This window comes from Rattus rattus, chromosome 2, assembly GCF_011064425.1.
Source record: "Rattus rattus isolate New Zealand chromosome 2, Rrattus_CSIRO_v1, whole genome shotgun sequence".
NCBI lineage: Eukaryota > Metazoa > Chordata > Mammalia > Rodentia > Muridae > Rattus > Rattus rattus.
The window spans coordinates 74,405,456-74,474,528 of NC_046155.1; the positions used below are offsets into that span (position 1 = coordinate 74,405,456).

Consider the following 69,073-nt stretch of genomic DNA (forward strand, 5'->3'; position numbering starts at 1 on the left):
GAGTTCAAGGCCATCTAGACCTATATGTAATTCTGCCTTAAAAACAGACAAAACCCCTGTATTTTACAAATAAGAACATAGCACAAGCATAGTACAATGCTCAAGGACTAGAGGGATGATGGCTCAATGGTTGAAAGCACTGGCTGCTCTTCCAGAGGACCTAGATTCCTAATACTCACATGATAGTTCAAAAACATCTGTAATTCTACTCTAAGGGGATCTGATGCCCTCTCTTGTGGGCTCCAATAGCACTGCATGCACCTGGTGCACAAATATCCATGCAGAAAAAACACCCATACACATAAAATAAAAATCATATTAACAAGTAGTACATTGCTCTGGATTCAGGATTTATAGATAAGGCATGGTAGTTCATGCTTTTAATTCCAGCACCGGAGAGGCAGAAATGAGATTTCTGTGAGATTGAGGACATCCTGGTCTATATAAGCCATAAACTATAGTATATAGTACACTATATAATGTATATAGTGAAATCCTGTCATTAAAAACACCACCCTAGGGGGTTGAGGATTTAGCTCAGTGGTAGAGCGCTTGCCTAGCAAGTGCAAGGCCCTGGGTTCGGTCCCCAGCTCCGAAAAAAAACAAAAAAAACAAACAAAAAAAAACCACCCTAGGGCTGGAGAGATGGCCCAACAGTTGCACTGACTGTTCTTCCAAAGGTCCTGAGTTCAATTCCCAGCAACCACATGATGGCTCACAATAATCTATGTTGCAGGATATTTGAACTATTGAACACTTCAATATTTGAACACTGTGAACCTAGAGATTGTGTTATCCTAGAGATTTTAGTTATGGTGTGGCTCAACCTTAGCACATACTTTAAATCCAAGAGCTTTCTACTTGAATATTGTAGACAGGATTAAATAAAGTCAACCATAGGTCAAAAATTAGAGCAAGCAACCAGTTGACAGGAAAGTGAACATGGGATATTAAGAAAAAAAAACTAGAGTCGGGAGATAGACACACAGGAGTAGAAGAGAGGGGGATCAAGTTTGAAGCAGCTTGGTTGAGATGGCATGACAGAAGGGCATTCCTGTGGGATGTACGCTGAGGAGGGAGGTCAGGTGGGTGCTACCTCTCTGAGCTAGCAGGCTTTCACCATAGGATGTGACTCTTGGATCTTCATTGGTAAAATTGAACAATTGAGATTTTCTTTAAAAACAACACATCTATAATGAGACCAGATGGTCTCATGTCATGTAGGCATACAGGCAAACAGTATATGCCAGACCTGTGCTCTCAAGTGTGGAGCCATCTCACCAGCCCCCAAATATTAATAACCTTTTTGTTTTTTCGTCAGTTTCTGTGTAGCTCTGGCTGAACCGGAACTTCCTCTATAGACACTGGCCTCAAACTCAAGAGATCTGTTTGGCTGTCTCCTAAGTGCTGGGATTAACACACACACCACCACTGGTACATTGGTAACACACAATACACTGCCCTGGCATCTCAATGTTCATAATAGCCACTGTGCTGGGCTTGTTTTAGCAAAGTCCAGTTCCTAATATCAGCCTCTCTTCGGGAATTAATTTGGGCCTAGTTTTCCTTAAATACTGACAATTCTTTCTGGAGGTGCCCTGAGCATGGATCAAAGCTTGCATAGAGAATCAATGGGGCTGGTGGCTAGGCGGCTAATTAGAAAAAGGCAGCCTTTAAAGTCTTCATGTTTTCAGCATCCATATGGCAGCTCAGAGTCATCCTAACTTTAGGTTCAAAGAATCCCACATCTTCTGGCCTCCCGGAGCTCTAGGCATACACAAAGTGCTTTCTTCTCACAGTATGTTGCTCTATTCTCATTAATAGAATGCCAAGTGCCAGGTAAGTTAGAATTTGCTTATCTCGTCTGTCCCCTGCTACTAGTTTAGGGCCTGGCACAATGGATGGAATCAATAGTAGTTTAGGAAAAAAGGCAGTTCATTTGAATTGGGTACTGGTGAGAGGTAGAAACAAAGGGGGAAGTGGGAATCAGACATATGAGCACTCCATTGGGATACCAGAAGAGTGTGTGGGGAAGACACGTTGGAAAGGCTGCACATACCCTGGTAGGTATTTCATTAAACCAAGTATGGTAGCCCAAACCTATAATCCTAGCACTTAGAGGGTAAAGGCAGGATGACAAAGGCCAGCCTGGGGTGGGGTACTTAGTGAGACCATGCTTGAAAAATGGAAAAAAAGCAAAGTATAAAATGGAGGTTACAAACTGGTTCACAGGATCAATCCCACTTTTCAAAACATTTCAAGCAGTCAGAAAAATAACTGGAGAAATCAAGGTCCGACAACAGTGGTTTTTCTGGATCAGTGTGTAGTTTGTACTTTTCCTCTATCACCATATGCCCTCAGGTTCCTAATTTTACCTTTGCAACTTACCTTTCCCAACTTGTTTCACAGGTACTGAGGGTCCCTCTAACCCAAGGCTTTGCACATGCTGGGGAAGCATTCTACCAATGGGCTATACCCCACCTCAGCAACTTCCCTTGAACCACAGCCTTGTATGTAACTGTGCAGCCATGGGGACTGTGAACCAATATTTCTTCCTGCCTGTGCCTCCTTAAGTATTGAGTTTGTCTTGTTTTGAGTCAGGGTCTCAGTGAACTCAAGAGAACCACTTTCTGCCTCCCGGGTTCTAGAATTAAAAGTTATGTGCCTCCACTTACTCTTAATTTTTGTTTGAGACAGGGTTTCTCTGGGTAGACCAGGCTGTCCTTGAACTCACAGAGAACCACTTGCTTCTGCTTCCCAAGTATTGGGAGTAATGGCGTGTGCTATCATGACTGGTTAGGTTTTTTTTTTTTTTTTTTAAGTCATAAAAAAAGATTTTTATGTGTACTAATGTTTGCCTGCAGGGCAAAACATTATGTGTACCATGTGCATGCCTGGTGCTTGAGGATATCAGAAGAGGTCAATGGATCCTCTGGAACTGAAGTTACAGATTGCTATGAGCCCACATGTAGATGCTGGAAATCAAACCAAAGTCCTCTGCAGGACTAACAAGTGTTCTAAACTACTGAACCACTTCTCTTCAGCCCAAATTTTTACATTTTAAGTCTTAAAAAAATATGTATATGAGTGCTTTACGTGCATGCTATGTCTGTACCACATATACACAGCTGATGCTTTCAGAAGCCAGAAGAGGTCAGTGGATCTCCTGTAACTAGGCTTACGGATGGTTGTGAGCCACTATGGGTGCTGGCAGCTGAGTCTAGCTCCACTGAGAGAACAGCAAATGTTTTGTTTGTTCTGAGACAGTCTCTCTGCAGCCAGTCTCCGGCTGACCCAGAACTATGCATGTAGACTAGACTGGCTTGACTAAAGGCATGCATCGCCATGCCCTTCCTTGTAGCCAAGTGCTCTTAACCAGCTCTTCAGTCCCACACCATGTTTTTTCTGTTTTTTTTCTTTTTGGAGGTAGAGTCTTACACTGCAACTCTGGCTGCCCTGGAGTTTGGTTTGTAAACAAGGCTGGTCTCTACTCAGAAATCCACCTGCCTCTGCCTCCAGAGTGCTGAGATTAAAGGTGTGCACCCCCAGCCATGCATCTGTCTTTTTAACTAGTGGTTTTCTGAGTTAAGATTTTGAGGTACTTTTCCTCTGAACTTGTGTTCATGTGTTCGTTTTGTATTGACAATGTTGTTTTGGCAAAAAAAAAAAAAAAAAAAGTATAAAAATTATGGATCTTTTCTAACATATATGCACAGATAAATAGAAAGAGAATACACATCAAATAGTAGCCACACCTGGGGATCATTCAATGTCTTTCTGCATTGTTTGAATCTAATGTATTTGAAAAACACCAACACCCATCATTAACCAACTCACCTATCCCGAAATAGCAGAGCTCCCCAGGTAGGAGGGTAGGGGAGGAAACCCTCAATGAGGACATGGTCAGTATTGTCCTCATTCTGGAACCCAGTCCAACCCACAACAGACAACTCACACAGACTGAAAGAGGAGCCAGGGGTTGGGGGTGTCTCATTGTAACACTCATTTTTATATAAATATTCGCAAGTCATGTTACAGAATAAGCCCCACTGGGGAAAAAGTCAACGTTATGGTTTTGTTAAACTGAGCCCTGCCTTCTAGTTGGGGCCCCAGCCTGGAAGTGCCTGCTGCTTTGGGAAGGCTGGGGCTGCTGCTGGGAGGCTGCTAAAGAAGCTGCCTGTGTTGCCCACCCCCTGAACCAACCCCCTTCTTTGGTGTGTGTTCATGGTGACCTTCTCTGGCCACCTCTCCCTCCCATAGTTTGGGACAGGTTACTGTGGAACAGGGCCCAGGAATCCTGGGGGCACTTGGAAATGGGGTGGTGGTTAGGAACTTAGCCATTAAGAGGTGGAATCTGAAGCTTAAAGGCTGAGCCTTTTTAGAGCTGTGGGCCACACAGAATAGGAACAAGTCTGGAGAGACCTGGGCTGACAGCCAGGTACTATTGCCCTTTCTTCTAGCTTAAATTCTAGGTCCCTTTCCCTGTTGGTCTACTTCCTTCTGGATCCTACATACCCAGGGTCAAGCCCTGGGATTCTGCCTGTCCTCTCCAGGCTCTTGCCCTGGGACACCCTACCCCTACAGAGAGGCCAGAGGCTAGGAACACAGCACCAGTCTGAGGATTTAATTAACCAGGAAGGGGATTATAGGGAGGGGCACCCCTGTAAAAATGTACAAAAGGTCTGGGGAATTTGTGGAAGGGGTGATAAATATGTACATGGAACCCCTTATTCCTTTAGTTCCTCCTTCCTCAGCCCTAAGAGGGCATGAGAACTTGGGTAGTAGGTAAAAGGGAGGGGGCACTTTGGCCTCTGGCTTAGTGAGCCCTTGGGGAGGCAGGCCAAGGGCCTAGAGGCCCTTAGAGGGGGCATTGGTGCACCTTAGGTCATGAGCCATAACCTCTGAAATGAACCCCTCATGTGCACACGCGCGCACGCACATGCACACACACACCTCTCTAGAGGCTTGTGACCTCTGTCCTCCCAGTGACCCCACAGTCCACGAGATACTTGCGGGGGGTTGGGGATTCTATACCTAGGTCCGTGACTTCAGAGATGACCATGAAATTGTGACCTTTGCCTTCCAACCCTGGCTTAAAAACTTCAGCCCTAGGACTTTTGTCACAAGGTATGGGGAAAGGGGGTGGAGCTTTGCCCCTGCCCCTCACTTCTCCTCACCTGTCAGCCCGGGCTGGGCCAGGGGCCCTAGGTGGGGAACTGGGCCGGGGGGCGGGCACAAGAGGTGGTGGTGCTCCTAAAAGGGCTCCTGGTGGGGTCTTGCTGAGAAGGTGAGGGGTTCCTGGAGTTGCAGTAGGTGGTGGTGGAGGAGCCAAACGGCTGTATAGCAATGGATGAGCAGGGTCTAGACTATAGAGGCGGGCAGCAGCCATGGCCCCTGGTCCAGTCAACTCCTCACCTGCCTCATAGAAGCGTGGTGGCCTGGCCAGGCGTGGGGGCCCTGCCAACCAGGTTGGCTCTGGGAAGCCTGCACAGCGATCAGGCAGACTAGGGCCAAGAAAGGGGGGTGGCCGGGGCCTCTCCAAAAGCAAGTGAAGACCTTGAGGCCCAGTGGTTGCAGCAGCGGCGGCGGCAGCGGCGGCAGCAGCAGCAGCGGCGGCGGCAGCGGCGGCAGCTGCAGCAGCAGCCTCTTCTTTCCGCTCTTCTTTTACCCGAACAGACTCTTTGGCTGGCCGCGCTCCTTCCTCGCCAGCCCTGGCTTTAGGAGTAGCAGGAGAAACTCGCAGCTGAGGCCGTGAGAAAGGGAGGTCCCTGGTGGAGTGCGGAGAGCACAAGGGGAAAAATTGAAGGAATTCCTGTGGCTGACAGCACTGGAGTAAGTTAGATGGCAGTTATGTAGTGGATATATACCTGTCCTTCTCCTCCTTGGTGACAGAGGGCTCTCTTCGCTCCATAGGTCGCTCCTTATCTGAGCCCGGTGTCCGGGCAGTTTCAGGGGGTCGGACCCAAGCAGGAAAGGCAAGAGGACTGCGGTGCAGGCGGCCCCATGGGTCTGGTGGGGAGGCAAAGGCTGGTGGGGCTCCTGGGCTTTCTTTCTGGGCAAAGACGGCGCTGGAGTCTGAGTAGAAGGTAAAGTAGAAAGTGACAGGGGCTGGGGCGGATGGGGGGGGCACTCTACAGAGAGCATCACAGGCCTAGCTTGAGCCCATAGCCCCACTGTCACAGCTCCCACTCCTCATTTCCCATTCTACCCAGCACTCACTGAATGTGGGGCTGCCCAGGCCTCCAAAGGCCCCGTTGGAGAGAGCCGCCAAGGAAGCGAAGCTTGTGGGGCGCCCAAAGGGATCTGTGAGAGGAAAGGGGGACTGGTCAGAGCACAGGGCAAGCTAACTTTGAGCAGGCCCAAAGAAATGGTGGGGACGAGGTAAGTCAGTAAAGAAGCTGGAACACTTAGTGGCTTAGGTTTTTTGTTATTTGTTCTTTGAAACAGGGTCTCACTATATAGTTCTGACAGGCCTGGAACTCACAGATATCCACCTGCCTCTACCTCCCCATGTACCGGGATTAAAGGCGTTAAAACCAGCTCTTAGGGACTTAGCTTTAACAACCATGTACGGGGCATTTCTCGGGTCAGACCAGACACTGCACAATGCTGTTAAACCTCTTTACAATCTCCTGAAGTAAAAAGGACCATTCCCATTGTCAAGTGATAAAACAGGCCCAGAGAGGTGAAATGACTTGCCCAAAGACATCTAGCTATAAAGTGGCACCATCAACTTGGGGCCTCTCTGATTTTAAAAGTCAAATTCTTATCTGTACCCCCATTCAAGACTCCTGAGACCTCTTAGCAGGTCTCAATTCTATTAGCAAACTACTAGTCTGAAGACTTCTACTAGCTTCACCCTATCTGAAATACCTTTCTCAGGCTGACTCTAACTTCATACTTATCACAAATCTGTCAGAATAAGAATTAACTAGTTTACCCCTATGTGGGAACCTCATAGTCTTTGTAGCCAGAAAGTTGACCTGGGTTCAACTTATTTTTTCTTCCTTTTTTTTTTGGCCCCCCCCTTAAATCTCCCCAAGAGACTTTCAAGTCTCCTTGAGGGCAATGACCACGCTCTCTCTTCAGACTGCATAGCCTTCCTTCTCCACTCCCCCAAGTGAAACGCTATCCTCTATCACTGGCTGTTTCAGAGATAGGAGTCCCACCGGCAGAGTGGGAACCATCCTGCCTTTCCATGCTCATTCCACAGAAGAGGGAACCACATAGACAGTAGGGAGATTAACTGACTAAGGTCATAAAGTAAATAGAATCCTATCTACCCAACTTGAGTTGTCTCTTAGGTCTGGTTTCTATCTCTACCTCCTGTTAAGAACAGGGCATAGAAAGTCCCAAAATTCTCTTGGCTCTTACCAATGTGGGTACTGGGGCTCAGGAAGGGTCCATGGGCCCCAGGAGCTGTCGTGAAAGGATTGGCTGCAGCATGGACGGCTCCTGGGGCAGAGAAGTGGAAGATTCTGATGAAGACAAGTGACAGCAAGGTGGACATTGGGCTATAGGCTCTGGGAGGGCTAGCTAGACTCACCAGTCGCAGTGAAGAGGGAGGCCGGGTGGGAGAGCTCCTGCCCAGGGGGCAGGGCCCCATAGGGTCCCGGAAGGCAGGGTAGGAGGTCGTTCCGAAAGTCAAGCTTGTGGGAATCACCCTGCATGGGACATAGGGGGAGGGCCAGTGAGGAGCTAAGTCTGATCTAGAATTTTTACCCTTTTTATACTATTATTCTTAGATTATCCCTAGCTCTTAACTTTTACCACTAGCTTCCCTCCAAGAGCTGGCTGGCACCAAGGGAGACTTCAGTGCTTTCTACCACATCCTTTATAGTATCTTCTCCAACCATTCCAGTAACTAGACAGAGAACTCAGGTGCTATACAACAGTTCACCAGCAATGAGACAGGAGAAAAGGCTTGTTAAAATTTTCTGAGCTTTGTTGAAGGTCACTACCCAGAACACATACAACCCGACTCTCAGACCCACTCTCCCGAGCCCTCCAGCCCCAGTACCTTCATCTTTTCCTGGTGTCTCAGGATCATGTAAGCCACACGAACATGCATGGCACACCACTTTCCTGGTTTCTGTCGCCCCAGGATGACCAAAGGGAAAGGGAAGGAAAAATGTTCACTCATCACCTATCCCAGGCCTGGCCCTGGGCCCAGCCTTGCTACACAGCATCCTCAATCATCATCCCTACAACTTAAGGCCTAAGGAAACTGAGGCTCAGAGAGATGAACTGTTTTGCCCAAGGTCCCATGGCCAGGTATATCTAAGCCTAGGCTATTGTTTTACACCTGGCTGCCTTCACATCTTGAGCTTAATTTTTCCCAAGCAGGATCCCACCAACCATAGCCAAACACCCTGAAACCATAGCCAGCCCCCAGCCTCATGCAGCCTGAGATCCTCACCAAACTCACCCTCAAAGGTGGCCGGAAATGATCAGGGATCTGGGGATGGTAAAGGAGAGATTGGAGGCGATTCAGACCTGTTTACTGACCTGAGTGTCAAATCTCTACAGCACTGTTCCCACAATTTCCCTGAGTCTATGGCTCCCTCACACCATTCTTGGCAGTGTCACAATTCCTTTCCTATTCCCCCCCCATACCCCCACTATAGGTATGGCTCCTTCTGTATTAGGTTTCTGAGCAAGATCCTAGGGCTGTGCCCTGTTGCGATGGCTGGGTAGGACAGGTTTCTCTACCAGAGAAGCAGTCTGTCCAATAATGGTTCCATATATAGAAACCCTTTGGGTAGGGGCCTTCTAAGGGAGTCAGAAAACTTTAGTCTGCCCTTCAGGAAACTTGTCCTGCACTTTTTTCACAGTATTCTCAGAGCCCTGGGGTCTGAGACATGTGAGGAGTAGGGGAAAGACTTTGGTCATTTTATAAAGGTTAAGTTTATCTTTCCATGGACAGGGCTTCCTGGTACGATGTTATTTGGGAAAAAATTTTGTGACTTGCATTTGAAAACCGCTACAAGAAAGTCAGTCTTGCTAGAGATATAACTCAGTAGTACATGCATGTCTGAGGCCTTAGGTTTGATATCTAGTATCACACCAAACAAAAAAAACTAAAATACAAAGCTACTGCTCTATTAATTACTTCACTCTTGGGACAATGTCATCAACCTTCTATTCCCTGTTCCTGGTAAGACCTGTTATACAAAAGTTCTCTCTTTAGACACCTGAGGGTGGATTGTAGGGAAGAGCCAAGAACTCACCCTTCTCTAGTCAATTCTGCTCTCCCCTCAACATACCTTCCAACTCCCCCAGGACCTGCCCTGCCCCCCCTCACCTGTGTCCCCTTCTGGGGGAGCCCGCTCAGCACTGGCCCCAGTCGTGGTGGCAGCTCAGGGTTCGTGTTCTGGGAAAGGGGAGTGTAGGGATCAGACAGGAGAGCCAGTACCAAGTTAAAAAAGATGTAGAACTAAGCTGGAATATGGGTCAGGAGAGGAATCACGGCTTTGCAAAAAACCTGGGTCCAGAAGGTAGGACAGGAAGCTAGAAACATTTTGGGGAATGGGAAGAAGGTATAGGGGTCCAGGATGTTTATAAGGAATAGGAAGTAGTAGTTGTCTGGATTTGGAGCTCACCTTGGGCTGGAAGGCCCCCTGCAGGGAGCCAAAGGAGACAGCTGGTGGGAGACCCGGAGGGAGCCCGGGCACAGCGGGAGGGAAGGCCATGTATGGCTGTGGAGAGAAGGGCACTAGTCCAAGCAGGGAGTGGAGATGCATCCCAGGTCTGGTCTACCCATTAGTTCTTTGGCCTCCACCCTAACACCCCCAAGGAGCTTTCCCAAGCTCAGGGCTCTTCCTGCTTTTGGAGCTGAAGACTGGACTCCACTGATCCATACATTCCCACACATCACACACCCTCACACACTCACATTATGTCGGAAAAGGCCTTCCATCTTTCCTGGGTATTTCTCAAACTAGGGAAGAGAAGGGAAGAGTAAGCTGCCAGCCAGGGAGCCAGTCTTCCTTCCCCTGTAGGAGACACCTTCCCTTAGGCCTCTGAGCCTCAGCAGCAGCCCAAGGAGGAGCTCACCATGTGGCCGTGGGGAGGCAGCAGGCCCGGGGGGTAGGGAGTGAAGTGCTGGTGGGTGTGCTGGTGGGTGTGCTGGTGCTGGTGGTTGTGCTGGTGGAACTGGGAGGCCAGGGGCCGGGCTGAGCCCCCTGCTCCCACCACCTCAGGGCCACCCTGGGCATTCAGGTAGCGTGAGTTCAGGTCCTGGCCGATCAGGTCCTGCTCTGTGGGAGGGGAGGGGAAGAGGCTTTAATATCTTGGCGCCACCAAGTCAGCCTCTTTGGGCCGAGGTGACTGGTCTTCCCTTTAGCCTTGAGCCACTCCCTCCACAGGCCCTTGGTTCCTGCTAAAGCCAACTAAGCCCATCCTTAGGGCCATTGGCCCCCCACCACTCCACCCTGCCAGGACCCCAAACTCACCAGAAAGGGCGTTAGCGGCTGAGGCCCCAGGGTGCCCTGGCACCTGCAGCAGAGGTGGGGGTGGGGGCAGGGTGGGGCCAGGGGAGACCAAGGAGGGGTGGTGGGGTGGTGGTGGTGGGCGCAACCCATGGGGAGGAAAGCTGTGGGAGGACAGAGGCAGGGGCAGTGAGGGCGTCGGGGGCCGGTGGGTGAGCTGCGCGGACGAGGAGGAGGCAGATGAGGAGGAGGAGGACGAAGAGGATGATGAGGGGGGAGGCTGAGCCACGGGAGGGGCCGGGGCCTTGGGGGGCGGCCGTGAAGAGCTGGGGAGAGAAGTGGGGAGATGAGTGAGGGGTGGGAGGTGCTAGCTCTAACAGGAGGTGGGTCAGAAGCCTGGGTGGTGATGTGGCCTTGGTTCTCCAACATGGGAGATGGTAGAACTTGGCCCCCAGGGACTCCCTGTAGAGAACCCAGTCTCAGGATGAGATGCCTCCCACACCCAGCAACCCCTTCTCCTCTTTAGATCTAATTTTCACAGAGATGCCTCTGTCATCTCTTGCCATATGACTTTCTATTTTCTGACTCAACCACAGTATAAAACAGAGTATTCATTTTGATGTTTAATTACAATGAGCCACCGGAGTTACCACCCTAAGATAGTAGAAGCAGTACCACATTATCCTGTCCTGCCACTCGGGTAGCCTGAACTCCATGCCCATCCTGCATGAACACCCTAGGTGACCTTGAGCAAGTCACTGCCCCTCTCTGAGCCTTAGTTTTCTCAATAACAACAATGATGATGAAGACAAACAACAATGAAGAGCCCGTAACAGTAGTGCCATTAACTCCTAACCCTTAATGAGTACTTACTGTAGACCAACTGCTGGCATTGGCTCTACAAGTCAATGTAAGTATCCAACATGTCGAATTACCTTCCCCAGCGTTACTGTAGCCATGCAACCATCTGTACTACACCAATTCTCTTCTAGAACGTAACTCACTTTTTGTCTATTCTAAGTAGTAACGTGTGAAATCAGAAAGCTAAGATATTAACCATATTTTCCTAAAGCAGCTGACTTTGCCTATTTTACAGTTTACCAAGGCAGGACCGGAAATCATCCCGTATTTTGCTAATGATATATGTACACACTTTGGGAAACACTGCTTTCTCTCAGAATCAATCCTCAAAATAGCTTTCAGAAAGAGGTACTATTATTATTTCATCTCATAACAAAGAGAAAATTGAGGTTCAAAGAGGTCAAGCGACTTGTCAAAAATCACACATCCATTAAGTGGCCGGTCTGAATCCAGAGCTGGCTGACACTAAAGTCAGCATTATTAATTGTCAAGTTAGCACTTCCCAAAGTATGTTTCCAAGAACATTTCTGTAGCAGATGCACATCTCACAAAGCTCTTAACAGCATATACAGCTACAAAATGGCACAAATGGGACTGCCCTATACATGAATGTATAAAGGGCTTAAGGAAGTCCTGCAGTAATCTCTTTAAATTTATTTTACCCAGTGTCACTCAAACTTTCCAATCTCAGAATCCTCTCCCAAGTCAGACTCTTTCCATGTCCCAGTTATAGAATATAGCCCTTCCAGATGACATCGGACCCCTGTACGCTCACCTGCCAGTGCTGAGGTCCAGGCTGCTGCCATAAGGAGAAGTTCGGAGGCCGAAGGGTGAGACCCGAAGCTGCAGCTGGTGCTGGGGTGGGGGTGGCAGACTGGGGGTAGCTGGTAAGGGTGTAGGGGATGAGACGGGAGGCCGAGGGGCTGGTGGAGGTGGTGGATCCTTTGGGGGGAAAGGCACTAGCAGCGGGTCAGGCCCCGGGGGCTGCTCTTGGCTCCGCTCCAGGCCCGACACTTTAGGGACCACAGACAGTTTTGCTTCACAGTTCCCATTGAAGGTGCCATGAGGACCCGAGGCTGTGAGTGCAGGATGGCAGACATGCTTAGCAGAGGTTCATGCTCACCCATTTCTCCTTCATGCTTCCATCCCAGCCCTTAGGACCAACCTTTGCTGGTTGAGACCGTAAAGGAAGGGTCAAGGTCATCATCGGAGACCTGGGAGAGAAAGGCAGGTAAAGGTTAGGTTAGGGAAAGGCTTGTTTACTTCATCAGCCTAGCTATGATCTATTGGAATGCTGGCCTTAGGCGACTTTAAGAAGGAAGTGGGGCCACTGAGGCCAAAATTCTGCCATTGCCAGAGATGGCATAGATGACAGCAGATCAAAGCAATGTCAACTAAGACTAACTCCTGGGGGCTGCAGAAATGGCTGAGTGGTTAGCACTGCTTGTTTCTGTTCAGAGGACCCAGGTTAGATTCCTAGCACCCATGTCAGGTAGTTCACAACTGTCTATAACTCCAGTTTCAGGGGAAATTGATTCCTCTGGTCTCTGCGGGTATCTATACTCACTCATAGAGACACATGCATAATTAAAAAAATAATAAAATATTTCTGCTTGATTTGAGATAGAGTCTCAGTATGTAGCCTTGGCTGGTCAACTCAGAGCCCTGCCTGCCTGTGCCCCCTGAGCGCTAGGATTAAGGGTGTAAATCATTATGCCTAGTCCTAATCAAATAAATTTTTAAAAAACCAGATGAACTGCTAATACAAAACACTATTAACAAAAAAACCCAAAACCCCAAAAAAACAAAACAAAACAAAAAACCAAAACCAGAAACAAACCAAAACCAAAATGAAACAACAAACCAAAACCTTTAAATTGGTGATATTCTCAGAGCTGAAAAGTCCATGTAAAACACAGACGAAGATCTTTTGACAATGGTCCTCTAGTCTCCTGTGACAATTAGTTAAAATTGGATAGTGACCCCAGCTCCCTCCATAGGTAGACTACGATCCTTTAGCTCACCTCAATCACTTTCTAAAAACTTTGAGAAGAAAAAGACAAACATCATGGTGTATAAATGTAGTTACTTATGGGAGTAAGGGGGTAGAACATTACCTTCCAGGGCACATTATTTCCCAACAATCACTAAAGAAACTGAAAGAGCTTTCCAGGATGAGCATCTGCACTGACCAACCATGGTCTGCTGTCCTCACTGCAAGACTCTAATGATACAAAAAATGCTGCTGGCCACAGGAAAGACCATTCAGTTCCAGACTCACTTTGGACTCCTGTAGAAAACTAGTAGAGGCTTAAATGGTTCAAGGTTGCTGGACGAACCGACCTTTCAATTCTCTGATTACCGAGCCATGCTCATCATTAAAAACAATGGGTGTAGGGGTGGCATCATGTTTGGAGAGACAGATCAGCAGTTAAGAACCCTGGCTGCTCTCCCAGAAGACCCAGGTTGGACTCCTACCACCCACATGGAGGCTCACAACTGTCTGTAACTCTAGTTCCCAGGGATCTGATACTCTCTTCTGGCCTTCTCAGGCACTGAACACAGGTGATATGCAGGCATACATGCAGACAAGACACCCACATACAAAATTAAAAACAAAACAAAACAAAACAAACCCTCAAATCAAACCAAACCAACCAACAACCCAAACCAACCAATCAAACAAACAAAAAAACCCAAACCAAACAAACAGGGAAAAAACAAACAAACAAACAAAACAAACAAAAACCACCAGGTGCAGCAAGATAGCTCAGCAGGAAAAAGCACTTGTGAAGCCTGATGACTTGAGTCCCACCCCATGTTGGAAGGAGAGAACTGACCCCTCAAAAACACATGGACACTATGGTCTCACCCCTCATCCCAACACCACCTCCTTCCTTCCCTTCCTCCTCAAAACTTAATTCTGGTTCAATACCATGAATCCCACTCAGGAAGGATGTCTGGTGATTGTGGGAGTTCTTTAAACTGCAGGCTGCTTGCTTAAACACCAGCAACAGCGCCCACCCAACAGTCCTAGCCCTACTCACCCTCTCATCCAGATCACTTTCTGCGTCACACTGAGAAGAAAAGAGAAAGACATGAGGAGATAGAAGTGGGAAGGGACCCACCAGGGAAGGGTAGGGCCATTACAGGTAGATAACACTTACTATATATCCAGCTTCCAGAGAGTGACGGGAGAAGGCCTGAGAAAGACCAGAGTCCAGAAGTAAGGGAGGCTGACTGACCAGGCAACTGTACAAAGCCACAACTCCCAGCCAGACATTCAAGGGCACTTAAAAACTACTCTCCATCACTTTTTCTAGTTTCTTTGTATTTCCCACCTCCATTGCCAATGATTTTACTATTTTCCTAATACACTAGGTTCTCAAATCTTAAATTTTATTCAAAACAACTTTTCATTTCTTTCCTCAGTAAACTTCTGACTACTTTGGGGCCCAAGACATTCTAGGGGGCTTTCCCTAACCGCAACCCTCTGCCCATCCCCCAGACAGAATGAGTGGCTTCCTCATGTGGGTTTCTGTAGCACTTTGCCTAGATCTCTCCCAGATCATTGCCTTGTACAGCTGCTCAAGCTAGTGTAGGTGTTTGCTTGCTGGCTATTTCTTTCCCCCTGGGCTGCCACCAGCTAGAGGAAAGGGCAGAGACATCTAACTTATTTATAATTCAACTAAGTGTCTTTGATGTGTCCCTTGAATTATCAGCATGTTTGTAGTATATACAGGACAAGCAAAAGCAAGTGAGTTTGACTGTAGTTAAGTCCTTCAGACCTGGACTGGAGAGGGGCTGCTGTTCAGTTTGTTCTGCCTGCCTTCCTCTTTGCTACTAGAAACTGGGATTCCTGTTTAGGATTGGTAGTTGTGATGCTCATAGAAAGTCAATCTCCATGAATGACATTCTGACTGAGGAATTTTGAAGGACTGGGATCTGGGACAAGCTCACCTCTTTCCTTCTTCGCTTATTGGGCCATTTGCGGGGCCTATCCCCAGGGGGTCGGCCAGGCTCACGGTCTGAGCTGTCCCCTGGCTCCCCAGTGGCCCCACTGGAGCCCCCCCTCTTCCGTTTCCCAGAATGCTTCAGCCGATGTTCCAGTCGTTCTGGGGGCTGAAGAGATGCATCCTTCTGTAGAAGAGGTGGTGGAAATATGGTTGGAGAAAGAAAAGCTCTCCAACTCTCTAAGGGTGACCAAGTTACTCAAATGCCTCTCAAGCAGGATAACCTAGGTAGTCTCCAGAGACTAGCTCTACCTCCTCCCACCCCAGGGTGGGGCAGAAGCCTGGCAAGAGGAGCCGGTTGCTCTGGTTTGGGGTGTCACCACTGCCCCCTCAATCCCATCCTCTCTAAGGGCTATCTCCTCCTCTCTGCCCTTCTGACCCTCCTCGCAAAGACCCCCAAATCCCATTAGGGCACACCTGCAAGGCCTCAAGGCTGGCAAAGCTAGCGATGGCAAAACCATCGATCAAGTCTTCCTCTTCTTCCTCCTCTTCAGGCTCCTCCTCGGCTTCTCCGTCGTCTGCGCCCCCCTCTTCCTCCTCCTCCTCTTCCTCTCCGCGGCTGCCCGAACCGGCAGGCCGCTTCCGAGCTCGCGGTCTCGGGGGTCGAGGCCTGGGTCGGGGCCGCCGCCGTCTTAGGCCCCCAGGCCGCTCTCCAGATGAAGCTGACGACCAGGGACGGGCGGGCGGCGGCGGTGACGACGAGGATGAAGAGCCTCGAGGGGCAGCCAACAAGGCCCGGGGCGCGTCACCGCCTGGACCTCGGCGGCGCCGCTGCTCCCGATCACGGTCTCGCCGCGAGCAGCGTCTTCGTCGCCGCTCCCCTTCAGCTGCCCAGCCCGGGCCTGGGGCCGCGGCCGTCTCCATGGTGACGGCCCTCAGCGCCGCATCCGGAGGTGGCGGGGCCCGAAGCGGCCTGTCCACAGGCCCCGGGTCGTGAGCGCGGCGCTGGCGCTTGCACAGGGACAAGAGAGCTCCGGCTTCCTCTTTAAAACAGGATCCGCTGGCCCCTGGCTTGCCCCAAGGCCAAGGCCCAGAGAGCCGGCGCCGCCCCCGGGGCGACAAGCCTGAAGGCCCCCCCTATAGGGCTGGCGGGGCCGCGACGACTAAAACTGGGCGGCCGTCCCTTTAAGGCGAGGCCTCAAATTGTCCAGCCCCCGGCCCCTTTAAGACGACTCCACTGTGTCCGGCTGGTCTAGTGCGGTGGCGGCCCCGTGCCAGGGGTCGAGGCAAGTCTCCCAGAGGAAGAGGAAGGACCACCCCTTTAAAAGGGGCGGAAAGCTCGACCTCCCCTTTAAAAGTGTCTTAAGTCCTCCGGCTGAAAGAGGCCACCCCTTTAAAGAGTCCAGAGGCCTTCAAACAGCGAGCTGTTCCTTTGAAGAGATCGTAGTTAAGTTTCTAGCTCTTCACAAGCTGTCACTTCCCCTTTAAGATGAATTTAATGAACTTCTTGCGTGGGACAGGAGGTAGAAAAACTCCGCTTGTCCCAGTTCTTCCAACAGGAGTTGTTTGTCAGCTTCGGCTGCTTTCCCCTTTAAGGCTGGCGTTGGAGTCGGCCGAGTTCGGTACCCACCCCTTTAAGGAGATTTAAAGAGGTCTACGCCTCTTGTAGCCTTGAAAGGTGCAAGGGGGCGGAGCCTGCCTTCCAAAGTCCCGGATGTGAGGCAACGGTGACGGATAGAGCTTCTCTCTCTGTCCTCCGACATAAAAGACTCTTCCTCCTTTCCTCCGTTCCTAACTGGCTTGTATATAGAAGGATCCGGAAAGGCCGCTGGGCAGCGAGGAACTCCACCGTATCCTCCTGTTGTCTTCTTGGGAGTCTTCGCCTTCTTCTCCACCAGAACTTCCCTGCCCCTCCTCCCTCTTCCTCCTCAGCCAACGCCTCCTTCCTCTCTCCGCCTCCTTCCCCCCCCTCCGAGACTCAGGCGTTTATAGGTTGGCAAGTATACGTCAATGCAAAGGGCGGAGTCAAAGTCGCGGAAGTGCCGGATGTAACCGCCTTCAAATCTTGGATTGGGTTGTCAGGTTAGCCCCGCCCTCCCCAGGTCTTGTGACTGGACTGGTCCGAACTAGGTGTTTGGAGTGATCTCTTAGGCCACCCGCCTCTTCCTGCTCTTCGTTTATTGGCCATCTACTGACGGCGACAGGCGAGGCACTGGGAGGTGGTGCCTGGAGTAAGAGGAGGCGGACCACTGGTAGGCGTTAGGCTGTCCTAGGTGTGCTTCTGTGATGTGTAGGGTCTGCCTTTTGCCAGTTGGTATTTTGCGCAAGCGCAGGGCGCTAACGCCTTCTGCCCATCTTTGGGCGGATTGGTCAACGGTAGCGTCGGAGCATACCTAGTCAGCGGTAGGGCGGAGACCAAGCTCTTGTTCCTGCGGGGTTGGAGCGGTGGCCTTCCCTTCCAGTGCTCAACAATAATAAACACTTTGCACTCGAGTGCGGATTACTCTCTCGCATTAATTCATTTGGTAATGAGTTCCGAGGTAAATATTTGCTATTCGATCCATTTTACTAAGGGTATCTGCTGTCAAACTGCCAGGATTCTAACTCCAGAGTGAAGGGCCTAGCCACTGTGCTACCATCTGCAGCGCTTACGTTATACCGCTCTGGTCTCTGATTTTTTTTGTTTAATGTATTATTATTGTGTAGGCATGAAATATGTGGGGGTGCGAGTGCCATTACATGCATGCTGAGACCAGAGGACAACTTTGTGGCGTTTTCAACATTTTCCTGGGTGTTGGGGATCGACTTCTGGTTACTATGCTCATCAGCTGAGCCACCTCACAGTCCCTGGCTGTTAATGTGGACGTTTCCTTGACAAACCTTGTTTTCTGGTCTATATAGTAAGGTGATAAAATTCCCTAATAGGGCTTATGCTGGTCAAATGTCTATGATAGGTTGTCCTAAGTGGGTGATTACAGCATTTGGGAAGAATTAAAGACCATCTTGATCAAGGCCTTAATCTGGTCCAAAGCCTTTTACTTTCTATGATATAAATGAGTTGTGTATCCTTGGCATACGTATCACCCCATAAAAGAGTTCCCAAGAGTGTTATCTCTGAATTGGGGATGTAGCTCAGAGGTAGTATATACAAGATTCTAGGTTTGATCCCCCAGCACTGCCAGGAGAGTGGGGTGGGCAATCTCCAGTGACCACTCCATTTCCTTTTTTTGCAACCCTTTTTTCTGATACTGCTCCCCACCTCTACTCCTTGGGTGAACAACATAAAAACATCAGCTAGTATAACTAATTGATCTCAAACTCTGCTGGAGACACAAAGGAGTCAGAAACATATATTGAAAACTTTATAGAAATATAGAGAAAAAAAATACAATTGATTCAGAGATTTCTCCCCTCCCTAAAGGACGGATGGACAAACAGTTGGAGCTCCTAGAGGTGACAAGGGTGTTCCCTGTCTATCTCCTCCTCTAGGAGCAAGGCATCTAGCTCCTTCAGCCGTTCTTGCAGTAGAGATCCCACATCCTGGCTGGGTGCCAGGTTGGGAGTAAGGGTTCTGCTGGCTGCAGTGCGGACCCCTCGTGATGGTCGCCGGGATCGAGGAAGGCTACTGTCCCGAAACTCTACTGCCCTTCGGAGCTTCCTAGAGCTGGTAAAAATCAGAGTTCCATTGCGTTCCTGTGGTTCCTCAAAGATGGTCTCAAAGGTCCTGGGTCAGGCAGGGAGAAGCGATCTTTAGCAGGATTCTCCTCCCTGGTTCAAACAACCCTCTCCTGCCCTCAGACCTTCCAAGTTCCTCACCTTCTGGCTGTGGGTGATTGGTAATTCTTATTGGTATAAATTTCTTCCAATGTGAACTCCTTCTTATTCAACCTGGAAACAGAGCAAAGGCACTGACTGGAAAGCATAGGCAATACCTGTGGGCTGATGGGAATTTTGGTTTCTGGGCCAATCAGAAGTGATAGTTGAAGTTCTAAGCACAAGCCATGTCCATGCCAAATTTAATCTTCCAGGTTCCTATGCTTCCTGAGAGGAGATAAAGCTATACTTCAGGAATGGGAATATTACCTAGTTGGTCAAGGGAGCTTCCGGCTATCTGAGCCTCTTACCTGATTGGTCGAGGCAGTCCCATTGGTGTAAGGTTTGGTTGTAGACGGACAGGTGTCCTCCGTATTCTGAATCTAGAAACCTTCCCCAGGGTCTGCAAAGATTGGGCAGAGGGTGAAAGAAAGGCATGGGCTGAGGCCTCAGCTGGCTCCTGTATCTATTCATTCATTACCTTCTTCTCTGGATCAGAAACCACCTTGTCTTTCGACGCTCTTAACTCCTTCCCCTTCGTTGAGCCTAATCTGTAGAGATGGTTAATAGTCAGGACAAAGGAATGCACAGCAACACACCTGTCTTCTGTCAGTGACTACTGAGCAAGGAGGCTCAGCCTGAGGCCAGACTTCCAGAGGGGCTATTAAGAGCACTACCTGGGTTCGGCTGGCTCGCAGAAGAAGGAAGCAGAGGCATTGGCTGAACAAGATGTAGCAAGAGAAGGTGAGACTCCCACTCCTCCAAGAGGGAAGACCTCTTTCCGGAGACAGGGCCGAGGAAGTGGTGGGGTCCGGGCCATCTCCCCACAACCCACAGTATGTCTCCGGGGCCTGGACTGGCTTGACTGGGCTGGAACAGGAGGCCAGCTACCTGGGTCAGGGGGCCCTAGATCAGGGCAGGAATAGCTTCGTCCCAGAGATAACTTAGGAACAGGTGCTGGGGAATTGCACTGAGTCCGCCACTGGCGGATAGGGGGCCGGGGGCTGACAGATGTCATTTTCTCAGTAGCCTTGGACTGCTCAGCCTCCGAGATGGCAATCTTCAACTCCAGTTTCATGGGAGGTGGAGGGGGTGGAGGCTGTGGCGCTTTGTTGGGTGTGAGGAAGATATCAGCAAAGCTTTCAAGCTTTGATCGGACGGAACGGAAGAGAGGGGCCAAGCCCCAGGGACTGAGACGGGGGCGTAAAAGGCTGGACGATGTTGGGGTCAGTGGGGTCTCCAGAGCAGGCTCTGCAGTTGAAGAAAGGAGAGAGTAATGGGGACATTCCTCACCCTCAGGTGATTAAAGCATCACCTCATAAGCCCCAGTCTCTTCCCCCAAACACTAATCTGTCTCTAGAGGAGTGAACCTGCCCCTAAAATGCTGTAATAGGATTGCCTAATGCCCTAAGCCCTGGATTTGATCCCTAGTCCTGCAACGCAAAACCAGAACTCCTCAACCCCCGAGGCGCAGATCTCAGTTTTATACATCCCACTCTGCCCTGGGAGCTAGCTAAGCCCCACCCATAGTTCTGCTCCTGATGTTTCAAGCTCACAGTGGCAACTCTTAAGTCTCATTCTTCTATTCAAGTCCTTACCCGGTACTGGGCTCTCTGGAGGATCTGCAGGCAGAGTGGACAGTTGACATGGGGGTTCTAGGTCACTGGGTATAGGCATTGGCTGACCAGCTTTTGTCACAGGCTCAGCTCTGGGGTGAAGGGAAAGGTAAGAGTTGGAGGTGCTTCCAAGTCCAGAGCCCTTCTACGCCAGTGCTTCCCCTGGCTCCTAGGGCTCCTGAAGATGCCCTCAGCTTGATAGCTTTGATAATCCCTTCCCCACCTTCTCACCTTTGTGCTGGGACAATGAGGTTGGGCTGATCTTCAGCAAAACCCTGTATATAAACAGGAGAGGTGTTTTGAAAAAGCAGGAAGCCATCTTTGGCTTCCCCAGCTCCTGTGTCCTAATTCATTCCCCAGATATCTGCTTGGTTGTACACAAGAGGCTTTTCTTATTTCCTTTATTTAAATAGTGTCTACCACATAAAATTTTGTTGTCATTGGGGTAGTGGCACATGCCTTTATCCCAGTACTTGAAAAGCCTAGTCTACATAGCAAGTTCTAGGCCACCCAAGTCTATATATTGAGACCTGGTCTCCACAAAACAAAACAAACAAAACAAACAAACAAACAAAAACAGTTGTCTTGGCCTTTACAGAAATCCACCCCCAGTCCCAAGCTTGCCCTAGCTGGACCCAGATGTCTTCACTGTACTTTCTTATACCTCAACTGGTTGTCTGGCACTGGCAATGTCTTTCAGTACCACCACCAGGGTGGGCTGGGGGACCTGGTCTGTCTTTTGTGAAGGGCTCTCCTCTGGGCCGGGGACCATCCTTGATCTCATCCTCGAGGTGGGTGAGGACTGGCGGATACGACTCAAGGGTTCTCTGCACAAATGCAGTGGGTCAGGAGGCCTAGAGAAAGAACGAGGTCAGTGGGCTCAACTGTCTTCTTGGCTTATCCCCTTCCCTTTCACACTTGCCTGGCTTCCAAAGACCACTTGACCTGGTGGGATGGTAAAGTGAGTGACTGAGTGCAGACAGAATCCTGCTGATGGTTGTGATTCAGTAGGCTGGGGACGTCTGCTTTGTGTGCCAGGGGGACCTACAGGAGAAAGAGCTGTTAGAAGCAAGCAAAACTGGGCTCACTGCTATAATCCCAGCATTTGTAAGGCCAACACAAGAGGATTGCTGAGTTCTAGGTCAGCTTGGGCTAAAAGGTGAGACCCTGTCTCAGTAAGACAAAACAACAACAAAAACTAGAATGGCTGGACAGGGTCTTCTGTGTCTCACTATGTCCTTAGCCACAAAGGTGAGAGAGATTTTAGCTAGAATACACTCAGATTCATAGAGGAGATGATTTGGTCTTAATTAAGGGTGAGATGTTAGTCAGGATCTACAGGTGTAGAAAGTAATCTACTCTTCTCCCCAGGCTCTGGAGAGACATAAAAGACAGCGTCATTTTCCTCATCTCTGCCTTGTGGCCAAAGGCACCACAGCATGATTCCCAAGAGGACAGAGAAGTGGCAATTTTGGATTTTTGGTTTCTTTAAAAAAAAAAAAAACAAAAAACACATACACAAATATTTTGTTTTTGTTTTAATCCCAGGTGTGGAATATGGGGCTGCTTTAGATTGTCCACAGCAGCTCACTATGGTTTGCCTCCAGCAGGGATGTAATTTTGTCAGCTGCAGATAGTTTCTGCAGTTGTGTGACATTTGGAATTCTGGGGACTTTCAGAGGACATATAAATGCTAATGCCCCCAGGAGTGGGTGGGCTGTTTGTTGATTGGATATTTGTTATTGTTCACAGGAAGAAATTAGATATCCTGATGGCGAAGATCAAACTTGCCCCGAGGAACTCAACACCTCTAATCAGCAGAAAGTAGTCTACCCCTGCCTTTATTCCGGGATCTCTTTCTTTCCTCTCTATCCTTTTTCTCTTTTATCTAGTGTCAGGGGGTTGGTAGGATGGAAGAAAGAAGAACCCAAAAGAGAACTATAACAGCGTAGTCAGAAGAGTTTTTCATACTCAGTAGGATGCAGTTGGTAGAAGGGGTGATTGGACGGACACACGAATTCCCCCGAACCATGAAGTCTTGCATTACGGAGGCTGCTTTGAAGGCTGGTTTAATGGAGCAGGTCCGACTTGAGTACTAAGCCAGGGCAGGGATGGAGGATAGGGAAGGGGGAGTGGTCTTTCACTTAAAGGGCTCACCCTGTTTGTAGCCATGACATCTTCTAGCACCACGGCCAGGACCCTCCGAGAGGCCTTTTCCAGGGATGAAGGGCTCCCCAAAGGCTGCAGCCTCGGTCTTTTCGGGCTCCTGGCTTCCCATAATGCTCGAGCTAGAGGCTGACGGCACAGGCTTGGCTGTGTAGAAGGGCTGGAGGGTGAAAGAAGTAGAAGACAGTTGCCGGAACCTGTTGTTGGCTCTTGTGATCGGGTACAGCCGTCAGCATCCCGGTCTCCCGAGCTCAAGTCAGGCGGGCGGGGTACGCTCTCACCTGGAGTCCCCAGGCAAATCCATGGGGGAAGCGGCGGTTCCGGGGAGTCCCTGGGGGATCCCAGGCTGAGGCCTGGGATAAGTTGGGGAGCGAGGGAGTGGGGAATGAGAGCCAGCTCCTCCCCCGGGACTCCGCCCTTCATAGTCCGCCTGCGGCTCCCGGCAGGGCACAAGCCCTTCCTCCAAGGGCGCCCCCGACCGGCCGCTCAGAGCCGGGTCCTCCTGTTGCAGCCGCCTTGATCACTCGGGCCCTGCCTGGCACCTGCCGCGAGACTGGATTGCGGAGGTTACAGCTCTCCCACAGGTCGAGCCTCCTGGGACCTTTGTCCCTGTAGATGCCTCCCTGAGGTTCTCTGGGATCCGGTGGGATCCCGGTCCTGAGAGGCTTCCGTTTCCGCTAGATTCCTGTGTGGTCCTTGCCCCACCAAGCAAGAGCTCCAAAAGAATCACTCCACATACTAACAGCCCTCCCTCCTACCAGATCGCCTAAATTGGATCTCTGAGGAAAGAATCCTACTGCACGGTTCTTCCAATCAGAAGCCGCGCGACTCCCCTCCTCCCACTGTGAGCTTCGGCTTAACGAAGTTCCCCGGGGGGAGGCCTAAACTCATCACCGAACTCAGTCCGGATCCTGGGGTATAAACTGTCAAACTGGTAGACCATTCACTCCAGTCCCAGAAGGTCCAGCCCACCGGTAACATCCCACCCCAAACCCCCGCCCTACTTGGATCCCCGCCCCGCGTTCTCGGGCGCCCCGGACCAGTTAGTTGGCTCAAACGTTTTCTTCGCCCGCCTCCCTGCCCTCTCTCCAGCCCGGTCCCCCCCACTCCTCCCCTCCCCCGCGTCGCTCACCGCAGCTTTCCAAGGATCCGGGGTTTTCAACAGCTCCCACCTCCGGCTTCTTTAAAGCCAGCCTTACACAGCGCTGTCCAACCGTCAGAGGCCTTTTTCTCTGTGTCTTAGGCACCGCCCAATCACCGGTCCCGGTCTTCCGGGGTTAGGAGAAACTACGTGAAATCTCCTGCCGGCCATACTACCTAGGGGCAAAGAAGCTAAATTGGTACTGCACCGCCATTATAATTGAGGGCAGCCCGGTTTTAGCTCTAGTCGACCGAAAAACACTATGCCAGGTTTCTTGATATATCTGGACAAGTGTAGGGAAGCTAAAGTTTCTCTACCTAACGTATTCTTTTCTTGTTCCTACGCCAGTGAATATCGATTAAATGCTATGGACTTGGTAATTTCCCATTCTCTTAGGTTCCTCAGGATTGAGGCTACCGGGGTCGGGATGGCAGGACGGAAAATCTGAAGATCCCAAGCCTGATGTGGCCTCTAGCTTCCTGTTCAATTTCTGGAGAGACTGGGAATAGCTTAAGTGGTGAGAAGGCTGGGTGCGGTGAGCTTTATTCACTAGCATTTCTCCCTCCTCCTTTCTTCCTAGGTAGTGTCTGCAGGCCACTCAGAAGGCGACCAATAGAACCAACCTGGGGTTGTTCCATGGCGCGGGTTCAGTGTCTTTCCTGTTCTGGGCTGAAGTAACTCTTGGAAGAGGAGCATCCTCTGCAGGGTGTCAGGTAGTCTTTAGGAACTGAGTGATAAGGAGTAGAATTCTAATGCTTGGAGAGCCGGCACCAATGGACCCTTTGTTAGGAGCTGAACTGTGGTGTGGAGGAAGTCATTTACTGGCATTTTGCACACGGTGCACTGTGAATGTGCACCTAACCGAGGCTCCTAACTTCCCTAGAATTATCTGTTATCCCTCCCCCTCTCTCTTTGTGTTGATGTTGGTATGTAGAGGCCAGAAACCATTGGTGGGTGTCTTCCTCAATCACTCTTTTTAAAGAAAAAAAATTACTTTTTAAAAAAGTATGTTTTTTCAGATCTTTGTGAGTTTGAGGTCAGCCTGGTGTACAGACTTAGTTCCAGGACAGCCAAGAACCCTGTCTCCAAAAACAAAACAAAAACCAAACCAAACAAACAATAAAACAAGTATGTTTGTTGCCGAGTGGTGGTGGGATAAACCTTTAATCCCAGCACTCAGGAAGCAGAGACAGGTGAATCTCTGAGTTCCATGCCAGCCTAGTCTACAGAGCTAGTTCTAGGACAGCACAGGCTACACAAAGAAACTCTGTCTGGAAAAACATACAAAGAGGTATGTTTATTTGTGTGTTGTATTATTATTAAGGGCTCTCTAACAAAACATACATATATGGGACTTATTAGAATGGCTTTCAGGCTGTGGTTCTAGCAGTCCAGCAATGACCGTCTCCTGACAGAACGGCCAAGGATCAGTTGGTTGTTCAGTTCAGAAGACTGGATGTCTCTGCAGTCCCATCTGGTGCTGGAGCCCCAGGGAAGTCCTGGAGAGCTGCTGGTCTTCAGTCTGTGTTAGAATCCAGAAGTAGGCTCTAACATCAGTGAAGGGATGGCTCAGGAACAGGACAGATGAAGTCCTTCTCCGTGTCCTTTTATGTAGGCTGCCACTAGAAGGAGTGGCCCAGATGGAGGGGGTCTTATAACTCAATGCAACCAAGAAAAAATCCCTTAAAAGAGTTTGTTGTTGTTGTTGTTTGGAGACATGCTGGCTTGGGTTTTAGTTAGTTCTAAATGTAGTCAGGTTGATAACCAAGATTAGCCATCCCGTGTGCCATTATGCCATTATGCCATTATCACATTATAGGGGCATGTATGTGTCATTGCGCATGAATGGAGATCAGAAGACAACATGTAAGAGTTGTTTCTCTCCTACCATGTGGGTCCCAGGGATAAGACTCAGGTTGTCAGGCTTGGTGGCAAGCACATTTACCCACTGAGCTGTCTCCTTCAAGGTGACAAAACGTTAATGAGTGAGGAACTTGATTTTTCAGCAAAGGGTGAAAAAGATGGTCTCACACTGGCAGTGGTGGTGCACTGCTTTAGTTCCAGCACTTGGGAAGCAGAAGCAGGGGAATAGAGTCTGAGGACAGCCTGGGCTACACAGCGAAACCGTGTCTCAGAACAAAAAAGATTTATGACATATTTTTTTTTTTTTCTTTTTCTTTTTTTTTTTTTCCGGAGTTGGGGACTGAACCCAGGGCCTTACGCTTGCTAGGCAAGCGCTCTACTGAGCTAAATCCCCAACCCCGACATATTTTTGTTAAATACACTTTAGAGCTGGGGAGATAGCTATCTCAGTGGTGAGAACACCTGCAGCCCTTGCAGAGGACCTATGTTGGATCCCCAGTGCCTACATGGTTGCTTACAACGCTCTGTAACTTTGAGTTCCAGGGGGTCTGGTGCTGTCTTCTACCCTCTGTACCAGGCATTCTTGGGCACACACATACACATGGGCAAAACAGACGTGTAAAGAAAAGCACACTTTTGGGGTTGGGATTTAGCTCAGTGGTAGAGCGCTTGCCTAGGAAGCGCATAAGGCCCTGGGTTGGTCCCCAGCTCAAAAAAAAAAAGAACAAAAAAAAAAAAAAAAAAAAAAGCACACTTTTAAAAGTATACTTTTGAAGAATTAAGTTTTTGGCAATTTCACATGTATGTAATGCATTCTGGCTACTGTCTCCCCTAATCCTCTTACATCTTCTCCCACCCTTAACTGGTCCTTTGTACCTGTCACTTTCTCAGTGACTCTCGAAGCCCTTCTATGCCAGGCTATTCAGGGTCCATTTTTTTTTTTTTTAATTTGTTTATTTATTTCATGTGAATACCCTGTAGCTGCCTTCAGACACACCAGAAGAGGGCACCGGATCCCATTACAAATGGCTGTGAGCCATCTGTAATGGCTGGGAATTGAACTCAGGACCTCTGGAAGAGCAGTCAGTGCTCTCAACCGCTGGGCCATCTCCCCAGCCCTCCCGGCCCATTCTTGTGCAGGACAAATACACCTTCCTAAGGAAGAGTTTCCTTTGTTAGCAGACAGACCTAAGTACTCACTTTTCATGAATGTTAGCTGAAAAAAACACACACAGAGGAGAAAAACCCACACAAAACTCCAGTCGTTGTAGTCATACAAAGACGATGGCAAGGAGGCAAGCAACTATTTTGCCAAATTTGTCCTGTTTGCATAATGAAAGCTCCAAGGGAGAAAGGAGATGCAGATGTTTTTGTCTGTTTGTTTTGGACAGAATCTCATGTAGCCCAGGCTAGCCCTAAATTTGGCATGTAGTGAAAGTTGACCTTGACTTGCTGATTTTCTCCATCTCCCGTTCAAATGCTAGGATTACAGGCATGTGCCACCAGAGCCTGGGAGACAGCATGTAGCTGTGGAGCTGTATTAGCCAGGGTTATCTAGAAGAACAGAACTGATGAGTGAATGTCTATGCAGTGGCTATTCTTGGCTGTCAATTACATCTGTAATTAACTAAACCCCCCAAATGGAGGGGCATACCTACCTGTGAGGGATTTTTGTTGAATCTGAAGTTGAAAGATGTACTTCTAATCCAGATATTTGAAATAGGTCGATGCACTTTTAATCCAGATCTTTTGAGCTTTGAAAATCCACTTCTAATCTGGGCCATGCCGTCTGCTAGAAAACTATATATGGACAAGGAAGAAGGAAGCTTGCTCTCTTTGCCTGTTTGCTCTAACCTCACTAACAAATCTATTCTTTCATTGGCACTAGAGCCTACTTCTTAGGAATTCTGGTGTCTACTGCAGACCTGCTGAGATATCCAGCTTCATGGCCTCCATAATTACTGGATTCTTGGACCTTCTATTCATAGGCAGCCATTGTTGGATTAGCTGGGACCACAGCCTGCAAGTTATTCATACATATTCATTCTATAAATATGTACATGATTATATATTCGTATAGAACATATTCATCCTATAAGCTGTTTTTCTGGAGAACCCGAATACAGTCTTTGTATATAGAAAGAGGATTTATTAAAACAGCAATGACTGTCATAACAGAAGGTTGAAGAATCCAGTAGTTGCTCAGAGCTGGATGTCCCTGCTCATTTCATTTGGTGTCCACAGTATTCACAGTGTTCAGTGTGTGTCGAAATTAGGTTCTATTTTGGATACTGCTAGATAACATCTCGCTGTACATTTTATTTTGATAATACAATCATCTACTGATGGGCCGTAGGTTGACTCTGTCTTCTTCTGTTTCACATAATGCTGCTAAGGACATAGATATAAGGATCCTTCGAGATTCTGCATCCAGCTCCCCTCCCCCACTCCAAAGGCTCTCCCTGTTTGTCCCAAGGTGGCCTTGACTCAAGATTTTCCTGTCTTAGCCTCCAGAATGCTGTGATTACAGGCATGGGATACCATGTCCAGTTCTTGTGATGTATTCTCAGAAGAGGAATTTCAGGGTAGATGCCAGCAAAATGGTAGAGGAACCTCAGAGGGTAGTGGTACTTACTTATGGGACTGATGACCTAAGTTGGATCCCTGGATCCCACAAGGTAATAGAAAAGTTCTTCTATGTCTAACCCCCAAAACAAAACAAAGCAAACAAACAAACAAAACACACCAAAACACACATGCATACACACATGTTGTTGTAAAAATATAAAAAATAAAAATGCTGTCTTTTATCCCGCTCTAGGTCCAGCACTGCAGTGCCCCAAGGTATCTGCTAAATATCTTGCCAGAAGCACACACCCCAATTACGTGGTGGCCCAGTGTCTCTTGCCGCCACACACTCTCTTACACTTAAAGTTAGTACAAGAAAGAACACACAACATGATAACCTCAGATCCAATTGATAAGATAGAATTGCCCACCTAAACATACAAAGCCCTGTACACATCCATCCCTTAAGAACATTCATAACAACCTGTAAAGGTACAGCATGGAATCTTAACGTCAGCCTCCATGTTCTCTCTTGGCGGCTACTCAGCCGTCACTCTTCTGTTCCCATCTCCTACTCTTCCTACAAACTTTTCTCCTGCCCATCCTTCTTGTCCGATGACAGGCCTCGTTCTATCCTGTACCTGCCTCACCTGTATTTTACAAATTAAATGGGGAGAAGGTTCTGGTGAAGTCACCTGATTCCTGAGTACATGACTAGGCAGCCTTCCTTGAGGCAGTGGAATTATAAAACAAAAACAACAAAAACCAAAATCACTTTAGAAAAAGAATCTCAGGGTAAGCCAGTATGAAACAGAGTCAAGGTTTATAAAAGATAGAAAGGTACCCAGGAAAATTATAAGGCACAGCTGAAAGAGGAGGAAAGTCACACAGTGGCCACACACAGCCCAAGGGGTTGCTGAGAAGCCTTTCACCAGTCTTGGCAAATGAAGTCATAGGTCATTGCTGAGGTCCGTTGACATCTGAGAAGTAAAAACTGGATTGAGGCGTGTGGGGACTGGGATGGATCTGGAGGACGGCTCGGCAGTAGGAGCACTGGTTGTTCTTGAGAGGACCTGAGTTCAGTTCCCAGCACTCATGTCAGCTCCAGGCTCAGGATATCTGATGCCCTCTTCTGGCCTTCCCAGGCACTGCATGAATGTGAGTGGTGCACAGTGTAGCCTTTATCCTTTATTTTTCCTTTATTCACCACATTGTGAGTTATCCCTGTGTTCTTCTCCTGTCTCCTAACAATATCTTCTCCTGGCTAAACTGCCATCTAGTCTCCTACTCTCTGACCCTACCCAGAGGAAGTGTCCTGTGTCCTTCTCCTGCCTACTTCCCCTACTTCCTACTGCCCAACCATCTTTTTATATCCAAACCTGTTCCCAGAATTCTAAGAGGCAACTGACACAGGAGAGCACAGGGTTCTTTAAAGGGCCAGACACATAAAATAAATCACACTACAGCACAGACAAACATACACAAAAAAAATAAGTTGGATTTGAATCAGAGATCCTACCTTTGCCTCCTGGGTGCTGAGGTCAAAGGTGTACATGACCTTGGCTGGGATATATCTACGTAAAAGAAATAATGTCTCCCTGTTTTGGCAACTGTGTATTAAAGAACTTTTATTTGCCTGATGTAACTGTCTTCTCCAAAGCTTACAGCTTCTAGCCTCCATACAGTGTTATTCAGGCCTAGAATGTTTTCAGCCTCTGAGACTTACTACTGAATATGCTCACCCTTTCTTGTTCTTTCTGACCTCTGTTGGCTGGTTCAACTCAGCTGCTCTGGCTCAAATCCCTTTCTAGCTGACTGAATTGCTCTGCTTGGTCACAAACTAACTCTGGCAATCTGGTTCTAATCTTCTCTCACTCTCCCTGCAACCTGTCTATAACTGTCCCTGTAGAACTGTCTTCTCTCTCTGCCCTGCTTTCTTAAGTCACCCCTCCTTTCTGCCTTGTTCTGTTGTGAGTTGGGCGTATCCTATCTCTGACTCATTCTGTCAAATATTTCTCTGACTTATCACTGTCCCTCAGTTAAAAGTCACTTTCAAACATGGGTGCTTCTTTCTACTATCTAACTTTACCTTCACTGTTTAGCATTCAAGCTGTGTGCTAAGGGCATGTCTGTATTCCAGCCAGGGTAACCTTGGCTGGATTAAAATCCCTCTACAACTGTGATGGTTTGAATAAGAATGGCTCCTACAAACTGAAGTGTTTGAATGGTTATTCCATATGGAGTGGCACTATTAGGCCTTGTGAGAGGAAGTGTGTCACTGTTAAGGTGGGCTTTGAGGTCTCATATGCTCAATTTTATACCCAGTGTGCTACAGTCTTTCCCTGCTGCCTTTGGATGAAGAAGTAGAACTCTCAACTACTTCTCCAGCACCATGTCTGCCTGCTATGTTGCTATGCTTCCTGCCATCATGTCAATGAACTAACCTTCTGGAACTGTAAGCCAGCCCCAGTTAAATGTTTTCTTTTATAGGAGTTGCCATGGTCACGGTGCCGCTTCACAGCAATAAAACCTAAACTAAGACAGAGACTTTTGGGGTTGGGGATTTAGCTCAGTGGTAGAGCGCTTGCCTAGCAAGCGCAAGGCCCTGGGTTCGGTCCCCAGCTCTGAAAAAAAGAAAAAGAAAAAGACAGAGACTTTTATAGTGGATCTTAATTCTTGCATCTCAGTTAACTAGAGGCTTCGGTCAGACTCAGATGTGAGGACTTTTGTATTCCCTGTGCAGCAGGCTGCAGGAGCTGTCAAAATGGCAGAAATTCCTTCCTGCCCCAGCCTGCAGCCTGTCAGGTAGCTCCACAGGAGCTGTCCACGGTGGCGGCAACTCCTTTCCTGCCTCAGCCTGCAGCTGTCTCAGGAGCTGTCCACGGTGATGGTTCCTCCTTTCCAGCCTCCCCAAGCACCTCAGCCGTGGTGACCCCTCAGTCATAGCTGCCACAGGAAGGTCTCATCCTAACCTACAGGCCTGATGCAGAGGGTAGGGGGTGAAAAACTTACCAATCCCAGAGCAGGAAATCCCACCAGTCCTCACTCTGGAAATCTCTGCCCTGAAAAGCTCTGCCCCTAAAAAAAAAAAAAAAAATCCAGTATCAGCCCTGCCCTTTGTTCAATTCGCTGCTGTCCTCTCCTGGGAGTAGAGGCAGCCATTCCTGGACTTGTCCCTCCACACTTTGGACCCTTCCAACAAGCCTCTTTTATGATTTGGTGTGACTCTCTTATCAGAGGAAGCAAAGAAGAGAAGGAGGGAGACTGGAAAAAATAGCACGAGGCTCAGGCGGGGAGACCCTGTCCTAGGAGCTGGAACACCTCTGCTGAGGACGCTTCCTCTCAGCTGTGTAGTTCCCAGGATACCCTGCTGTCTGAGCAGGGACACTTCACCACTTCCTCCTGTTGTATCCTGACCCAGTTGTCATTGTCATCGCCGTCTTCATCTTCTTCCTTAAATAGAAAACTGCTGCTTCTCCTGTATCAGATGGGGCTTCTGGATAAAGATCCCCACATAAGTCTGTGCTCTTCGGGGTTCCCACAGCTGCCCAACTCGCTACCCAATAAGGACATTTTCTTTCTTTTTTCTATTTCTCTTTTGGCCTTTTCAGTTTCTTTCTACATCATCCTGGCTATTCTCAAAATCACTATGTCGACCAGGTTGGCCTCAAAAAAGAGATCCAAACTCTTGTTTTATAAAAGCAAGAGTAAGATATAAAACTAGAAAGAGACTCAAAACCTTGGTGAAATCAGATGTGGTAGTGCATGCGTGAGTTCCTGTCCTGACCACCTTCAATGAGGAACGATGGGATGGACTAAACCCTTTCCCCCCCAGCTGGGTTTTGGTCATGGTGTTTGGTCACAGCAATAGAAACCATGACTAAGATATCTAGTTTGCAGAGTGCCCTGGGTTTCATCCCAGCACCAAATAAAACTGGGGATGCTGAATTTGAGCATGCAGGAGTTAAGAGGTAGAAGGACCAAGAGTTCTTGGTCATCCACAGCTATATAGTGAGTGTCGAGGCTAGCCTGGACAACATGAGGCCCTATCTGGAAAAGAAGAAAAGGCGAGTATTGTTTTCATTAATAAGTAGTTTTTCTACTTCTCCCTAGGACTGATATTGCTTGTCCTTGTCTGGGTTTATTGTGCAGTGACCCCTCAGGCAAAGGTCAGAGTTCAGGCAGTCTGTAAAATCAAAGGATGTTAACATCTAAGCTTGCATTTCTAGGCATTGGCAGTCACTGAGCATGAACGATGGACTGAATATTTTAAAATATATTTATTTTGTGAATATGGGTGCTTTGCCTGACTGTATATCTGTGTACCACAGTTGTACCTACTACTGCTGGAAGATACAGTGTCAGATTTTTGGCTTAGAGCTACAGATGATTGTTAGCCATCATGTGAGTGCTAGATACAGAACTTGGGTCCTCTGTGAGAACAAGCACTCTTAAGCACTGAGCACTTCTCTAGCTGTGGAGAAATCAGACAAGGCTTTTCTCCCAACACAGAGTTGCTAGTGCCATAGAGATGATATTCCGTGTTTGGATCTCAGTCTAGTCACATATTTTGAACAAGCTGATCCAGATATGTGGGGGTTTTGTTGTTCATTTGTTCTCTTAAGGCAGGTTGTTTTTGAGATAGCCCTGGGGGACCTGGAACTCACTCTGTAGACCAGGATGTCCTCAAATTCAAGAGATCCACCTGCCTTTGCCTCCCAAGTGCTGGGAATCAAAGGTGTGTACCACCGCGCCCAGCCTTCCTACGATTTTTGTTATAGTTCTCTTTGGGGAGGGGGTAGTACAGATAATCAAATCCAGGGCTTTGCACTGTGGCACAGTGGTAATTATTCTCATAAGGTCTCTGGACATTAGGTGTCGGACACATCTACTCTAGTACTCCAGGTGTTTAGTTAGCTCTCAAAGGCACAGACTCTTGGCGTGGCCTCTTGTGTGAATCATCTCCACACTCCACATCTCCACAACAGTCCTCCTTGTTGGTCGTCTGGTATTTATTCAGAAAGGATTAAAGGGCTTGGTTTCATACCCAGTCCTGGTTGTCTGTTTTTAAAAATATCTTTATAGAATGTTGGGTCCCATGCATGCTAGGCAAATGCCCTACCACTGGGCTATATACTTTTCATTTAAAAACAGGGTCTATGGGCTGGAGAGATGGCTCAGTGGTTAAGAGCACTGACTGCTCTTCCAGAGGTTCTGAGTTCAAATTCCAGCAACCACATGGTGGCTCACAACCATCTGTAATGAGATCTGATGCCCTCTTCTGGTGTGTCTGAAGACAGCTACAGTGTACTCACATATAATAAATACATAAATCTTAAAAAAAAAAGTTAAAAACAGGGTCTATGTTGTCCATGCTATCCTGGACCGTGTTGATGACACAGCTGTATTATTTAGGAAAGCAACAGTATTGAGGTGATTTCCCTGCTTCCTTACAAATAAAAGGATCAGCTAGCCATTTGCCTTTTGTTCCCTCTGGTAGCTTAAATGTGCATTTCGCTGTACAAAAAAAGGGTAAGCCCAACGCTATTAGTCTCACCACCATGCAACAAGCAAACAGCCTTGGAAGGTAGGTCATTCATTTCTATAGACTACTTAGGAGCTGCCCAAGGTACAAGATCAGTCAACTTACCATTCTAGTCATTCAGTTTTACCAGACGTGCCCTTTATGCATCAAAACATTTTCATTGCTCCCTTCTCAATTCCTGGCTGCGACAACTTTATCATCATGGGATGCTGCTATTCAAAAATCCATGTTGACATTGTGTGACTGTCCCTAGGAAGACATATAGAAATGTCTTCTCCAACTGGGGCAAACAAACATTGGAGAACACAAGAGTCTTCTACTCATAACACATCTCACAACCTGCTTAGAAACACCATCCACCTTCTTGCCCTTAAGAATCCGTTGGCTTCATTCAAATGGGCCGCCTTCGCCGATACCCAATCAGAATGCCCGGTCTTCAGCCACCGACCAATAAGTGAATGCAATAGATAGGAGGAAAGTAGGCATGAAGCCATCTCACCGCGCCATTACATTTTAGGGCAGGGAGGTTAAGAAGTCGGCATGGCGTTTGGGTCAATAAAATCGATAGCTGGAACCTGCCTGTGTTTTAGGCAGCGGTGGTGCAGGAGCGGCGCCGCCATCTTCCCCGAAGGCATCTTCCGGTGCTTCTCACCCAAGTTCCAGCAGGAGTTCCCTGAATAACGGGGCGGTCTGTGTCTGGCCGCCCGGCCCCTCTCAGGCAGCCGATTCAGATTTCCTCCCGGCCGAAGGCCGGGCTTCTAAGTCTCGGGGTACGCGGTGCCCCGGGCAAGGCCGGGGAGCAGGTCCAATGGCGCCGCCTTCGGCCCCGCTGCTTGAGCAGGCACCCGGAGAGGTTGGACCTACTCGGAGAAGGGGCAGGAGGCCAAGGGCCTTGAAGTTCGCGGATGTGGCCGTGTACTTCTCCTCGGAGGAGTGGGGGCGTCTGAGGCCCGCGCAGAGGACTCTGTACCGGGATGTGATGCGCGAGACCTACGGCCTCCTGGGCGCGCTCGGTGAGGCCCGGCCCAATCTGCTTACGCGGGGCCTAAGGGATGATGGAGCTTGAGGGCGGGGTAGAGTGGGGGCAGGGATCCCGGGGTCCTGACCTGCGATCGGTTTGTTCGGGGTTGGGACACAGCATCGGCATACATTCTTTAGCATCATCTCTCGAGGCCAGCCCGCTGACTGGTTCTCCTTCCCCAGGATGCGCAGGTCCCAAACCAGCTCTCATCACCTGGTTGGAACGAAATACTGATGATTGGGAACCCGCAGCCCTAGATCCGCAGGAGTACCGGAGATGGGTAACATTCCAGAGAAGTGAGTGAAAAATACCCACGGAGACCATGCTGCCCTCCTGTGTAATGCCCTGAACTGTCGACCCAATCTAAAATTTTGATCTGATGAGAGTTAACCAGGTTGCTTGTACTGTGGGCAAGCGAACTACAGGCGTTACTCCATTGACATAAATGAATTACTGGGCTTTGAAAAAGATACTGCTTCCCAGGATCAGAGACTTAGCCTCCATTGAACTCCTACAATTCCCATTGGTCCTGGGAAGACTAGAGTCCTTAACCACTGAGACATCTCTCTAGCCCCTGGTTCACTCTTGACTTTAAAAAAGAAAATGCCCCGTTAATATGCATCTAGAATGTGCATCTAGGGTTGTGAATTACTGGATGAATTACAGTCCAAGATTTAACCCTGTTCACAGCTCTCTCAAAGTGCCTCATGACCAGCGGCTGCATATTTGGGAGTTGTCTTGGTCAGAGTTTCTATGTTGTGTTAAACACCGTGACCTAGAGCAGCTTGGGGAGGTGAGGGTTGATTTCATTTACATTTTCATGCAACAGTTGAGGGAAGTCAGGGCAGGGCAGGAGTGTGAAGGCAAGAACTGAAGCTGAAAGCCATGAGAAAGGCTGCCTCCTGGCTTGCTCCCCTACCTTCTTACACACCTAGGAGCATCTGCCTAGGAATGGCACCACCCACGGTGGGCTGGGCCCTCCCACATCAATCTTAATCAATCACTCATTTAGAAAATGTACAGCAGGCCAGTCTGGTGAAGGCATTTTTCTCCATTTAGGTTCCCCCTTCCCAAATGAATCTAGCTTGGTTCACGTTGACATAAAACAAGCCAGCACAATTGACCCCTTGTCAGCTTGACACACAAACACATCCCTGTTCACCATAACCTTTGTTTCCTGTTGAAACAAGATCTCAATTCAAACACTCTAAAAGTTGGGTCTCCTTAAAACAGCTAAAGTCTCTTTCAAATTTTCTCTAAAATATTCAAAATCTCTCTCTCTCTCTCTCTCTTTTTTTTTTTCGGAGCTGGGGACTGAACCCAGGGCCTTGCGCTTGCTAGGCAAGCACTCTACCACTGAGCTAAATCCCCAACCCCTTCAAAATCTCTTTAAAATTAACTATGGGTTCCTGTAAAACAAACAAACAAACAAACAAAAAGTCACATACTTTTTTTATTCCAAGAAGTAATAAGCAGGACACAGCTACAGTAAAATCAAACCCGAAGTCTAACTGAAGCTCAGTGTCAGACTTCTGAGACTGGGTGACCTTCTAAGCTCCAGAGGGCTTGCCAGTGACACTTGTCTGCTGTCCACTGCACACAGAGCACGTTTCCTAAGCTCAAACTAGCTCCACTCTACTGTGAGTGGTGGTCATCTGTGGTAACGCTAGCTCCAAAACACGGGAGCGACAGTTCACCAGTAGCCTCTCTCGGGATCTCTTTAGAGACACTGACCCTGCCACACGGTGCCAAGCCTTAATTTTTCTCCAGGACCCCTTCAATCCTGAGGTTTCTTTTTCAACTGAGGCTATACATTCACTAATAGTCCGGACTTTTCTGTCACAGAACCAAGCCTCAGTTGCTCTCCATGACCCTTTATGCCTTCAAAACTAATACAACCAGGGAAACTTACACATAAGTAAGTTCAGCTGCCAACACGAGCTACAGCCCTGCCCCCATCATGAACCACAGCTTCTGTGTGCTGATCCAGAGGAGGTACTCCCAGACGTATCATCCTTACTGATCCTGGTGGGTTTTGTTTTGTTTTTTTAAATTGTGCCAATTTCTTAGATCCAGCTGATGGTATCAATTGTCCCAGTTAAGCAAAGGTTTCCCTTTAGTGGTTTTTAATAAAATATATCACATAAATGGCTTTGGAAGAATCTTAGAGCATCTCAAACTTCACTGGGCAACTTTAGAAGCTATGCATCAGCCATCTGCACTGTTCTCAGCTTTATCTTCTAAGTTCCCACAGAATAGCCTACAGAGCCTTGAGCACTCAATAGCTTTTCCAGCTCAAAACTTGCCATCACACTCCTCCCCAAAACAAATAGTAAGGTTTATCACAGTAATACCCCACTCCTGGTACCAGTTTCTGTATTTGTTCGGGCTTCTATTGCTGTGGCAAGCACATCACACTCCTCCCCAAAACAGATAGTAAGGTTTGTAACAGCAATACCCCACTCCTGGTACCAGTTTCTGTGTTAGTTAGGGTTTCTATTGCTGTGGCAAACACCATGACCAAAAGCAGCTTGGGGAGGAAAGGGTTTTTCACTTCCACTTCCACATCACAGTATATCATCAAAGGAAGTCCAGGGCAGGCACTGAAGCAGAGACCATGGCTTACTGACTTGCTTCTTTTAGTTTGCTAAGCCTGCTTTCTTAGCTGTCCAGAAATGGCACCAAAAATGGGCTGAGTACTCCCACATCAATCATTAATTTAGAAACTGCTCCACAGGCCAACCTGGTGAAGACATTTCTTCCACTGAGGTTCCCTCTTCCCAGGTGATCCCAGCTGTGTCCAGTTGACATAAAGGCAGTACAGAAGTGCTTCTAAAAATGCAGCTTCTGGGCTGGAGTAGTAGTTAAGAACACCTGCAGCTTTTCCAGAAGCTCTGAGTTTGGGTCCCAGAGCCCACATTGGGGCAGCTATCTTGTATGTAGGAAAGGTATGGGGAAACCATGTATATTTGTACTGCATCATAAAATTCTGTAAGGAAGGCTTGGAGTGCTGCTCACTGGGTAGAGTGCTTGCCTCACACTCACACAACTCAGGGTTTGCTCCCCAGTGCTGCATGTAAAGAAGGTGTGGTGCCTTCTTGTATTGTTAGCCCTTGGGGAGTGGAAGCAGCAGGATAAGAAAGAAGCTCAGGGTCACCCTCAGTTACACAGTGGGTTGGAGGCCAGTCTAGAATACATGAGACCCTGACTGAAAAAACAAAAACCCAGAACATTGGAAGAAACAAAATTTCTACAAAGTAGGGACAAAGGTTTCTGTGTACTCCTGAGACACCCCCCCCCAGTACTAAAAACATTCAAGGTTTTTGTTTGTCTTTTGCATCTTAGTAAAGCCTCAGATGTGCTGTGTAACCAAGGATGCACCATGGGCCACTACATGTGGTGCAGGAGGCAGGCAAGCACTCTGTCAACCAAGCCAAACCCTTAGCCCCCAAAACACTGTTTTAAAAGACAGTTTGGGGTTGGGGATTGGCTCAGTGGTAGAGCTTGCCTAGCGCTTAAGGCCCTGGGTTCGGTCCCCAGCTCCGGAAAAAAAAGAATAAAAAAAAAAAAAAAAAGACAGTTTGATATCCTTTACAAAAGTTTATGTGAATGCTTGAGGGGCTCTAAATACTCCCACAGCACACTTAACTGCCTCTCAAACTAATAATTAACAGGCACTCGGTGTATTGGTCTTGGAACCAATAACGTTGTTAATAGGCAAGCATAGAAGTCCAGTGTTTGCTAATTCTCTGTTTTCTGGTAGAAACCAGGACCAGGCAGAAGAATGAAGAGAAGGAAGTATTCCCACCTAAGGATGTACCCCGAAAGGGGAAACGAGGGCGGAAGCCCAGCAAACCCCGGCTGATTCCCAGGCAGACATCCGGCGGCCCCATCTGCCCTGACTGTGGCTGTACCTTCCCTGACCTCCCCGCCCTGGAGAGCCACAAGTGCGCCCAGAATCTGAAGAAACCCTATCCCTGCCCGGATTGTGGGCGCCGCTTTTCCTACCCATCCCTGTTGGTCAGTCACAGGCGGGCACACTCTGGTGAGTGCCCTTACGTTTGTGACCAGTGTGGCAAACGTTTTTCCCAGAGGAAAAACCTGTCTCAGCACCAAGTCATACACACAGGAGAGAAGCCCTACCACTGCCCTGACTGTGGCCGCTGCTTTCGACGGAGCCGGTCCTTGGCCAATCACCGGACCACGCACACCGGTGAGAAGCCTCATCAGTGCCCTAGTTGCGGGCGTCGCTTCGCCTATCCATCTCTGCTCGCTATCCACCAACGGACACACACAGGAGAGAAGCCCTACACCTGCCTAGAGTGCAGCCGTCGTTTCCGCCAGCGCACTGCCCTGGTCATCCACCAGCGCATCCACACTGGAGAGAAGCCTTACCCGTGTCCTGACTGTGAGCGGCGTTTCTCCTCTTCCTCTCGCCTGGTTAGCCACCGGCGTGTGCACTCTGGGGAGCGGCCCTATGCCTGTGAGCACTGTGAAGCCCGCTTCTCTCAGCGCAGCACCCTGCTCCAGCACCAGCTTTTGCACACAGGCGAGAAACCCTACCCCTGCCCAGACTGTGGACGTGCCTTCCGAAGGAGCGGCTCCTTGGCCATCCATCGCAGCACCCACACAGAGGAGAAGCTGCATGCCTGCGATGACTGTGGCCGCCGCTTTGCCTATCCCTCGCTGCTGGCCAGTCATCGGCGTGTGCACTCAGGAGAGCGGCCATATGCCTGTGACCTTTGCTCCAAACGCTTTGCCCAGTGGAGCCACTTGGCTCAGCACCAGCTTCTGCACACTGGGGAGAAGCCTTTCCCTTGCCTTGAGTGTGGCAGGTGCTTCCGCCAGAGGTGGTCCCTGGCTGTCCACAAGTGCTGCCCCAACACCCACAATGGCAGCCCTAGACCTCTTATAGGAGGGCCCAACCAGAGGAGCAGTGCTCTTTAGCATGACAAAGATTATGGAAAGTCACTTTATGGGGGGTGCAAAACTCAGAGGAGCAGACCTAAAGCCCTGGCCCCCTGCTCCACACCCTGAACTCCACCACACTGGCTGCCCTATAGCATGTCTGAAACAGTTATCAGGAGACATGATGCCATTTGATTAAAGTTTTCCGAGCTAACTTGTCTTAAAATGATGTGGGTGTGTTCTTCTCGCAGTCTCTTTTAGGGCCTTCTTTGTGTATACAGATTACCTTCACTCAGGAGAATCTCATTTATAGAGGCAGAATCTTCCCTGCTCTGCCTCTATCTCCCTATCATGTGGAAAACCTGAATTTGGCTCCATATTTGCAACACTTCTGCCAAGTAATTGGCTATTTCTGAAAACTGACTGGAGTTCACTCCCTCCTTGTGAGTGGCGTTCAGTTTTGGAAGGCTGCTTATTGCGTTCTCCACGGTAAACCCGGCCTACAGTGCATTCAGTATTCTACCCACAGGAGCTCGTAGGAAACCTAATCACTTTATTTTGTGCCCAGGTTTGTGTGTGTGTGTGGGGGGGTTCCCCCACTTGTGGGGTTCAGTGATTCCCCCACTGTAGTCTTCTGAGTAATCTGAACACATCTGCTACCACATCTGGTCAATGGTTCTTTTTTTAAGGAGTATGTACATATTTGAACTATTTTTATGTTTTGCCTACATGTATATCTATATGCCATGGTTGGTCCAGGTACCAAAAGGAGGACAGATGAGAGCATCAGAGACCCTGGAACTGGAGTTACAGATGGTTGTGAACCACCATGTGCTGGGAATTGAATCCCAGGTCTTCTGGAAGAGCAGCCAGAGCTCTTAACCAGTGAGCCATTTCTCCAGCTCCCAGTCATTTTTGGAGGAGTGGTTCTTAGTTCCCACAAGTTAAATCTGTCTCTTCTTAGGGATCATACAGAAACAACAGAGTATCACACTCTGCATTGTGTACCCCTCCAGTCTTAACTACTCTAGGTTACACTGACTTGGGGGTGATTCCACTGTGATTGTTGGGTTTCAGACCTCTAAGATTTATTTATTGTGTATATAATGCTTTGCCTGCATGGGCAGAAAAGGGCACCAGATCTCATTTCAGATCGTTATGAGTTACCATGTGCTTGCTGAGAATTGAACTCAGGACCTAGGGAGGAGCAGTTAGTGCTCTTAACCTCTGAGCCATCTCTCCAGTCCCAGTTTCAGACCTCTAAACACTCTTACCTTTCTTTTTAAAGATGTAATAAAACCAAATCACCACTTTTGGAAAGTTGATTCAGGCTGGGTATCCAGCACAGTACAGTGAGAGGTTTATTTAAGAAAAAATGGGGGGTGGAGAGACAGCTCAGCGGTTGAGAGTACCCACTGCTCTTCCAGAGGACCTGGGTTCAGTTCCCAGCAACCACATGGTGGCTCACAACCATCTGTAATGGAATCCGATGACCTCTTCTGGTGTGTCTGAAGAGAGTGACAGGATACTACTCATATATAGTAAATAAATCTTTAAAAAAAAAAAAAGAAAAGAAAGAATGGGGGCTGGTATCAAGCAGCAAGAGGGGGACATGGAACTGGTAGACGTGAGTTTCCTACAGTTGACTAATGGCCGGAAAAGTGACACCCACCTGGCTAGGTGCTCAGTAAGACTTTACTACTGGGTTGGGGATTTAGCTCAGTGGTAGAGCGCTTGCTTAGCAAACGCAAGGCCCTGGGTTCGGTCCCCAGCTCCGAAAAAAAGAACCAAAAAAAAAAAAAAAAAAACTTTACTACCTTTCGCCTTGGGCAGCTGTACCAAAGTGGTATTTCCAAAGGTGACTTATCTTTCAACAGCTGAACTGGGTCATCCTCCCGCATTTGCTTCTTCCTGTGGTGCATCTGCTCTCAGCTCTAAGTGGGGGCAGATGGGAAACATTGATTTGTAATTACCTCTGTTTAGGTGTTTAGCAAGTTGATGTAACCACTTGCTTGTTTCTTCATGGATAATGAGTGCCCCCTGGTCAGGGGCAGTGCCAGATAGGATTTCATTAAAATATTTAATGGAAGATTTCTGCTCCTTCTGGAATTGTTCTTCACAAAACATGAATCTAACTCTTTGAGAAGAAATTTAATGTTGTGATGGAGATTGAACCCCTTAGACCAAGAACCTGCCTTTCCTTAGCCAAGACCTTGGATGTGTGGGAAGCCTCCAGTGTTAGGACAGTTTCTGTTACCATCTGCTAGCAAAGTAGTTCCTCAGACAGGAATTTCACAGTTGCTTCTGGGTCCAGGTTGTAACATAAAATGAAAGCTATTGTAGCTAACTTCCATCATGTCCATGGAGAGCAGAGATGGGAACTGTGTAAGCTTCCTAAGGTTGTTCATTGCCAGGGTCCATTCCAAATGTGATTCTGGCACTTTAGTCAGTGAGGATACCATCATGTTTCCAACAAACTCCTCTCTATAAACACTATGGGAAAAATCACACTGCTGGTGAGGAGGGCTGTGGTCCATGCACGATTCCTTTCTTAGCCCTAACCTCAGTTGCTCCTCCAATATTTCAGTGTCAGATATTCTTGGCAATGAGTACCTATTGTTCACCGAAGGACCACAAAAAGAAACTATCCACACCCCGCTGCCCTCTTCCAGTCCCCCAGTGGACCTACTAAGTGTCCTTGTTTCCCACTGCCCTCTCCCAGTCCCCCAGTGGACCTACTAAGTGTACTTGTTTCCATCAATTCTTGGGAGAGTCCTTCATGTGTGAGGTTCCTCAATGAAGCAACCTTGGGTTTCGTCCATCTCTACACCCTCTTGTATACTCTTCTGGGTTCTCTATCCTGCCTTGATCATTCAGTTCCTGGACAAAAGAGACACATTTATTATTTACAATAAGCCTTAAACAGCACAAGAGCTGGGCAAATATCTACTCTCTATGCTATTAGAATCTACTTTCCTATTGATAACCCCTAGTTATTACTATGTTTCATCTGGGATGCTCTTTACTCCAATTGGCCAGCCCTCAGGGCTATGTTTTCATTACTCCTAACCCATGGTATCTTTCCCATTCACCTCCTCCTCCCTCATGGTTCTCCTCTGGTCCCCCCTCCCAGCTTGGGAACCCTAAACCCTGTCTATATCTTTTCTGACCAACTATTGGATGTTGGCATCTTTATACACCAATCAGAAATAACTTGGTGTCTTTATACACCAATCAGAAATAACTTGGGAGCAAGGAGATATAGCACCCCTTGGGTCTGTGGAAGAACTCGAACAGGTCTTGGGGACCCAGTATTAACATTAGAATACCAGCAGCATCAGGCCACGCTTCTAGATTTCTGAGAGTCCTCTTTCTTGCACACATGTACTCTAGCCTATAAACATACTAACATCTGTCTTTAAAACAAGAGTTATCCTTCTGGCCTGTCTCCATTTAGTTTCTGATAAATTTCGTATGCGACAGTGCATCCTGTTTTCTACACACTACATTCACGCATGTACTGTGGTCTGCAGCCAAATGTAGTGGTTGTAGGCATACATTTTTGCAACCTACTTTTAATAAATGTTTAACCTCTCCTCTTGCCCACTACCCACCAGAGGTAGTAGAAGAGAAAAGTTATTAGGATATGGTAGAAGCATGATTTTTTTTTTAAATTACATATAACAGACCTGTTTAGCAATAGTTCTCGGGGGGGGGGAAGCTCAATCTTTGCCATCAGTTCATTCTCATAGCAAACACCAAATACAAACCAGCAGCTGCAGTCCAGTCCTCTGAGCAGGAAGACACCAGGCACAAACCAGCAGCTGTAGTTCAATCCTGAAGAAACCACAAGGTTCGCCAACTGGCCCAAGGCCACTGAAGTGGCAAAAAGCCACAGGAACCTTACAAGAACTTCACTGGCAAGTTTCTCTCAATGGCTGTATTACAAGATTTCAACAATGCTATCTATGTAAGGCAAACCAATATACGTGTATGTGTGTTGTTACTGAGGAATCGTGAAGCAGAGCAAACCAAACATGCTTGAGCTCCCACTGTCTGTGGGGCCAAATATTTTTCATCATGGGCCCTTCCACGTGTCTGCTTTAGCAGAACATCCTTTCCCACGTGTTAAGCACAGTGCATCTAATGTTTAAGAACACTAAGAAAAGCCAGGTGTGGTGGTGGATGGACTGCTGCAATCCAGACACTCCCAGCTACTTTGAGAGACAGAAGGAGAAGAACCATCAGTTCAGATCCAGCCTGGGCTATATAATAAAACTCTTGGGTTGGGGATTTGGCTCAGTGGTAGAGCGCTTGCCTAGGAAGCGCAAGGCCCTGGGTTCGGTTCCCAGCTCCAAAAAAAAAAAAAAAAAACTCTTGTCTCAAAGTGGGGGTGGGGTGGGGAGAGTGGCTAGGGGGAGGGAGTAGTGATATGGGTCCTGGGTTCCATCCCCAGTGCTGGAAAAACTGAAACAAAGTACATTTAGGAGATGTTCTTCTATGCTGTCTCCACACCTCTGAGTTTGGGGGGAAAAAAGCAAGGTCCTGCCCTCAGCAAGTCTCACACTTGAGCCATTCACAGGTCTAGAATGTCGGGTTCCCACCTGTATCTTTAATTTTTTTCAAATCTTATTATTATTTTTTTTTTCGGAGCTGAGGACCGAACCCAGGGCCTTGCACTTGCTAGGCAAGTGCTCTACCACTGAGCTAAATCCCCAACACCTCAAATGTTATTATTAATGATAGTTCTTAACTGCATTAACCTTCCTTGTAGCCCACCACCCACCAGAGGTAGTGGATAAGAAAGGATATGGGAGAAGTGGACCTGTTTAGAAAGGTTCTTTGGAGCAACTCCCATCTGTGTTGTCTGGAAATCAGCAGTTCCGTTCACAGGTCAGCAGGCAATGAGTTCGATCCACTCACAAACACCTCACAGATACACCAGTAATCCAGGTTAGCAACAGCAGTGACATAACCTAGCAGAGACAGCCAGGCCTCAGCCTCGGTTTGAGTCAGCAGGAGGGACCAGCAGGAACACTGGGACAAGTTCTTGGCTGTGCCTCTCTCAGGGAAACGAGGTCACTCCATCGAGTCCTGTGTATGCCTTCCAAACATCACATGTCCTCTACGTGCTTTGCCTCAGCACGGGTCTTGCCTTAGTTAGCACGTGTGTCCAATCAGCCTGAGTCCCTGGAGCCCTGACAAATGCAGCTCAACTATGCAATGTAAGGTGGACCAATACATGCGTGTTGATAGCAAAGAATCCTTCATCACATGTCCTTTCGCGTGTTCACTTTCGTAGAACATCCTCTCTCCTGTGTCTGCTTCAGTGAAACATTCCTTCACGAGTCTGCCTCAGGCTTTCACCTGTGTCCACATCAGGAACACACTCCTTCACATGTTTGCCCCAGCAAAACAGCATCTGACACAACAGACTCTCCAAAGGACCCTCAAGTTTCCACTTCACCCACCTTTCTATTTTCTGTCATGCTTGGAATTAACCCAGCACCTTGTGCAAGCTAAGTAGGCATTCTATACCTGAGACTCATCCCTAACTCTGAGTGAAGGGAGGCTATGAAGGCTGTGGATCTCCCCAGCTTGCCAAGGGCACTGCAGCCCACCTACTAGGTGATCAGGCATTGGTTGAGATCTCAGGGATTCTTGGGCATCGGGTCCATCGAAAAGCTCCCAAGTGCTGCTACCTTCTACAGGCACAGGGGACTATGGATCAGGTGCCCGCAGCAAAGAGCCAACTCGGCAATGTGGGTTGTTAAAGCCTGAACCTTCCGATGAAAGCTTGCCCTTAAGACTAGTACTCAGCCTGCTCCTGGGAGTGACTTTTGAATTTTTAGAATATTTTATGCGGGACTGGAGAGACGGCTCGGTTGTTGAGAACACTGGATGCTCTTTCAGAGGACCTAAGTTCAATTCCCAGCACCTACATGGTTACTCCTACTGTTAACTCCAGTTCCAGGGGACCTGATCCCCTCTTCCGGCCTCCACGGGTACTTCATGTATATGGTGCAGAAACATACATGCAGACCAAACACACACATATAAAAATAATAAAACATTCCCTGGGTAGTGGTGGTACATGCCTTTAACCCCACCACTCTGGAAGCAGAGGCAGGCAGATCTTTGTGAGTTCAAGGCCAGTCTGGTCTACAAAGTGGGTCCAGGACAACCAGGGCTACACAGAGAAACTCTGTCTGAAAAAAAGGAGAACAGAGAACAACGAGAACAGTTTTGTGTGCTGGGATCCTTGGCTCATGCTGTGCTAACTTGACTGGATATCCTAATGAAACTTATTGCTCACAGGGGTCAGAGTATGGGCACTGTGGTCTAAGAGGCTAAGGGTCAACAACATGGGGACACGGTCATGTAGCTGGTCACTAAGTCGTGGGTAGTTTGTACAAGTTGTCACACATCATTAGTGGGAGAGTTAAGCATATCTTTGTATAACTCACTGAAGAGGAAGGACACCTCAATGTCAATGTTTCTGCTCCCCTCCCCAGACTCTGGCCTTACGTAGATAGCGTTGTTGAGCTCTGCTTGTAATACAGCCATTGAGAGAAACTTGCCAATGAAGTTCTTGTGAGGTTCCATATGCCTTTCCCTTTGTTGGTTTTAATGTGTATTTTAAACTGGCTGGGGTGACATATGCCTGCAACCCCAGCATTTGAAACACAAAGACAGAAGACCCTGTTTTCAAAAGTAAAACCGAACCAAACCACAAGAACATAACTGAGAATAAGAAGGAAGAGGAGGAAATGATGAAGAAGAAAACACACTACACACAAACACACACACTCACACACACTCACACACGCACACACACTCACACACACACCACACACACACACTCACACACACACACACACACACTCTCTCTCTCCACACACACACACTCTCTCCACACACACACACACACACACACACACACTCTCCCCACACACACACACACACACACACACACACACACACACACACACACACACACACACACACACACACACACACACACACACACACACACACACACACACACACACACACACACACACACACACACACACACACACACACACACACACACACACACACACACACACACACACACACACACACACACACGCACACACACTCACACTCACACACACAAAGGAGAGAGATAGATGGGAAGGAAGGGAGAGGGGCAAGACAGGAGCGAGGAACAGTTTATCAGGAAATGGCAGGTCCAACAAACCCATTTTCCCATCCTAGTAGTTGGTGTTCTGTGCCCAGCGTCTGTCTGGATTCCTCCATGTCGCAAACAACAAAGGTGGGTTTTGTTGTTTTCAGATCTCTAACCTCCCTGCTAGAAGGGATTTCCACTTAACAGACTCAGAATCTGAAGCTCGGTGATGTTCAACAAGCTGCTCAAGGCCACATGTCTGGTTACTCTGAGGGCCTGGACCTCAAGTCAGATCTGGGATGCTATCACCTGGACATTAGCACCGAGAGAGGTGAGCATTCCTTCCAGGCACAAACGCCTTCTCCTTCCAGGCACACTCATGGGTCTGCCCAGATTCCTCTGGTCTAAATTAATCCATTAATGGCCTGTCCTTTTCTTTTTTGAGACACAGTCAAAAAGAGTCCATGCTGGCCTTGAGCTCATGATCCTTCTGCTTCATCTTCAGAAGGACTGAGATTATAGATGTGAACCACCATGCCCAGCTTGTCCCAAATTTGTAGCTAGTTTTCCAGTCCTGGGCCTTTCAAGTTCCTTGCCATCCAGCCAAACCCTGGCTATGGGGTTGGTGAGCACATCTGGCTATTTCTCCTAAGCAAAGTGCCCTACGAGGTGCTCCTGAGAGCACAATCATCCTTCAGGAATATTCTAGAGAGTTGCAGTGCCCTTTAGATGGTGCCTGCACAACGTGCACATCTGCCTGTCAGCCAAACCTAGCATCCCTTCTGTCACTAGCTCATAAAATGTCCTCCATAAATCCTGGGCTGGGAGCAAAGAGGCAAAGTGTAGCATTAGTAGAAAGTATGAATTTGGACCGCGTGTATCTTACTTGTAGGCACATGTTCAGAACATGTTTGAGCATATATATATATATATATATATATATATATATATATATATATACTGATGTTACTGGTGTGTGTGTGTGTGTGTGTGTGTGTGTGTGTGTGTGTGTGTGTGTGCTGAGAACTGAACTTAGAGCTTCACATACACTAGGCAAGCACTCTACCACTGAGCTATATTCCCATCCCTTACTACTTCCATTTAATAAATGAAGTCCTTTTTCTGCTCACCAAATGTGGTGGTTTGAATATGTTCGGCCCGTGGGATTTAGCACTATTAAGAGATGTGGTCTTGTCTGTGGGAGGGCGGGGAAGGGAGGATTTGAGGTCTCTATGCTCAAGCTCCATCCAGCCCAGTGTGTTCCAGACCTTCCTCCTGGCTGCCTTCATATCAAGATGTAGACCTCTCAGCTCCTTCTCCAGCACCACGTCTGCCTGCATGTCCTGCAGTGATGATAACGGATGGAATCTCTGTGAGCCAGCCCCAGTTAAACGTTGTTCTTTGTAGGAGTCGCCTTGGTCATGGTATCTCTTCACAGCAATGAAACCCTAAGTAAGACAGGAGTAACCCTAACTAAGACACCAACTGGATTGGCCCCAGCCCCATGACAGACAGTTCAGGTTGTATGGAGCTCTGTGGCCTGTGGTCAAGCATTCAACTTCCGCTAAGCCTTGACATCTGAGAGTGGTATTTCAAAAGGAGAGTAATTTGCAGATGATGGGGTCTTGTTGCCAGATCCTAAGGACCTCCACTGTAATTCCCTTACAGAGGGCGAATGAAGGCTCCACACAGCATCTTCTTTTGCCCATAACACCTTAGATACCCTTGTATTTGCTGGATCCTGTGGCTCAAGTGGCAGAAGGGCAGGCACAGAAGCGCAGAGTTGTTGCAGAGCCTTCTACTCTGGGTCCTGTTCAAAACCAGCAGTTGGGTTGCAGAGACCTTAGAAGTTAAGAATATTCATTGCTCTTGCAGTGGATCCCCAGTGCCCATGTCAGGTGACTCCGGTTCCAACACTTCTGGTCTCTTGGGCTCCCAAACACGTATGCACATACCTAGACGCAGAAGCATAAGCTTAATCAGAAACAAGAGAAGCAACTTTCCCTCCTCCTCAGTAGATAGAACAGGGTAGTTGTCTTAAAGTCCTGCTCATAAGCCTGATGTTGCTTTCCATTTTGGACGGCTCTGTGTTGTAGAAGTCCAAAGTGTTGCTCATAGGCCTCTTGTGGTTAAGTGCTGAATGGTTCTAGTCCAGGTCTTTCTGACTGGCAAGGGAAGGTAATGGCTGGTTCAGGCTCTTTTCTTTCCTCTTTTTGGGTCAGTGGGAAGGTTTTCAGAAGACTTCCCCTGCTCACCTCTGAGCTTTGTCAGTTTTGATGGGATCCACAGTCTTTTGTTTCCTGTGGAAATTTAAACACATCTGCATCCCCAATGCAAAACACTCCATTCAGATGTCAACACAACCGTATAGTATACAGGCCGATTTAACCTCACAGTTTTTTCTATATCCCAGTGTCTCTCAGCTGTGTTATTCCTTTCTCATTAATGTTCAGAAAATTTAGAGTTAACAGAACACCATTTAGTCCATCCCTGGGAATCTTGATTCTTTCTTTTTGCTTATAAGCATTTCTTTTAAGGTGCAATCAGACCTTTCTACAACTGCTTGTCCTGTAGTATTGTGTGATATACCTGTAATGGCTTTCTATTGTAATATGTAGAGAATTACTTCATCTTACTGATGACATATGCAGGGGCAATGTCAGTCTTAAGTTGAACATGTATCCACATACTAGCCATTACTTCCAGTAAATGTGTAATTACACAATCAGCCTTCCCAGAACTCAAAGTGGTTGCCCCTTGAAACCCTGAGTAGGCATCGGTGGTATGGTATGCAAACTGTCATTTTCCAGATTCTGCAAAACGAGACACATTCGTCTGCCAGCCTTCATTCCTTCTGGTACCTTTAGGGTTACTTCCAGTGGGTAACAGAGGTTGGCTACACAAAAAAAAAATGAGTAGGACATTTTCTTGTCTTGTTGCCAGGTGACTGAAATCATTTTCTTTAAACTTTTACTCTTACTATGGTGTTTTCATGGAAACTTTGAGGCTTCAAACACATTTTCTGTAAATAATTGGTCAATTTCTTAATTTCCCTGGGCCAATGGAGCTGGCAAGCCTGTATGAGACCTGATGTGATATAAATGGAAAGTTTCTATTTCCGATTACCTGCTGCAGTTGCGTAAATGATGAGGTTAGTTCTGAATTACCAGCAGTTTCTATTTGTAAAACAACTCTTTCTGCATATCAAGAGTCAGTAATTATATTCAGAGATTCAACCGTCTGGAGAGGTGGCCCAGTGGTTAAGAGCACTGATTGTTCTTCCAGAGGTCCTGAGTTCAATTCCCAGCAACCACGTGGTGGCTCACAACCAACTGTAATGGGACTTGATAACCGCTTTTGGTGTGTGTGTGAAATCAGCAATGGTATTTTCATATACATAAAATAAAGTCTAAAAAACAAGAGGAAAAAGAGAGTCAGGAAAATCTAACAATACTATACGGGTTTCATACAACCCTGACTATGGAACTAAAGTATATAGGCTTTGGATCACTTTTGGTTTTGGCCTGTCATTTCCAACTTACTTGCATCAGTATAGAATTTAGGCATTTCAGGAATTAGCATTCCCTTTACTACCCGTAGAAGAATGTAAGTAGCTCTGTTTTATAAACTGAAGAGTCTTGCTTTTAGGATATTTGCTGTTTATTTCTCCCCAATAGTTGCTACAAGCTCTTCCCCAGTCTTCATTGATTACCCACAATGAAGTAATTTTGGCATTGGTATACAGCGCTATAATTTCTGGTGGGTCAATTCCTGACAATCGACATAGTCCTATTCTTCCCTTTATAACTAAATCAGAAACCTCATCCATATAAGACATTAACTTTTTACTTTGTGTGCTAAGATCTATTCTAAAATATTATCTTCCCTTTGCATAATGGGCCCAGTAGAATGAGTTGAAGGCAAAAATAAGCAAAACACAGTCCAGTTTAGGATCTATGGGATCCATCTTGCAGCCTCTTTTCTACTAAAGTTAATTCATTCTCTGCTTTCTTTGTTAGCTATTGTCATGGTTTGTATATGCTCGGCCCAGGGAGTGGCACTATTAGTAGGTGTGGCCTTAATGGAGTAGGTGTGTCACTATGGATGTGGGCTTTAAGACCCTCATCCTAGCTTTCTGGAAGCCAGTCTTCTACTATGAGCCTTCAGATGAAGATGTAGAGCTCTCAGCTCCCCCCTGTAGCCCAGCCCCAATTAAATGTCATTTATAAGACTTGCCTTGGTCATGGTGTCTGTTCACAGCACTAAACCCTAACTAAGACATCTATCTTGGATTGTTTAAGTCTGAATCTCCTTGTAATGTTTGAAACAATGTATTAACTCTTGAATAGTTAATCCAATAGTGGGCCATAGCCAATTAATATCTTCCATTAATTTTTGAAAAACATTAGGAGTCACAATTGATCCCTTCTGATCTGTATCTTCTGTGGTTGAATTTTCTACTAATATATTTTATAACCTTGATAGTGAATAGAATCTCCTGTATTTTTTCAGAAGTTTTCAACAAGGCAACATTGTGTTTTTTTGTCCCAACCAAATATATTCTTTCAAGTATCTGCATCAGAATCAGCCAACAAACTATCACCCATATAATGGTAAACGATGGACTGAGGAAATTGCCTACGAATTATTTCTAGCAGTTGTTGCACAAAATGTTGACATAGAGCTGGACTAGTTAACATTCCTTATGGAAGAACTTTCCACTGATAACTTTGTACAGGTCAAGGATTATTATGCATAGGCACCATGAAGGCAAATTTTTCTTTATCCTCTTCTTTCAAGGGGATAGTAAAAAAGCAGTCTTTAAAACCAATTACGGGGCTGGGAATTTAGCTCAGTGGTAGAGCGCTTACCTAGGAAGCGCAAGGCCCTGGGTTCGGTCCCCAGCTCCGAAAAAAAAAAACCAATTACTATTATAGGCCACAACTTAGATAATAAAAGAAGTTAAAAGAATTTCAGGTTGTAAGGGAACCATGGGTTGGATTACTTTATTCAATGCTCTGAAATCTGTTAACATTTTACATTTCTCCCAATTTCTTTATTTATAACAAATACAGGGAAATTCCACAGTCTGTTAGAGTCTGCTGTATGTGGCTCTTGTACCTGCTGTTCTGTAATTTTTCTTTAGTTAAGGGCCACTGATCTACTCACACAGGCTTATTAGTCAACAATTTAAATTGTTTAATTTAAGGGCCATTGGTCCCTTAAATTCAATTCATTCAACCCCCAATGTGTCCTGTGTTTGGACAACCTGCACAGTCTGTGGTTGTTCTGAACGACATTTTTCAACACCTTCCTCAGAAACATCTTCCACTTCACCCCTTTTGGGGATTGTCTCTGGTATTGAGGGAATATTAATCTGAGTTCCCCAGTGCTGTAATAAATCTGATCCCCATAAATGTATGGCTACGTCAACCACATAAGGCCTTAACTTTCGTATTGGCCGCTGGTCCCACACATTTAAGCCATCACACACTTTGTTTTATTGGAGATAAATTTCCAATTCCTAGAAGCTATGAATAAACCTTTTGAAGTGGCCATTCTCAATTCCAAGATTTGTGTGAAACAATAGTTACATCAGCTCCTGTACCCTCCAAACTGTCTATTTCGGTGTTATCCACTTGCAACTTTAATTATAGCCTCTGATCATTAATAACGGCTTGCCAGAACACATATTTTCCAGGCCTTCCAAACCCTCCTGATATTTCTACTGGAGCAGCGTTGCCTTTGATGTAGGGAAACAGTAACAGGTAAGCAATCCTACCACCTGTGTTGATTGCATTTTTTTTTCTTTTTTTTTCGGAGCTGGGGACCGAACCCAGGGCCTTGCGCTTGCTAGGCAAGCGCTCTACTGCTGAGCTAAATCCTCAACCTCCTGCATTTTTAATGTAAGCCATTATTTTAATTTCTTCTTTGAAATCTTCATCTATAATTCCCGGATGCACAATGAGTCCTTGGGAAGTCAAGCTGTTCCTTCCCAAGACCATCCCTACTGTCCCTGAGGGCAAAGGGCCATAAACTACATAACCAGTAGTTGTTTTATAACACTGAATAAGAGGTACAATGAGGCAGGTCCAAATTCACACCCTTGAGTCATTCAAATCTGTGATTGCTAAAATTTGCGATCCATGCAGGGATGGTATTATCATTTCTGACTTAGTCTTTTCTTTGATGGAGGTAGTTCTAATGATTAGTAGACACGAGGGGATAAGACGGGGCTATGCTATCTGCTCAGCATGTCCATTTCTTTACTTAAACTTCCTTCTATAGTGTGTGTGTGCATGTGTGTGTGAATGTGTGTGAATTGTGTGTATGTGTGTGTATGTGTGTGAGTGTATGTGTGTATGTGTGTGTGTATGTGTGTGACTGTGTGTGTCTGTGTGTGTGAGTGAATGTGTGTATGCATGTGTGTATGTGTGTGAATGTGTGTGTGTGAGTGAATGTGTGTATGTGTGAGTATGTGTGTATCTGTGTGTGTCTGTGTGTCTGTGTATGTGTCTGTGTGTGTCTCTGTGTGTGAGTGTGTGTGTATCTCTGTGTGTGTCTGTATATGTGTGTGTATCTGTGTATGTGTGTGTGTATGTGAGTGTGTATGTGTGTGTGTGTGTGTGTTATGCATATGAATCAGAGGTCAATTATAAGACTCCATGCTCTATTTCCATCATGTAGATACAGGAATTATCTAGTTATTTTTGCTGTTTTGTTTATGTAACCTATGCTGGCCATGAACTCATTATGTAGCCCAGGCTAGCTTCAAGCTTAAGGTGTTTCTTCTTGCTTCAGCTTCCCAACTGCTAGGATACAGGCACCACCACACCCATGTTTAACCATGTTGTCAGTCTCAATTCGCATTCTGGAACCATGAGTCAGACCTGATCTAAAATTTTATTGATCACTTAACCTTCAGAAGTTTCACAGTGAAGCTTATGTCATCTTTAAAAGAGATTAGTTTCACATGTATGAGCATTTGTATGTATGTATGTATGTATGTATGTATGTATGTATGTGTATGTATGTACACCATGTGTATGCAGGGTAGCTGGTTTTTGCTATTTTGTGGGTTCTTCTTTTTTCCACTCTTCTTTTCCATTTCACTCCATTTATTTTCTCAGTTTCACCCCCTAACACTAGATAGAGAAAAGGAGGATAGATGGGAAGGAGGGAGGGAGGGAAGAAGAAGAGAGACACACACACAGGGATGGACAGAGAGAGACAGAGAGAGAGAGAGAGAGAGAGAGAGAGAGAGAGAGAGAGAGAGAGAGAGAGAGAGAGAGAGAGAGAGAGAGAGAGAGAGATCTTGAAGTGGAAACTTAAAGGTTCTTTGGAAAGTTGGTTGGATGATGTTTTGCTGAGACAAACACATGAAGGAACATTTTGTTAAAGTGGAAACAGGTATGAAAGGCTCAGGCCGACTTGTGAAGGAACGTTTTGCTGAAGCAGATACGGGACAGAGGATGTTCTGCTAAAGCAAGCACATGAAGGGACACATGATGAGTGATTCTTTGCTAACGACACACATGTCTGCCTTACATTTTGTAGTTGAGCTGCATTTGTTAGGACTCCATAGATAGAAACACACCAAAGAAAAAAACAAAAAAAACAAAACAAAACAACAACAACAAAAAAAAAACAAAAAACAAAAAAACCCTCTGGTGGTGAGCTGCAGTCTGTTGTTGCTTCCAAGGACTTGGGCTGATTGGATGCTAAGGCAAGACGTGTGCTGAGACAAAACACGTGCTAAGACAAAAGCTGTGCTCAGGCAAGACTCTGAGGCAAGAGCCGTGCTGAGGCAAGGCACATGGAGGACATGTGATGTTTGGACGGTATAAATGGGACTCCACAGAGTGACAGAGACAGAGCTTGGTTTGCTGGTACAGCTAGCTGTGCAACGCTTGTGGGTCTCGCATCCCTGAGAGAAGCACAACCAAGAAATTCTCCTGGTGTATCTGTTGGTCCCTCCTGCTGATTTGGCAGAGGCTGAGGCCTGGCTGTCTCTGCTAGGTCATGTCACTGCTGTTGCTAACTCAACTCTACTGAACTGGACTGCTGGAGCATTCGTGATGTGTCCTGCTGTTGTATCCGTGAGGTGTTTTCAAGTAGATGGAGCTTTTGATGCCTGCTAAGCTGTGAACTGAACTGCCAATTTCTAGACAACACAGACAGGAGTTGCCTCAAACAGCCTTTCTAAGCAGGTCCACACTTCTCCCATATCCTTTCTTTTCTGCTACCTCTGATAGGTTACAAGGAAGGTTAAAGCACTTCTTAAGAACCATCATTAAAAATAGGATTTGAAAAAAATTAAGGTTACAGATCCCTGAATCTAATTTTTCCCCTTGTTTTTTCTTTGACCATGACTGCTTAAAAACCACAACCAACACATCTAAATGATCATTAAACAGCAGCCTTACCTCTCGGGACCCCAGCATTTATATACCCTCTGAAAGGTTCCCAGAATTCCATATGCTACACAGTACAGAAACTCTTCCTCTGAAACCTCTTGAGTCAAGCCCTCAGTATAACTGTCTTCCATATTCCTACTAGGATGTTCCATTAAGTCCCACTTAAGGCATTCCACTGCTTTCCAAATCCAAAGTCCCCAAATGCTCATTCCTCCAAACAAAAACATGTCAGGCCAATCACAGCAATACCCCAGTCCCTGGTACCAACTTCTGTCTTAGATTCCTGTTGCTATAAAGAAACACCATGGTCAAAGCAACTCTTGTAAAAAAAAAAATTAAACTGGTGCTGGCTTACATTTAGAGGTTCAGTCCATTTTCATCATGGTGGAAAGTGTGGTAGTATCAAGGTAGACCTGGTGCTGGAGGAGCTGATAGTTCGACATCTTGATCAGAAGGCAGCCAGAAGGGAACTCTCACTCCACAGTGGGTGAAGCTTGAGCACAGAGACCTTAAAGTCCACCCAACAGTGATACACTTCCTCCGACAAGGCTATACCCACTCCAACAAGGCTATACCTCCTAATAGGGTCATTCTTGATGGGCCAAGTTCATTCAAACCACCACACTTCACAGTATCTTGTCTGGCTCAGCTCAGCTTCTCCTGGTTCAGCTGTCGCCAGCTATCTTCTCTTGTACTCTAGCCCAGTCCACTTTGAACTGCCTCCTGTTTTCACAGTGCTCAATCTCTTCTCTTCTCTAGCCTGACTTAGTCTTCTTTCTTCCAGCACCACTGTCTTCTTTAATCCTACTCTCTGACCCTACTCTTCCCTGACCCTATTCCAATCCTACTCAATTCCTTTCAGCCTCTGTTAGCTTTTTTATATCCTCTTCTGTTCCCAGAAGTCCAAGAGGTAACCAACATCGAAGGGCATAGGGTTAACTGTAGATCCTTTAAAGAGTCAGGCACACAAAATAAATCGCTCTACATCCCCTCCCCCATTTGTTTCAGCTACTAATCGTGAGTTTTGAAGCTGATTTTCCATTCTTCCCAATGTACTTTCCAGGGTTCTCAGGTGTCTGATGTGATCTTTCCGTTGATCTCTCAGGAGCGTATGCACAACTGAGATAAGAACTTAACAGAGATACTTTTCTTTCCTGTGACTTGGTTGCCAGTTCCTGAATCTTTTATATTCCTGGACTGTCTTGTCTACTAGCATCTTGTGTTCTGAGCCCCCTTACTGAAGTCTTACAATCTTTGCTCACAGCTCTGTGAACCTTTGGCTTGCAGCCCGGCTTTGGCATGCAGGATGCGATATTTAGCATAGTCTGTCTTAAAGTCCTGCTCATAGGCCTGTGGTTGCTCTGCATTGTGAATGGCTCTGACCTGTTATCTTTTACATCTTAAAATTAATTAAATTATTATTGTGTGGTTGTACATAGTGTGTCTGGGGTATGTGTGGAGGTGAAAGAACAACTTTGTGAGGTGGGTTCTCTTTCTATCTTTTTGTTTTTGTCGAGACACATCCTCACTAAGTAGCCTTGACTGGACTGAAACTTAGATTGTAGACCAGGTTAGATTTGAAACCATAGAAATCTGATGGCCTCAACCTCTGGACTCCTGGGAATAAATCATGCACCACCACATCTCCTTTTCACTATTACATAAGTTCTAGGATTGAACTCAAGTCACCAGGCTTGCACAAAAACACTTTACCTACTGAGTTATGGTATGTTTCAGCTTTCACTGCTGTAAAGGGACACATGACCAAGGCAACTCTTATAAAAGACAACATTTAATTGGAGCTGGCTTACTGGTTCGGAGGTTCAGTCCATTATCATCATGGCGGGAAGCATGGCAGTGTTCAGGCAGGCATGGTGTAGGAGGAGCTGAGAGATGGAACATCTTGTTCCAAAGGCAAACAGGAGAAGACTGTTTCCAGGCAACTAGGAGGAAAGTCTCAAAGCCCACCCCACGATTACAAGACCTCTGACAAGGCCACACCTACTCTAACAAAGCCACACCTCCTAATAGTGCCACTCCCTGGGCCAAGCATATTCAAACCACCACAGTCATCTAATCCCCTCTCACCAATGTCATAGTACATACACTCGCTGCCAGTCCTGATAATCTACATTTGATCTCTGGAACCCACATGATGGAAAGAGAAAACTGTCTCTTCTTCCAAGGTGTCCTCCAACTACCATACATTTATGACTACACAGGTATATACACATACATAAAATAAATAAACAAAATTTGGAGGGTTGTTAAACCCCTTTTTTTCAGAGGCTTGGGGAAGGGCTGAAGATATCTACCTGATTTGTGGTCCTCAGCAGGGCAGGTCTTTGAAGCCTCCTCACTGCTAAAAACAAACTTTTTGTAGGGGGAAGGATGAGCATGCTGCTTAGCATTTGTCTTAGTCAGGGTTTTACTGCTGTGAACAGACACCATGACCAAGGCAACTCTTTTTTTTTTTTTTTAAAGATTTATTCATTTATTATATATCAGTACACTGTAGCTGTCTTCAGACACACCAGAAGAGGGCATCGGATCTCTTTACAGATGGTTGTGAGCCCCCATGTGGTTGCTGGGAATTGAACTCAGGACCTCTGGAAGAGCAGTCGGTGCTCTTAACCGCTGAGCCATCTCTCCAGCCCGACCAAGGCAACTCTTATAAGGACAACATTTAACTGGGGCTGGCTTACAGGTTCAGAGTTCAGTCCATTATCATCAAGGCACGAGCGTGGCAGCATCCAGGCAGGCATGGTACAGGAGGAGCTGAGAGCTCTACATCTTCATCTGAAGGCTGCTAGCAGAACACTCATTTCCAGGCAGCTAGGATAAGGGTCTTAAAGGCCACACCCACAGTGACACGCCTACTCCAACAAGGCCACACCTACTAATAGTGCCACCCCCTGGGCCAAGCATAAACAAACCATCCCAGCATTGAACCCAGGAACTAAGCAAGTGCTCTCTCACTGAGCCACACACCATCTCTCCCCGGCTTTCCCTCTCTCTCTCCTCCCATCTTTCACTCTCCCTGCTCGCCCTTTCTCCCTGCACCCTCTCTCCAGGGTAAACGTAACTGACAATGCCATCTTTGTTGAATCCTCTTACCAACCTCAAGGCCCAGGCCACCCAGCTTTTAAAAGATACCCACTATAATGGGGTATCGCTTTAATTCCAGTGTTCAGGAGGCTGAGGCAGGTGGATCTCTGTGAGTTCAAGGCCACTCCAGCTTACATAGCAAGTTCCAGATCAGCACCAGAGCTATATAGTGAGACCCTGTCAGAAAAAAATAGTATGATTATTATTTATAGATCCCCCACTGTGCTACAGAACACCAGAACTGTTTCTTATGTGTGTTCACGTGTGTTGTACATACATATGGAGGCTAACAATGTAGTATCTTTCTTCATTCTCCAACTTTATTGTATACAAATTTAAGCCTTTGAAATAATAAACTTATTTACCTTTCTATAGACACCAACACTCTACTTCTTAGAAAATTGTTACAGCCAGAAATGGTGGCACATGCCTTTAATAGCAGGAGCACAGGCAGAGGCAAAGGCAGGAAGATCTCTATGAGTTCATATTCAGCTTGGTCTACATAGTGAGTTCTAGGACAGTCACGGCTACATAGAAGTACATATGTGTAGTGGGATTTATTTTGAGTGCCTGGCCCTTTAAAGGACTCTATGCCCTTCAATATTAGTTGCCTCTTTGACTTCTGGGACCAGGAGGATATAAAAAGCCATCAGACTGAGCACTGGTAGCACTGGGAAGAAGGCAAGAGTAGGGTCCAGCTGGCAGAACAGGAGGATTGTGACCCACCCCATTGGTTGATGTTCTAGAGTGAAGCACACACAGCCTTCCTCCCAGCTATTAGCTGTTGCCGTCTTTATTTATCAATCAGAATTAACTGGGGGAGGTTCCCATAAGCTAAGTGCAGACCCTCTTGTGCAAACTGTTTTGGGGATCCAAATAGTCTTAGAATACAAGCAGCTACAGATTGGAGTAGGGTCGGAGAGTGGAGTTAGAGAGGACAGTTGGTGCAGGAAGAAAGAAGTGTCAGTAGTGTAAAAAATAAATCCATTTTTCTTCTAGGCCCTTGCTCCTGGAATGAGGACTCTGAGACTAATAATTTGTTAATAAATGCCTCGGCCATAAGCTTTGGCTCATAACTTATGTAACCCATTCAAACTATTCCTCGTCTTCCATGTGGAGTTTCCTCTCCTCGGCTTCATGCATCCAATCCATTATTCTAAGCTTAGTTCAGCTACATGACTGGTTTATGGCTGTCTCCTCAGTGTTCCTAGGCAAATCTTTCACACCTCTCACTATTTCCCAGAATCCTCTCTTCCTGCTGGTGTCCCACCTCCTATTTGCTACCTCAGCTCATTGGCCAATGGTTTTATCATTGACAGGTTATGATTAAAAGACATTCTCTCTTCAGAGTAGGGCTAGAGACGAGAAGAGATTGAGCAGAGTGAAAATAAGAGTCGACAAATGTGGCATCTAGTCAGAGTGGATGAAAAGCACAGAACTTACACCTGGCACCCTCCACAAATGGCCACCGTTTGGATGAAGGAGTAGGACTCGTGCATCTAAACACAGCCACAGAGCATATTCCAACCTGGGCTAAGAAAGTGCCAAGACTGCCTGCGACCTCAGCCAAATCTGAGTCAGCTGTCATCAGTAACAGGGGACACTGAGAGCCCTGTGGCCTTCACAGAGGCTCGGGGCTGGGATGGGGTAGGGAAACGGTTGGAGGAATGGATGTCTTGGGACAATTTTACAGATTACATGTTGCTTAAAAATGTAACTGACGGGGCTGGGGATTTAGCTCAGTGGTAGAGCGCTTACCTAGGAAGCGCAAGGCCCTGGGTTCGGTCCCCAGCTCCGAAAAAAAGAACCCAAAAAAAAAAAAAAAAATGTAACTGACATAGAGCCCAGAAAACTGTCGTGTTTCTGGAAAAGTCTCTGCTGAACTTGCCAACACACTTCCTGTTGTGGTCTGGCCAATGCTGAATGCACCTCAATGATGTTAAAGAATTCCACCTCTCTGCACGTTTATACGCATGTGGTTCAGTTTTCAAATACGGTATGAACTGAGTGCTTCTGACGACAAAAAGAGGAGGTACTAGTGTCCAATTTAAAAAATTGGTTTTTCCTTCTTTTTTTTTAATGTGTTAAGAATTTTATACTTAAAAAAGCACCTGTAGCTTTCCGGTGGGGGGGGGATCTTTTCTAGGTTGGGGATTGTGGAATTTAAATGTTACACACAAACCCTGCTTAATGGCAAGGCAAACATGTATCTTTTTCAAAGACGTATAAATTCTGAAGAGAAAAAAGAGGGTATGGTTCTAGGATCTGGATGAACCATCAGTGAGAAAGGTTAGTCATAATCAAGTGAGCGGAAAGATGCTGACGTTGAGCAGACCTCTGTTACAGCAATCAGGGCACGCCTGGGCGCCATGGGCCCAGCGGGGGGGGGGGACTTTCTGGCCAGGTCACCGTGGCTGGTGCCCAGCTGCACTGAGATGCACTGGAGCTGCTGCACGGATGCTTGCTGCTGTCCTGAGCGCCTTACCTGCGGGATAAAATGTAAAGTAGGAGGAAGGGGGCAGGGCACTACTAGGTTACAGTGTTACAGATCCAGTTTATTGACTGGCAGCTTAAATTCACGGGGCACCATTTTCCCTTTGTGTATTTTTGTTTTGTTATTATTTTCATATAGTCTGATTAGCCAAAAGGAATATTCACTTCAAGATCTAAAAGTAGAACTCATAACATTTTTTCCCTAAACTTTGACTTTTAAAACAACAAAAACTACCACATGAGATGAATAAGAAAATTCATTAGAAGGTTCTCTGGGTGGTTTTTGGTGTGAACAAGGACATTAGCTTCATAGACTATAAAACAGAGGTGGTTGGAACTGATGTACAGAACTACATTTTTAAACTTTACTTGTGTTTAATTCTGTGCAGTTTCAGTTTTCTAAAATAAACACATAAACATGTAATGTTCCAGATTGCAAGGTGAAATGTAGCATTTGTAAGATATTCTTGTCAATATCAACTGGTAGGATTTTGATTTTTTTTTGTTGCTTCTCAGATACATTTTTTTTCCTGTTATTTTTTTTTCCCCCTTCGGAGCTGAGGACTGAACCTAGGGCCTTGCACTTGCTAGGCAAGCGCTCTACCACTGAGCTAAATCCCCAACCCCCTCAGATACATTTATTAATGCCACATTGTAAACAGTACTTAGGTAACTGTACAGCGATGTTCCATGTTCCCACCTACACACCTTGCTTAAGCTCAGCCGATGTATTCATCTTGAGTGAACTTGGGGAGCAGTTAGTGATGGCCATGGGCATGCACAGGACTAGAGCCTTTCAGAGCTTTACTTCTCTTATCAGCACTCCTGATTTCATAAACGATGAGGGTCATTAACCCCATTCCTACTCAAGTTTCCTGGTAAACCTGGGTATAGTCAGGCTTCATGGGGACCCAGACTTTTTTTTTTTTTTTTTCTCTTTTTTTTTTTTCGGAGCTGGGGACCGAACCCAGGGCCTTGCGCTTCCTAGGCAAGCGCTCTACCACTGAGCTAAATCCCCAACCCGGACCCAGACTTTTTAATAAAGCTTTGAAGCATCTCAGCAGGATCAAGGCCACAGGCAACACCAGATTCCGCAGCAGAATGGGAAAAAGGATTTGTATGGTTTTAATTGGTTAAAATGATTTCATTTTAACATCCACTGCTACAGATGAATAATGTAAGTTCAGATTTAATGAGAGGTGGGGAGATGGTGCATGTAATTTTTTTGCAAGTATCGAGAGTTCTGTATGTTTTGAAAAGGTTAATTTAATGTTTGGGTGCCAGGAAGTGAGTTTTCTCAGAGTCTATTGCCGGCAGTGGGCAAGCCTCATGATATCAACACGGAGCATTAACCACACCTTACTAATAGCAAGGCAAATAACTTTGAAATAAAGTGTTAGACAAAAAACAACAAAAACAAACAAACAACAACAACAACAACAAAAAACCCAAGATGACAGTGAAGGTAAATTGAGCTAGCAGATCGAGAAGACAGTTGGTGACAGTTGAGCCGGGAGAAGCTCTGTGGAGTCAGAGAGAGATGTTGTAAGGAGACAGACGAGCCCATAAAGAACTCACACAAAGTAGTGAACAAAGAGAATAAAGGAAAAACCCATAAAGCTACAAATATGCTAAAACTCAATTTAATTTAAAGAAGAGGGTTAAATGAGTATAGTTTTCTTTTTGACACAGTCTCATTATATAACCCAGACTGGTCTCCAACTCTTCCCGCCTGGGTCTTTGAGTGCCGGGCTTACACGAGCCCACCTCTACCGCTGGCTTCACATACATATTAACAAACTTGGCAAAAAATTAAATGTAATTTAAAACTTTACCTCATTTAATTCCAACTTCACTAAGAGTAATTCCTAAGCAGCACACCTCGCAATCCTTCAAAACTGTGGCTGGCCCCTCCTTTCCTCTCCACCCTACGGCTGCTGTAAGATGCCCCCACAGGAGCTGTCAAAATGGTGGCTCCTGTCAGAACGGCAGCACCTCTACACCTCTTCAGCCTGCAGCCATCACAGGAGCTGTCCACAGTGGCACATCCCTTTTCTCATCTCAGGAGACGCTGTCCCCACAGGAGCGGTGCATCGTGATGACACCTTTCCTGCCTCAATCTACAACCTTGATGAACACTCCTCTGTGGGAACGGTCCCACAGTAGCTGTCCACAGTGGCAGCACCTCCTCCCCAGCCTCCCCAAACAGTTCCACAGAGATGGCACCTCTGTCAAAGCTACCTATAGCAAGGAAAGACTTCCCACCCTAACCCATGGGCCCAATGCAGGGAAAGGGTGTGAAAAAAAAAAAAAAAGCCACTAATCCCTGAGCAGGAAAAACAAAAAACAAAACCCCACCAATCTCTGAGCTACCCAAGATCAGGACTTGAAATCCCACCAATCTTTACTCTAGAAATCTCTGCCCTGAAAAGCTCCACCCCCTAAGAAATCCTATATAAGGCCTGCCCTCTGTTCAGTTCCCCATTGTCTGCTCCAAGAAGCAGAGTGCTGCTGTCTCTGCACTTACCCCTCCACACGCTGGACTCTCCAGCTTGTGGTTTCTGAGCTCCTATGTCTCAGAATACCCTTCCCTTAGGAGACTGCCCCACCTCAGAGCTGTGTGGTTCCTGGGTTTCCGGTCCCAGAATACCCTTGGATGAAAGATCCAAGCAGGAACACATTAAGCACATCTAGTAGCCTGTATCTTCAGTACAGAGACTAAGTGAGCAGAACCACAGGTTCAAGTATTCTGAACTTCTCTGAAGACACAAACTAGGTTTCTGAAATGCAATACCCAGGTTTTCCCAGGCTCTAGAGGCTGACCACCAGATTCCAGTTACATCAACAGGACGCACATTGGGAGACTGGGAAGACACTATCTCAGGGACCAGGGAAATCCAGGTCCTCAAAATTGTTTAAGATGTCCTACTATTCCCGAACCAATTGCAGCATTGCAATTGTAATTGCGCACAGAGGTCGGTGAGGCGGCGGGTAATCCATATTTTTTGAAGGACTCTCCTTCCTATACATAGAAACCAACGCCAACCCTCCTGAAGGGGGCATTGTATTTAAGGGCAAATGGGGCGCTGCAGGCAATGGAAGTCTGAAAGACACCGTATGTATTAAGCTGCAGAAATGGCGCCTCAGTGACTGCAATGGCAGCTGAAGCTAGGCGGTCGCCATGTTTTCTGAAGGTATCTTTCGGGTCCTTTCACCCGAGTCCTGTCTTTGTGTGAGCAGCTGTGGAGTAGAGCATTACTAGTCTCCACCAGAGTTCTGCAATCCCTAGCGGCCAATGACTGATTGTCGGTTCTTTCAGCACCGGTTGCTAGCAACCGTGACCAAGGGGCGTGGCAAGGGCGTGGCTTCCCGCAGTTGCAGAGGCCGGAAGCGGAAGGCTGGGGCAGCCAAGCCGCTGCCCGGGCAGGATCCCTGATGTCGCCACCCCCAGCCCCACTGGTGGTTCCGATGCCTGGGGAGATCTGGCCTGGTTTCAGGAAGCCTGAGCTTGTGAGCTTCGCGGACGTAGCCGTGTATTTCTCCCCGCAGGAGTGGGGGTGTCTGCGGCCCGCGCAGAGAGCCCTGTACCGGGAGGTGATGCTCGAGACCTACGGCCTCCTGGGCGCGCTCGGTGAGGCCCCGAGTCAGAGCCCCGCCCCCCCATCCTCCTCGGGGGTTCACCGGGGAGATGCTGTAGACCGATCAAGTGGATTGTGAGCCCTCATCCCGCACTTTTCCACCAGCAGCATCAGTCACCTTCCATTCTCAGGGCTTTCTCGGGAGTCTCCATTCAGGCAAGAGCATCGCAAACCCTGCCCAGGTTAATTTGAGCATAAGTTCCGAGGAGGTGCCCTCACCCTAGTGGGATGCATTCTGCCCCGGCCAGCCTCTCAGGCCAGCACTGTGACCCCTGTTCTCTCTCAGGGTTCCCGGGCCCCAAACCAGCCCTCATCTCTTGGATGGAACAGGAGAGTGAGGCTTGGAGCCCCGCCGCCCAGGATCCTGAGGAGGGGGAAAGCCTGGGAGGAGCTCCGAGAGGTGAGGGATTGGCCCAAGTCCTCCCGAAACTTGTTTGTCCGGGGGTTTCTTCTCTAGTAAACCTTTCTTTCAGATTCCCCATTCCAGCATCCCTACAGAATTTAAAGAGCCATGTTCCTATACTAAAGGAAAGAAAGCCTACCTGTTAAGAGTTTTGAAAATTCGGGAGAACTGTCCTATTAAAAACAGAATAGGGGCTCTGGAGAGATGGCTCACCAATCAAGAGCAACTGCTGTTCTTCCTGAGTATCTGGGTTCAATCCCCAGCACCCACATGGCAGCTTACAGCTGTCTGTAACTCCAGTTCTAGGGGCTGGAACGCACTAGACCCTCACACAGACCCAAATGTAGGCAAAACACCAATGTATATAAAAATAAATAAATGAATCTTAAAAAAAAGAAAGAACAGAGTAGGAGAATCTAGAACTCAAAGGATTCGTAGGTTTCTGGATGTTTGCTAAAATACTACTCATTTGCCCCTTTTCAAAACAAACTAAGGCTGGTCACGGTGGCACACACCTTTAATCCCAGCATTCCCGGGGCCGAGGCAGGTGAATTCAAGGCCAATTGAGGCTACATATAGTGAGACTTTGTCTGAGGCCCCCCAAACCCCTGAAATGCCCTTAAAAATAGAACCGGTTTCAGGTCTGCCTATCGTATTTCTCAAACAAGGCAAAGTGGTACGCGAGAAGCATGCCCGCCTGGTAACAGCAGCTTGGCTGTTCTCCTGTCACTACCCTGAATGGAAGACACCTGACGAAAATACAGTGCCTCATCTAGAAAAGAACCACTCTACCAAAACCAATTACAAAAGACACCAGTACATATTGTTTATTGAGCATTTACTAAGTGATCAATAAGCATGTGTGTATTTAATCCAATAATTCTGTGACGTCAAGAGACCATTATTTCTCCCATTTGACACATGAGGAAGGGAATCTTAACTGACTTCCGTCAAGGCCTTCGTGTCAGTCACTGGGCAGTATACGTCGGTGCTCCCCGGGTAACAGCTAGGGCAGTCAGTGCAGAAGTGTTAGGTTTTACTGAAACTCTTTCCCTAAGATTCATCTTTATTATTTTTCATTCTGTGTCAGTGTATGTGCCTACATAGGGGCAGCTGCCCAAGGAGGCCTGAGGCCCGAGATCCCCGGTGCTGAAGTTACAGTGGTTTTGAGATGCCCAGTGTGGGTTTGGGAAGTAAACTAGGTCCTTTGGGAGGATGGTGAGTTCTTAGGAGACATCTGAGCCATCTCTCCAGCCCATTTTGTTTTATTTTTGCTGTGTTGATCTTTTTCATTTTTAAGACAGGTAGCCCTGGCTAGCCATTTAGACCAGGTTGTCTTTAAACTCACAGAAATCTACCTGCCTTTCTTTCTAAAGTGCTAGGGTTAAAGGTGAACAACCACCATACCCTACTCTCCTGTGTTTGAGATAAGGTCCCATTATGTAGGCCACGCCAGCCTCAAATTTAGGCTACCTTGCTGTCTCACCTTTTCCAAATGCCGGGATTACAGCTACTTCCCTAGTGGGACAAATGAGGGTTTTTGGTGTGGTTTGGCTTTTTGTTTTTTTGAGACAGATTTTTCTATGTACCCCTGGCTGTCCTGGAACTCACTCTGTAGACCAGGCCGGCCTCAGGACTCAAAGAGATCCTGTCTGGCTCTGCCCCTGAAGTGCTGGGATTAGAGGCATGAGCCACCACTGCCCAGTGACAAGTGAGTTTCTTTTTTTTTTGTTCTTTTTTTCGGAGCTGGGGACTGAACCCAGGGCCGTGCGCTTCCTAGGCAAGCGCTCTACCACTGAGCTAAATCCCCAACCCCGACAAGTGAGTTTCTTAAATGCAATCAATTTCTGTTTCAGGAGACACTCCAAATGAGGGAGCGTGGGGCTGCAAGGAAGGAGGTGAGAGGCCGGCAGACATTTCTGCTCAGCTGCAACCTAAAGAGGTGGATAAACACAAGACTCATCCCATGGCTACCAAGGCCTCTGCAGGGGCACAGCCACCTACCAAAGCTGCCCCAGACCAGATAGCAGGCGTGCAGCTTCCTGCTCAGGTACCCAACACAGATATACAGGCCAGCCAGCGACGCCATGTGTGTGTGGACTGTGGACGCCGGTTTACCTACCCGTCTTTACTGGTCAGCCACCGGCGCATGCACTCTGGTGAGCGACCCTTCCCCTGTCCAGAATGTGGTGTTCGCTTCAAGAGGAAGTTCGCAGTGAAAGCACATCAATGGATCCACCGTTCCTGCTCAGGGGGTCGCCGAGGCCGAAGGCCTGGGATCCGGGCTGTGCCTGGAGCCCCAGTCCGAGGAGACCGGGATCCACCAGTGCTCTTTCGGCATTATCCAGACATCTTTGAGGAGTGTGGGTGAGTTCAACAGCTGCCTTCGTCTGGAGGTCTGGAGCGGAGCGTGAACTTGGCACTGAGAGTCAACTGAGTCAAGACTTGGGAATTGAAATACACCTGTTTGACTTCTCAAGGATCGCTTGTAAAATTGTGAAAAGAAAATTTCCTGTAAAAATCCATACAGATTAAACCTGACAACTGCCCAACCCCCAGTGTTTTGTGTTTAAAAAAATGGGGTCTGGGCTAGAGATGTGAGTTGGTTCAGTATTGTTTTAGTCAGGGTCACAAGAGGAACAGAACAGAATGGATGAACTTGCACACTCACATATATGGTATAGAATAGGTAAAAGGCAAAGAAAAAGGCAAGAGGAGGAGCTAACTTTGAAATTGCCTTTTGATCCTGGTTCCTTCCAGAAGGGGCTGCCTACAACAAGGGGCCCTGTAAAGGTAACTTTTATTCCCTTGTAGTAACTGTTGGTTGGAGGCTTCAGCCTCTGTCTGCTAGCCTAGGCCTCGTCCTGAAAGCTTCTACTCTCTGTACAGTCTAATCCAGGCCTAGAATGTTTTCAGCCTCTGAGACTTGCTGCTGAGTAAGCTCACCCTTCCTAGTGCTTTCTGAGCACTGGCCGGTTCAACTCAGCTGTTCTGCCCCAAACTCCTTTCCAAGCTGACTGTTGAAGTTAGGTCCTTGTCCTGTTTCCGAGCTCCATGTTCCCAGAAATAAGACTGAGACTCAAATTAAATTTATAAATACCTTGGTCATATAGCTTGGTTCTCACTAGATCATAACTAAAGACAGCTCACTTATTGACTGGTCACCTGTACTCAGGTACTGTGTCCATCTCCTCATGTCTTTTCTGGCTCTCCTCCCACCTTCTCTCCCAGAATTCTTTCTCTTCCCGATATCCCACTCTTATCTATGGATTACTGATTCAACCTAGCTTCTCTCTCTCTCTCTCCCTCTCTCTCTCTCTCTCCCTCTCTCTCTCTCTCTCTCTCTCTCCCTCTTTTTATCTATCTATCTATCTATCTATCTATCTATCTATCTATCTATCTATCTATCTATCTATCTATCTATGTTATTGCTGTCTTCAGACACCAGAAGAGGGCATCAGATCCCATTACAGATGGTTGTGAGCCACCATGTGGTTGCTGGGAATTGAACTCAGGACCTCTGGAAGGGCAGCCTGTGCTCTGAGCCATCCCTCCAGCCCCACTTCTCTCAGTTGTTTGACCTCATACAAACTCTAACAATCTGTGTTGTGGTGAATATTCTTTGGGGGTTTCTACCCCACCTTAGATCATTTAGTTCCCAAATAAAAGACACAAGCCTTTTGTATTTATAATAAGCCTTAAAGCACTAGAGCTGGGCAGATATCAACCTCTATGCTATTTTGTCTGCTTCCCTGTCAGTAACCCTGAGATATGACTGCCATGTTCTGCCTGGGCCACTCCCGTTTCAACAAGCCAAACCTCATGGCCATGGTCTCCTGATCTACCTACCCCATGGAGACTTCTTCCTTCTCTTCTGAGACCTTATGCCGGGGAACTTTGCTCTGCCTGCTCTCTCTGCCCAGCCCAGGCTGTAGGCATCTTTATTGACCAATCA

At 47.2% G+C, this 69,073-nt stretch overlaps 4 protein-coding genes and 1 long non-coding RNA gene across 9 annotated transcripts; 3 read left to right on the forward strand and 2 right to left on the reverse strand.

The window, feature by feature from the left end:
- Positions 1-3,988: 3,988 nt before the first annotated feature.
- Positions 3,989-16,317, reverse strand: Fbrs (fibrosin). 2 transcript variants are annotated; one of them, XM_032892567.1, is made up of 18 exons: positions 15,722-16,317; positions 15,252-15,431; positions 14,459-14,494; positions 14,339-14,368; positions 12,457-12,505; positions 12,067-12,367; positions 10,455-10,756; positions 10,057-10,259; positions 9,896-9,940; positions 9,603-9,698; positions 9,305-9,373; positions 8,429-8,458; positions 8,021-8,092; positions 7,547-7,664; positions 7,375-7,455; positions 6,220-6,303; positions 5,868-6,075; positions 3,989-5,768 (listed from the first exon to the last, which is right to left on the reverse strand). In XM_032892567.1, the coding sequence occupies exons 1-18, from the start codon at positions 16,166-16,168 to the stop codon at positions 5,174-5,176; spliced, it is 2,946 nt and encodes a 981-aa protein (XP_032748458.1). In that variant the 5' UTR covers positions 16,169-16,317; the 3' UTR covers positions 3,989-5,173. The 2 variants fall into 2 exon arrangements, with proteins under 2 accessions (XP_032748458.1, XP_032748459.1); XM_032892568.1 differs by lacking the exon at positions 9,896-9,940.
- Positions 16,318-17,184: 867 nt separating this feature from the next.
- Positions 17,185-19,116, forward strand: LOC116891477. Its single transcript, XR_004386839.1, has 2 exons — positions 17,185-17,784; positions 17,951-19,116. It is a non-coding gene; the product is annotated as an uncharacterized LOC116891477 (long non-coding RNA).
- Prr14 (proline rich 14) lies at positions 18,594-24,081 on the reverse strand. 3 transcript variants are annotated; one of them, XM_032892573.1, is made up of 11 exons: positions 23,972-24,061; positions 23,121-23,192; positions 22,831-22,999; positions 21,596-21,717; positions 21,338-21,527; positions 20,905-20,948; positions 20,656-20,765; positions 19,539-20,308; positions 19,369-19,460; positions 19,061-19,132; positions 18,594-18,968 (listed from the first exon to the last, which is right to left on the reverse strand). In XM_032892573.1, exons 2-8 carry the CDS (start codon positions 23,141-23,143, stop codon positions 19,731-19,733), a joined length of 1,236 nt encoding a protein of 411 aa, XP_032748464.1. In that variant the 5' UTR covers positions 23,144-23,192; positions 23,972-24,061; the 3' UTR covers positions 18,594-18,968; positions 19,061-19,132; positions 19,369-19,460; positions 19,539-19,730. The 3 variants fall into 3 exon arrangements, with proteins under 3 accessions (XP_032748464.1, XP_032748463.1, XP_032748465.1); XM_032892572.1 differs by having other exon boundaries at positions 23,121-23,392; positions 23,972-24,057; XM_032892574.1 differs by lacking the exon at positions 23,121-23,192 and having other exon boundaries at positions 23,972-24,081.
- Positions 24,082-24,114: 33 nt separating this feature from the next.
- Positions 24,115-41,196, forward strand: Znf689 (zinc finger protein 689). 2 transcript variants are annotated; one of them, XR_004386838.1, is made up of 4 exons: positions 24,115-24,179; positions 24,561-24,693; positions 35,160-35,273; positions 38,741-39,109. XR_004386838.1 is itself a non-coding variant. In XM_032892570.1 (3 exons), the coding sequence occupies exons 1-3, from the start codon at positions 34,765-34,767 to the stop codon at positions 39,922-39,924; spliced, it is 1,503 nt and encodes a 500-aa protein (XP_032748461.1). In that variant the 5' UTR covers positions 34,440-34,764; the 3' UTR covers positions 39,925-41,196. The 2 variants fall into 2 exon arrangements, 1 of the variants encoding a protein (XP_032748461.1); XM_032892570.1 differs by lacking the exons at positions 24,115-24,179; positions 24,561-24,693 and adding an exon at positions 34,440-34,969 and having other exon boundaries at positions 38,741-41,196.
- A 23,251-nt stretch (positions 41,197-64,447) lies between these two features.
- On the forward strand, positions 64,448-67,676 carry Znf688 (zinc finger protein 688). The gene is made up of 3 exons (XM_032892576.1): positions 64,448-64,708; positions 65,002-65,115; positions 66,975-67,676. The coding sequence occupies exons 1-3, from the start codon at positions 64,513-64,515 to the stop codon at positions 67,487-67,489; spliced, it is 825 nt and encodes a 274-aa protein (XP_032748467.1). The 5' UTR covers positions 64,448-64,512; the 3' UTR covers positions 67,490-67,676.
- The last annotated feature ends 1,397 nt before the right edge of the window (positions 67,677-69,073 follow it).

Bases quoted from the DNA above. Each gene is read 5' to 3' on its own strand.
- Fbrs (XM_032892567.1), bottom strand. From the start codon at position 16,168: ATGGAGACGGCCGCGGCCCCAGGCCCGGGCTGGGCAGCTGAAGGGGAG. The intron at 14,495-15,251 runs GTGAGCTTGTCC...GGTCTTTCTCAG, and splicing joins ATAAGCGAAGAAGGAAAGAG to GCCTTCTCCCGTCACTCTCT. The intron at 6,076-6,219 runs GTGAGTGCTGGG...CCTTCTACTCAG, and splicing joins CCTGGGCAGCCCCACATTCA to ACTCCAGCGCCGTCTTTGCC.
- Prr14 (XM_032892573.1), bottom strand. From the start codon at position 23,143: ATGGATTTGCCTGGGGACTCCAG. The intron at 21,718-22,830 runs GTGAGCCCTTTA...TTTCTCCTGTAG, and splicing joins ATGTCATGGCTACAAACAGG to GTCCCCCTGGCACACAAAGC. The intron at 21,528-21,595 runs GCAAGTGTGAAA...TTCTTTCTCTAG, and splicing joins AAGTGGTCTTTGGAAGCCAG to GCCTCCTGACCCACTGCATT.
- Znf689 (XM_032892570.1), top strand. From the start codon at position 34,765: ATGGCGCCGCCTTCGGCCCCGCTGCTTGAGCAGGCACCCGGAGAGGTT. The intron at 34,970-35,159 runs GTGAGGCCCGGC...CTCCTTCCCCAG, and splicing joins CGGCCTCCTGGGCGCGCTCG to GATGCGCAGGTCCCAAACCA. The intron at 35,274-38,740 runs GTGAGTGAAAAA...GTTTTCTGGTAG, and splicing joins ATGGGTAACATTCCAGAGAA to AAACCAGGACCAGGCAGAAG.
- Znf688 (XM_032892576.1), top strand. From the start codon at position 64,513: ATGTCGCCACCCCCAGCCCCACTGGTGGTTCCGATGCCTGGGGAGATC. The intron at 64,709-65,001 runs GTGAGGCCCCGA...GTTCTCTCTCAG, and splicing joins CGGCCTCCTGGGCGCGCTCG to GGTTCCCGGGCCCCAAACCA. The intron at 65,116-66,974 runs GTGAGGGATTGG...TTTCTGTTTCAG, and splicing joins CCTGGGAGGAGCTCCGAGAG to GAGACACTCCAAATGAGGGA.